The sequence below is a fragment of the Leptonychotes weddellii genome, chromosome 10, assembly GCF_054177405.1.
Source record: "Leptonychotes weddellii isolate Sample4059 chromosome 10, ASM5417740v2, whole genome shotgun sequence".
Classification (NCBI taxonomy): Eukaryota; Metazoa; Chordata; class Mammalia; order Carnivora; family Phocidae; genus Leptonychotes; species Leptonychotes weddellii.
Window position 1 is genome coordinate 68,320,405 of NC_138378.1, and position 72,089 is coordinate 68,392,493.

Here is a 72,089-nt window from a genome sequence, read left to right on the forward strand (position 1 = left end):
AGCCCCTTTTGCAATGGGTAGAAAGCCCTCCTGGGAAGCTAAGTGTGGACACAACTGCTCCTGCTGGTAGAAGGGTAGACCCTAGTTCTTTCTGGCACAACATGTGGGCATCCCCAGCCTCAGTTCCCAAGGTCATTTTTGGATGATGCTACCTGAAATACCATACTCTTCTAGTCATATTTTAAAAGGTGTTAGTCATAACCTGCTAATGACCGGTGTGAGCAATACTCTGCTACAACAATCTGCCAGGTAAAGGAAATGCTTTGAGTTAATAAAGGTGGTTCAGAGATGGAAAGGTTCCAACAGAATACTTACATAACATTCAGACACATCAGAATATTAAGTTAGAGGCAGAAGGCAAAGTGGAGATTGTCTACCAATTGGTGCAGAAGAGATGATGAGATGAAGAAAGACATAAGGGAAAATAATATTGGAAATCAATTCCTTCAACAAATCTTTATTAAACACTTATGTTAAGTTCTGAGGATGAGCTGGTGAGCAAGACAGATATACCCTACTTGTGCTATAGGCAGCCCAGTAGATTTTTAAAAAGCTAAAATAACAATTTTTAAAGATTTTTTTCCCTGAATTACTTGCATGAACATTTTAACATTCTCCCAAGTTGCAATTCTGTTTACCTGAACAAACAAACAAAAAAAGAGCTAATTGATGGATGGAACAGAAGGAATTTTTAAAGTAAAAAAATAGGGGGAACTTAATCTGATCTTTTAAAAAGTAGTCAGAAAACATTTTTAATGTTTATTATGTTCTAGACACATTTTAGGGAAGAGACGGCCATACAAAGGCCTATTTGGACAGAATTTTTAGACTTCAAAAATAAGAATTTTACAAGTGTTTAAGACTCACCAGGTAACAATAAAGCACCATCTACCAAGCTTTGAAGGACATGTTTTCAAATATGCCAGAACTAGGAAAATGTACCTCCTTTCTGAATAAGCTATTTCAAGACTCATTTTAGAGCAAGAGATGATCAGAAGGAAAAACTCAGCAGAGGGAGGTTGCAGCTGAAAGAGACCAGCAGTAAGCCCTGAGAACATCTCATTTGTAGGGGTGAGTCTGGATCACTGGTGTAAAGACAGTTACACTACAAGGAAAATGGACAAAACATTTGAATCCACTGAGTAAGAAATATAAATAGCTAGTGAAATACCACTGATCAGGGATATGTAAAACCACAAAGAAACACCACTTTCCCACCTATCATATTGATTTAAAAAAAATTTTTTTTTTAATACTAGCCAAGGAACCAGATTGACAGAGGAACCCACTGACCAAAGTTGGGACAATTTTAGCATCAAAAGAATCATGACTGTAATTGATTGAAACATGCTAACTATATTAGAAAATGAGTCCATATGAAACTCAGAAAAAAAAAAGGAATAAAATAAGCAAGCAAATAAATAAGAACTTCTTTGAAGGTGGCCATTATACCAAGTTCTTAACTCTGGAAGGGAAAGGAATATTTTTCCTTTGCAGTAGGAATCATATTGATATTGCAGAATAACCTAATAGTCCTAGTCAATGAGGAAAAGCTCTTCTTTCCAGAAAAATGCCAGCTATAAATGTAGACAGAATTGGAAAATCACAATTTCCCCCTAAGGAAATAATTAAGTCAATACTATCAACAGATGCTGAAACCATTAGGTGAAAGGTTGATGGACAGCTGGATATTCACCTAGTGCCAAAGTTATCACCCCACAGATTACTATTTAGTTCCAAGATGACTGTCAGTACCTAAACCCAGTGGTCAATCTTACTATCACCAATGATGGGACTACCAGAGGTTCATAATGTGACTCCTGGTGTGATGCGGTGTGTAGCCTGAATCTAATCAAGCCTTTAGATCCAGCTTCCAATAGATGGCCCTCTTTAAGCCTCCCTAAATCCCTTGGCCCCTCTGTATTTCAATGATCTCTGTGTACGTTTGTCCTCCTCCACTAGACTGTGAACTCTGAAGGGCAGGAATTAAGTATCTCTAGTGCCTGACATACAGTAGGTGCTTTTAGTTCTACAACAGAAGAATATCACTTATATTTGATTGTTTCCTCACTAAATTCTGAACTTCATAAGGTTAAAGAATACATCTGGTTTTATGCACCGTTAAGCCGCTAGTGCCTAACAATGCTTGGTTTTCAATAAATATTTTTGAATGAATGAATGAATAATCTTATAAGTAATCGCCTCTATTTCCTATGACTCTGAGTCACATTCCGAGAAAAAGCAGCTTCTTGACATCCTTTTCCTTGTAATGATTTAGTGTATTAAATTATTTCTTGGATTTATCCTCCTATTGCAAGCTGCTAGCGATTCTCCTTTCAACCCCCCTCAACTGCCGGAATGTCATAAATCAGGGGGAGGTAGAGATGAAGTGAACAGATTAGCCTCCAATTTACAAGTTTGCTTTTTCCCTGGGATAATTGTAGTCACACGTTCCTCGGTGTGACCCTATCACGACAAAATCTCCACGAGTGGATTGATTACGTATGATTATGACTAATTAAAGATGTAGGATAACGGAAGAGTTAAACTAGTATTTGCTAGGCAAGGTTGTGATCTTTTAAAAAATATAGTCTTTCATTAGTGAAACAAGGAAAATATGTTCCTAATTACATTCCAAGCGGTTTGCTTGGATTGACAGTCCCACGGACAAAGGAGGGTACAAAACGCTCCTTCCGACCGGCGTTTGCAGCCGGAGCCTGTGCCCCCGCCCGTGGGCGGGACCACCGGAGCCTCCCGGGACCAAAAGGAGGAGGGGGCGGGGTCGAGGGCGGGTCCAGGCCTCCAGGGGCGGGGCCGCAGCGGGCGAGGGGCAGGCTGGGAAGCGGCGCCATATTGGCGTCGGCCGCGCTGTATTGTCATAAATAGAGCCGGTTTTGTGGTGTTTTCACTACTCGGTTGGATGCCTCGGCCGTAGTAAGTGAGAAAGTGAGCGAGCAAGCGAGCTACAAGCGACCGGAGGAAAGTCGACAGGAGGAGAAGGGAAGAGCAAGAACTTGACTCCAGAGAGAACGATACTCGCCGGTGAGGGAGACGCAGGAAGCGATGAAAGAGATGTCTGCGTAAGTGGTGGGGGGCGGCGGTTGGGGGCGAGGCGGAGAGGAGTGGGTTAGGGTGGTCGGCCCGGGACCGGTGTCCGTTCCCTGCCCCTCGCGCCCTGCCCGGAGCTCGCCCGAGTAGTCTCCTTCCCCGTTCCTGGCCGGTCGGCAAGGGCACCTCCCCTGCACCCGGAGGCTCACCTGGCCACCCCTGCACAGACTCGGGGACTCCTGGAGCCCCCATCTGCCCTCGCCTGTCCCGCCTCGGAGGACGCCCCCAGACAAGGGAGTGGCGGGAGAGGCGCGGGTGTCCGTGGGGAGAAATTGTCGGTCACTCTTCTGCCCCCAGCACTGTCTGAGCCCGTCTCTGCTCCTGTCTGCATTGGCGCAAATACCATCCCCCTACCTCCCCCTCCTCCCTCCCGACCGGCTGTCTCCTGGTCTTCAGGAGTGAAAGACCTATCCCAGCCCATGCGTTTCTTTTTAATAAAAGCTATGATCTTTTCGCCCTCCCCCGGCCTCCCCCATCGGCCCACAGTATATACCGGTCTATACCTCCTGCTCACACATTGATAAGTCAGAAACGGTTTCCATGCTTGGCAAGATTTTGTTGTAGCTCCTAACATTTTGGTTTATTAGGAAATAATTTAAACAAAAATGCAGAGAATAACGTAAGCATCAATTGTGTAGTCACCATCCATCTCTCCCAAAGCATAACATCCTGTATGTGTGTGGGTGTGTGTGTGTACATACATATCTTTATTTAAAAGAAATCAAGCATTACAGATATGTCTTAAGGATTCTCTTACCTCCTGTTATTCCATTCACTACCCTCCCCAGAGTTCCACACAGTCCTGAACTTGATGTTTATTGCTGCGTTTTTAAAAATGCTAAAACAACATATGTAAGTGTCTATAATAACGGGCATTATTTTACTTCTTTTTAAGCTTTTTATAACTGGTATCAAACTTGTCATTTTGCAACTTCTTTAGACAACATAGTATCTTTGAACTTTGTCCATGTTAATATTTTCAACTCTTACTAATTCATAGTAACTACTGTATTGTATTCCATTGTAGGGATACACCCTAGTTTAGTCCTTTTCCTGATAGTGATTATTTGAGGTTGTTTCTAAGTTTTTAATGTTACAGTGTGGCAGTGAACATTCTTGTACATGTTTCCTTGTACACTTGTACTAGAATTTCTCTAGGGTGTTTACTTATAAGTGAAATTGATGAGTTGAAGGGAATGTGGGATTCTTTTGCTTGGCTTCCCCCCCCACCCCATGAGGGAGGTTCAGAACCATAGATTTGGAATTTTAATGCTAGTAGGGTAGGAGGCTTTGATAGCCAACTTTTTCAGCATACAGATAAGAAAGGGGGACCCAAGATCATAGTGTCAGAACAAAGGTATTTGTTGAAGGGAGAATGGAGTGGTGGAAAGATCTTGGGTTTTGGAGCTCAGATTCTGGCTCTTCCTATCCCTTGGATCTTGGGTACTTAACCTATAAAATGGCATTTATTCGGTACCTACCTCTTAGGGTTGTTGTCGAAATTAATTGAATAATCACATATAATCAGTCTGTCCCATCCATTTACCATACATATTTAAACACACACAGTCAATACCAAAATAGCTCTCTTAGAGGTAAAAAGCTGAATCTTTAAAAAGAAGTTACTTGAAGTAGCTAACTGAAATTTTGTTTTTTTCCACAGGAAAATTAGTAACAAAGAAATTAAAGTCGCTAGTATTGGTGTTTCCCTTTTGTTTCTTTGAATCATTTCTGAAGATATATAGGCTATTTTATCTTCCGTTTGATTCTCCCTCCTTACCTAATGAAATCTTTAGCTAAAGAGCATGCCTTCCTGTGAGAACTTAGTAGCAATAAGTCAGTGTTTTGACCAGTTAAAATTCAAAAACAATCACTACTGTATTTTCGTGTTATTGTTTACAGAGCTAATTTATTCATTTAAAAGACTGTTCTTTTATATTTTGAGATTACATTCTTACTGTTGTTGTTAAGGGTGCTGAACATTGAATGGTGAAGATAGATGGTAGGGTTAGTCGGTTATTGTGTACATTTATTTTTACTTTACTTTCTTAGCAAAATAAAAAGTTTTACCGACCCATGTTGGTCCCAAAATTTATTTTGAAATTACTGAAATCCAAACTCAGAAATTCGATTGTACTTTATTCAAGACTATAATATATATATAAATATAAATATAAAAGTTAGAATCTTTTGGAGGTTGGCTTGTATTGTGCTGATAAAAATGTAAAGAATTTGATACTTATTTAGTGTGAAAATGGTCTGGGTGCCAATCTAAATGTGGAGAACAATTAACTAGAGTCACAAAATGTTAGGACTATAAATTCTGATTTGAGCAAAGGATGTTAATGTAAGTTTCTCAAGGACAAATCTAGTTGTGATTTCTTTTTAAAAGCCAGGATATTTCACAAGGACCTTCTAATGGGATGTTTTTGTTTCTTTCCTGAGGGGGAAAGAACATTGTTCTTACTCAGAGCTTTCTTTCAAGTGGCTGACTGCTTTTCAAAGATTGAATATAGATGGTACTTGACTTAAGTCCGCAGGGTGTAGTGGAGGTGGCTCTGGCCCAGCTCCCATTCAGGCTTTTTGCATTTGAGCTAAGTGGTGCTGGCACAGTTGTCCTGATGCCAACACATGCTGCTTTTGGCTTGAAAAGACATCCTAACCATGAAAGCTGGAGGCAGTATGAATAGACCTTCATCAAAATAAACACAAAATACCCTTCCACCCCCCAAAAAAAGTGCCTGCCCCAACCAAAGTACTAACTAAACTTTTAAGATAGCTAAATTAATGAGTGGGTTGAGAGATTAAATATATCAGTATGATATGATACTTAAAATTTTTTCTGCTGTTTCATTTTTCTTGAACAGAAACACCATGCTGGACAGCCAGCGTCAACAAAAGCATTATGGAATCACTTCTCCAATTAGTTTGGCATGTCCTAAAGAAATTGATCATATTTACACACAGAAATTAATTGATGCCATGAAACCCTTCGGAGTGTTTGAAGATGAGGAAGAATTGAACCACAGGTATGTCATTTAAAAATGCAAAATATTTTACAGTATGTTATTTAATCATTAATTCTGCAAATATAAAGTACCTCCCATGCCCCTGCCTGGGGATACAAAAAATGACAAAATGAAGAGAAATTTTGGCCCTCCTGGAGCTTATATTTTAGGTGGAGGTTAGGGGAAGAGACTAACAATTAGCCAGATAAATAAAATAAATACAATGTTACAGATGGCAAATGCTGCTGAGAAAAATGAAGCTGGAAGTGGAGGTTATCTGGAAGGCCTTATTGACATTTGAGCGGAATTTTCTTTTTTTTTTTTTTTAAAGATTTTATTTATTTATTTGACACAGAGAGAGACAGCGAGAGAGGGAACACAAGCAGCGGGGAGTGGGAGAGGGAGAAGCAGGCTTCCCGCTGAGCAGGGAGCCCGATGCGGGGCTCCATCCCAGGACCCTGGGATCATGACCTGAGCCGAAGGCAGATGCTCAACGACGACTGAGCCACCTGGGCACCCCTTGAGCAAAATTTTCAAAGTGAGAGAGGGAACTGTGTAGATATATGAGGGAAGAGCATTCTAGGCAGAAGGTTTGAGGTGGGAGTGTACCTGGTATATTGAAGGAATTACATAGTAAGGTAACCCGGGTGTCCAGAGCAGAGTGAGTAAGCAGGTGAATATGAGCTTAAAGAACATGCGGTGGGAAGTTGCTTGGAGAACTAGGTCACTTAGGACCTTTAAGTCACTATAAAAGTTTTGGCTTTTACTGTGAGTCAAATTGGAAGCTGTTAGGTTTTTGAGCAGAAGATTGACATGACTTACTCATGTTTTAACACAATCACTTTGGCTGCTATATTGAGAATAGCCTGAAGAGGGATCAAGGGCACAAGTCAGGAGACTGGTTAGGAGGCTATTATAAGGATCCAGGGAGGAAAGGATGGGGGTGTTGAACTAAGGGGGATGTCAGTGGAGGTGATAAGAAGTAGAGTTGTGGATATATTTTAAAGGTAGGGTTGTTTAATGACTGGAATATGTGTGAGAGAGAGAAAAGTTAAGGATGATGCCAAGGTTTTGGGTCTTAGCACCTCAAAGGATGGAATTCCATTACCCAGAGAAGGCTGAGGGAGAAGCAAGTTTGGACATCTCAGGAATTCCATTTTTATATGTTAACCTTGAGGTGTCTAAACTCTACTTTTCTTTTTTTAATGTAGATTTAGATATCCTATTGGTTGAAAGTTTAGTTTAATACCAAACTGCTGTTACTAAGTGATACTATTTCATAAAAATTAGCCAATATTTAATTTACCCATTTTAATTATCCAAAGATCTATGACTGTAGGTGAGAGAATGCTAACCTCTACCACCACATCGAATTGATTTTATTCCATAGTTAGGCCAAGAAAGTTGACAATTCAGTTGGCCTCTGCAGACTTATTGAAGGTAATTTTGATTTTTTATTAGGCTTTTTGAACTTTGAGAATAGCTCAAAGACCAAAATACTATCATCACATTTATCATTTCTTTGGAACTCTTAGGGACCTAAGAATGTCAAAGAGATGTGCCATGTATTAGTAGATGTGACAGCATTAGCGCATGTATAATGTGCTTTTACTCTAACACCAACATAAAGGTTCTGCCTATATGTTTAACTACTTTTTTAAATACCGTTTTTGGGTTTTCTTAGTTTTAAGCTAAAGCATGTTATTTTTTATTATAGGCTTGTTGTTCTTGGTAAATTGAACAATTTAGTAAAAGAATGGATTTCTGATGTCAGTGAGAGTAAGGTAAGGCTCTAAACTACATTGAATTCACTTTCATTATGTCCTCTTCATTAGTCCTAGTAATAAGATGCAGGAGTTGAGAATAATCTGAAATAGCCTTTTTGGTATACTTGGTAATGAATTGGTCTAGACAGTTGAGTCTCTAAATAATGATAACGAGATAAATGAGAATTTACCCCAGTGTCTAGCTACAATTCTACATAGATTTCCTGCTTGAATTACATGTAGTTTACCAAAATTTAAGTATCAGGGGATTTTACTTTAAAAGCCAGATTTCAGACATCTTGTGAAATACCAGATCTGGCAACATTGGGCCTACCTTTGTGCAAGGCAGGAAGAGGTTTGAATGGATTTGGGCTCCTGCCCTCCATTGCCTTGTGGCCCCACCAATGGCTGCTCTCTGTCTGACACAGCACCTGTCATTTACCAGTCAGTTTCTGTGTTTCTTATGTATACCTTACATTTGCATACTTGCCTAACCCCTGAGACATAGGAGTTTGCAAATCCTAATTTATAATTATGCAACTTTTTTCCCCTCCAGTAGCTTAACTATTTTTCTTCTAAAATGAGTACATTTTTCTTGCTTTCTTAGAGTATTTTGAATGTAACTGAATTTTCATATGTCTGAGAATCATCACTGAATATTATTTTATTGGCTGTACTAAATTGAAGTAGGGTGTGTGCAAGTGGGTGATACTATTTGCCCCTTCACTGAGTGGCCCAAACTGTTGTATTTTAAGTTTCTGTTTGGTTTTTATAATTTTTATAGTTTTCCCATCTTTCCCTTAACAATTAGCCGAAAGTTAATATATTAAAGCAGTCAGTGTCTCTCTGTAAACTCTTTCTGATGCTTAATCTGCCTGGATTTAGAAATTAGATAAGCACCTGTTAGAATTCTTTCTATTGTAAATTTTAGTATTTCTTTCTGTACCTATGGTACATGTTTAAAATTGTTTTGTGTTTTTTTTTTTTTTTCAACCATGGACTCAGAATAAGGTCATGGGACTCTGCTAAGTCTGCAGTCATTGGGTTTAAATAAATGGTCTTTATGTTGTTTACTTTTGCTGCCAAACAGCTATCTGACTCATTTCTGAACTCTCAGGGTTATCAGTAGTTGAGATTTTCAGATAAGTTGAATTCTGAGCAGGTTAAATGCTAGTCATGAGTAACAAAAAAAAATTCATGTTTGTTTTTCTGCTACTAGGTGATCAGCTCCATAAGAAAAAGACCTGTCTTGGTCACCTACATAATCTCAGGACAGAGCTCAGGCATTAAATAAATGTTAAAGGAATCTGTTATCCCTCTCTGATCAGCCCATAATTATTATGGGTGTGCAAACCAAATACTCAACTTGCTAGAATTATTTTAAAATCATAGTTACAAGCTTTATGACTTACTGTGTGGTGTTCATGTCAGATATTGTGGTTGTGCCAAGTTCTTTGCTTCCATCCCTATTCTAGAATGCATTTGAGATAAATCAAGTATTATTATTCACAAAAGAGGCTATATTAATTTGTTGAGAGATGTACCTAATTTTCTTCACAGTTTCTTCGCAGTTAACAGAAAAATCCAGTAGTATTCTGTTTCAAGGTCAAAAGTTTTTTTGTTTTTTGTTTTTATTAAATTGCTTTTTCTCCCATTTTACTCACATTAATACTTTAATCTGCAAAAAGCAATCACTGGTTTACATTTAATTTCTAGGCATAAAAATTAAAGACTTTGCCATAATTTGGATTTCTTTTTTTAAGCAAAGTGAATAAAATAGCTCATTATAAAAATTTTTTAATTGGTTTTGACATCTTCCGCTGCATGGATAAAGCAATTTTTTTTTCATTTTCTGTATCAGCTATTCCTTTTATTTATGCATATTTTAGTTCGGAAAATATCATAAGAATTTGAGTTAGATCAAAGATCATTTGACTGTTCCACATACAGTTGGGATATTTAAGCTATAAACCATCTAGAACTCAAACATCATTTTAGTTAAATACTGTGGTTTGTGATGAAAATATTTTACTCTGGTGTATCACTTTCTCATAAATCATGCAAGAATCTAGCTTTTCAAAGTAGGAAAGTAAACTAAAATAGAAAGTAGGAAGGTAAACCAAAAGATTCTATCTTCTCTATTCTTTTGATTCATATTAATAAATTTACAGACTTCTTTCTAGCTCTAAAATCATGTGGTAATCTTAAACATTAATATCCATTAAACAGAGTAAGTAACAATATCCTGTTGTATAGATAATTTCATTCAAGTTAATCAAGGGATATTCTTTGAAACTTGCACTGGGCATTATTAAAAAAATAAGAGAAATAGACACAGTTCTCATTTTCAAGGAATTTAAATATAGTTGAAGAGATGGGACATGTATTCAGGGGAAAAAGGTCAATAATAAATGTAGTATAAAAGAGGTTAAAGATAATAGTGGAGGAGCACAGAGGGGAAAGAGCTTGTTATGCAATGGGGGATCATCAGAGAAGGCTTCATGAAAAAGGTGGAACTTTTGAACTTTGAAAAAAACAGGTGGTATTGAGATACCCAGAGAGGATGGACAAGCATTTGAGATAGGGAGAATGGCAAGTGCGATGGAAAGGAGACTGGATTATGTAACATGTTGGTATTTGGAGCTTTAAAGGGGAAGATGAGGAGACAAGGCAAGAAAGATCCATAAGAGCATTATTGTGGAGATTCTCAGGATCCAAGGATCCTTACCTTAGTAGTCAGAGAAGAATAATGCATTAGCAAGTTTTGAGCAGAAGAGTTATATAATAGAGTAAAAACATCAAGTGAATTTTGTACAAAATGGAATAGGAGAAAATAAAGACTAAGGTCAAGAAGGTAGCTTAAGATTCTATGAAAGCCTAGATTTAAGGGCATAGTAGTTGAATAGAAAGGAGGTAACATGTGAGGGATATAAGCTAAGAATTGGTAAGCCAAGAAGAGTATGACTACAGGTATAGGTATTAAGGAAAATGAAGAACAGAGAGAAATCAGAAGGGATACCTGGTTTATCATAGGAAGAATATTTTGTTTTAAGCATGAATATTGGAGTGGATCAAAATGTCTGAGTGAAAATACCTGATGGGAAGTTGGAATTGGCTCCAGAGAGAGGTAAAGAATAGCCTTATAATTCTGGTACAGTCTAAAAAATTTCATTAAAGATGTTAGATTACCTCTCATAAGGAGGTCATGTCAGGATGACCACTTTCTTGCAGAAAGGTTGCAGAAATTCAATCAAGAAATTAAGCGTATTTGTCACAAAAATAATGGGGAAGTGTAATGAGTTAAGTGTATGATACTATAGAGAATTGAAAGTGCATTAGTTTGGTAGTTACGAGTTCCTTGGTGACTTCAGAATGATGGAGCCAAAGACATGTAATTGGAAGGGGATGAGTAGGGTCAAGTGATAAAAAATGTTTTTCTTAAGAGAGATGTATGCATGTATAGTAGGCTTGAATTTGTTTTGTCTTCCCTCTGGGAATACTCTCATTACTTCAAGCTGCAGCCCAAAGAGCTCTGAAGTATTTCAGAAATCTCAATTTCCCAAAGTTGACAAATACAGTATATATTGGTAGTATTTAGGCAATTTTTATGCTAAATAATTTCAACAATTGAATGTCATTTGTTTAATTTAATTTAATTTAATTTTAGAATCTCCCACCTTCTGTTGTGGCTACTGTTGGTGGTAAAATTTTCACGTTTGGCTCCTATAGGCTTGGAGTACACACGAAAGGTAACTGCTTTTCTGTGTTCTGATAAGAACTTTCAATAACAAGCTCTTATTTGTTATTCATAATTAGAAGTACAGAAGAAAAAACATTATCTCACTACTCAGAGCTAATCATTGTTAACATTTTCCTATATTCATCTTACATATTTTCTTCTGTACATAATGTTTTTATATGTTTTAACAAAAATGTAATACATACTTAATATAGTCTTAATTAGAAATACTTTGATTTGCAGGAGCTGACATTGATGCACTTTGTGTAGCTCCAAGACATGTGGAGAGATCTGATTTTTTTCAGTCTTTTTTTGAAAAATTGAAACATCAAGATGGCATTAGAAACTTAAGAGTAAGTATCCTCTGAAAAAAAAAAAAAAAGAGTAAGTATCCTCTGGTATTTAATATTTTGAACTCATTAATAAAAGTTTGGGCTTATGATTGTTGAAATATTTCTTAAGAAGTTGCTGTATCGTATTAAAATAACAGATGGTTAAGAACATGGGCTTTATTTATAGTTAATACAGATCTGGGTTTGAATCTAGAATCTACCACATATTAGCTCTTAGATTTTAAGTTACCTATTTTCTTTGAGCCTAGTTTCCTCAAAGCTGTAAGATGGAGATGTAGTGATAACTTTTTATAAGGTTTTTCTGAGGATCAGTGAGATAATTGACATAAACATTGACTATAATATTTGATGAGTGGTTGATGTATATCAAATGATAGCTGTTAATATGTGTAAGATTCAGTTAGTCATTCTCTTTGGGCATATCTAGCCACTCATTCAGCAAATGAAATTTCAGCACCAGTGATATGTCTGATACTGTTCTTAGTTCCACAGATACAATAGTGAACAAGACATAGTTTCTGGGAGGGAGGGATTAGGAGAACTAAACAAACATAGCTTTAATGCAATCTGAAGTGCTAGGGTAAGGTGAAGTTGAAAGGATCTGCATTATTTGGGCATCTGGGAATGGAGAAGGAGGTTAAGAATTTGTTAGGTTGGGGGATTAAGGAAAGCTCAGAAAGATGACATTTCTACTAAATCCAAATTACATTAATTGTATTTTTTTAATGGATTAATCATGAGCTCTGATTATATTTTAATTTCCAATACTAGCACTCTTTGTAAATAATCAGTTTTTAATTTAGTCTTAACAAATAGTAAGTACCCAGGTGATAGCAGTTCTGCCTGCCAGTTTCTGATGAATATTTTTAGGAGGATAATAAATTAGATAACCACTGTCATGACATTTTCTGTATCTTAAATAACACAATCACAGAGTAGAAGCACTTACTTATTTGGAATGTGAGACCAAGAACATTTTCACTTTTTAGCAAAGGTATTCATATTATTGGCAGTTAGGAAGGATAGAGAAAGGATTATACCTTTAAGGGATTATTTAGGGACGCCTGGGTGGCTCAGTCAGTTAAGAGTCTGCCTTCGGGGTCCTGGGATCGAGTACCACATCCGGGCTCCTTGCTCAGCGGGAGGTCTGCTTCTCCCTCTGCCTGCTCTGCCTGCCGCTCCCCCTGCTTGTGTTCTCTCTCTGACAATAAATAAAATCTTTTAAAAAATAAAGGATTATTTATATGTTCTAATTCTTGTCCTCTTTTGTAGGCTGTAGAAGATGCCTTTGTACCTGTCATAAAATTTGAATTTGATGGAATTGAAGTAAGTGTTTAATATTTTTTCTGACTTTGCAACTAAATTAATACATAAGGCTTTTTTCAGTTTTGGTTTTTTTTTTTTTAATTAGACTGACAAAGACATATTTATTTATTTTTTTTATTTTTTTAAAGATTTTATTTATTTATTTGAGAGAGAGAGAATGAGAGAGAGCACATGAGAGGGGGGAGGGTCAGAGGGAGAAGCAGACTCCCCGCCGAGCAGGGAGCCCGATGCGGGACTCGATCCAGGGACTCCAGGATCATGACCTGAGCCGAAGGCAGTCGCTCAACCAACTGAGCCACCCAGGCGCCCAAGACACATATTTTAAAGAATCAAATAGTTTTTAAATAGTTCCTCACCTTTCTTTCTCCTGTATCTATTGACTTCTCACTGTGGAAAATGAACCAGCTTCCATCCTTACCCCATGATTTTTATATACACCCTTCTTATTCCTATAATCTAAAATAATAATGTTATAATTTTGATTGGAGCAATATTCAGTGTTTATATTATTATGATCTTATAAATAATGTTCAAAACTGAGCACAGAGTATACTAAATTATCATTCTTTGTGGCATTTTGTTTCTTGGGAGTTAATAATTGTTTTGCATTTTGTTTGTTTGGTTTTTATACTTAACACTAATTCAAAGTCAGTCTTTGCTAGCTGTCTGAATCTCCTCTAAATAGATTTAGATTTCTTGGGTGTTCTGTCATTATCATCTTGAAAAAAATACATGAGTCTTCTCACATGTAGGATTCCACACTGATTGTTCTCCATGAAGGATAACCAGCTGGCCTCCTGGATCTTTCTTTACTATCATCCTGGGATTTCTCTTCTTTTTTGACTTACTGTCATTTTAGTGGCACTCATCCACTAGCTTCCTGAGAAAGAGCACATATTTTTGAGATCCTGCATGTTTAAAAATGTCTTTATTTGGTTCTCAAACCAAAATAATAGTTTGGCTGAGTATAGAGTTCTAGGTGGGAAATGTATCTCAGAATTTTGGGCTTTGCTTCATTTTCTTCTACCTTTCATGCTGTGTTGAAAATGTGATGCCATTTTGATTTCTCGTCCTTCGTGATCTGTTTTGTCTCTTTAGACACTTAATATGATCTTTATTCCTGGGCTTCATAGTTGTAAAATTCATGGTAATGTACTTTGGTATGTGTCTTTCAACCAAATATGCTAGGTACTCAGTAGTCCTCTTCCACTTTGGAAATTCCTGTCCTTCCATTCTTGGAAATTGTATTGAATTCTATTGGATTTCCTGCCTTTGTTTTCTCTCTTTTTTCTGTATATTGGACCACCACATACTTATATTTTTCTTCTGCTTGTGGGGGTTTTCTCATCTTCCAAGCTTCCTATTGTTTTCCATTTCTGCTGTCATATTTTTAATTTCTAAGAATAACTTTGTTATTTTTCTAAGTGTTCCTTTCTATTTATGTATGTATTTATTTACAGCCTCCTATCCTTCTTTCCTGGATACAATATTTTTTATCTCTGCTTTCTTAAATCTGCTAAGTCTGTTACCACTTATCCATCTGCTTCCATAGTTTTTGCTGTTGTCTCCTTTTAGTCCCTTCGTCCTAGTGGAATATGCCTTTAAAAACAAAACTAAATAAAAAACAGAATGAATTGTTACTGATATTTTAGTGGGGTTTCAAGAGGGAGTGAATGTAAATGTGTGTTGGATCTGCCATCTTTATCTAGAAATTCATTCATAAGATTTTGATGTCCTTTTTAATGCTTGGCATATATGCTAAAATTAAAATGCTTTCCCTTAATTTGCAAATTTAATTACCCTCACAAAACTTTGCAGTGATTTTCCCATGTGAGATTGCCTACATAAGCTTTTTTAAGTTTTGGTAGAACTTCCCAAACTAATAATTAGAACTTTATACTATTGAGGTTGGGGTGGGGGGTGCGGAGAATGGACTAGAAGGAGAAAAAGTAATATTTTTCTCTTTTTTTGCATCTTTCCAAAGATTGATCTAGTCTTTGCAAGACTGGCAATTCAAACCATATCAGATAATTTAGATCTAAGAGACGACTCTCGACTGAGAAGCCTTGATATAAGGTGTATTCGCAGCCTAAATGGTAAGCTTCTAAAAAAAAAATCTCAGATATCTGCTTGAAAACAATTAGACAAAGAGATCTTTTTTGCAGAACTATTAATGGACTTTTTAAGGTCTTGGATTAACTCAGTTAAAAATGATGTGATTTTCTTTATATAGATAATCTGACCACATTTAGGCATTTTAAAAGACATGCATTTATTTGAAACGTTGTTTATGTTTGTAGTAATGGTGCGCAGACTTAATGGTCTCAGGACCCCTTTGCGCTCTAAAAATTTATTGAGGACCCCAAAGATCTTCTATTTATGTGGAATCTATCAATAGATTTTAGATTTTATGTGGAATATCTGTCAATATATACCATATTAGAAATAAAAACAGGAAATTTTAAAGTATTTATTTCAAAATAAGAAACCCATTCTAAGTGAATATAAATAGTTTTTATGTGAGAATGGCATTTTTTTTGCATTTTTGCAAATCTCTTTGACTTAATGGAAGATAGCTAGATTCTTCTATCTGTTTTTTCAGTTAATTTCTTGTAATGTTTTGATTGAAGCACAGGAAGAATCTGATCTCTTAAAGATACATAATTGGAAAAGGGAGGAGAATTTTAATAGCTTTTTCAGAAAACTGTGGATATTCTTTGATAATACAGCAAAACTTGACCAGTGACAATATCTTTTTTCTTTTCAACAGCTTTATTGAGGTATAATTACGTGTCATAAAATTTGTTCTTTTTAGGTGTACAATTCTGTAGTCTTTACCATATTCAGAGTTGTGCACCACAATCCAATTTTAGAACATTTTCATCATCTTCAAAAGATCCCTCTTACACATTTACAGTCATTCTCCTTTCCAACCCCCAGTCCTAGGCAGCCACTATTCTACTTTGTGTCTATAGATTTGCCTTTTCTGAACATTTCATATAAGTGAGATCATGCAATATGTGGTATTTTGTGTCTGGCTTCTTTCACTTAGCATAGTGTTTGTGAGGTTTGTCCATGTTTGTAGTATATATCAGAAGTTTGTTCCTTTTTATTGGTGAGTAAAAGTGTTTTTTTAAAGGTTAATTTGAATATCGGATCTAAAACCACATCAATTAACTTTTTATATTCTTACATTAAAATCTATTGGTCTGTCTTATTCTTTGAATGGATCTTTTACCCATACATGATTTTGTACTAGCAAGCCTTAGTCATTTGGAAATTACTGGTTCACAAAGTTATTTGGATCTTCAAAATGTTAACACACATTTCATTATAAAATACCCAGGAAAATCACATTCATTAATATCACCACCAATCTCATCAGAAAAGTCTTTACATATTGGAAAGCTGTCAGGCTCACAGTAGCAGATACTAATTGTCCAAAATTCTAATTTTTACCGAAAGCTCAAATTTTATTATTGGTAACAAGTTTTGTCATTTGTTTTCCTTAAAATGAGGGACTCACTTTGTTCATTTTTTAGGATTCTTCTAAGTAAAACTGGTGTTCCTTGAAAAAAACAGGTAGTTCAGCTTTCTTTAAACTTGCTCAAACATTGGATGGGCCCCTCTCCTCTTTTCTAACTTCAAATGTGTGGTGGTGAAGGTAATTGTTTAATAGTACAATTTGTTATTAAAGCTTTGGTACTAGCAGTTTTTACCCCCACTGCTTTTGCACCGTTAATGCAAATGTTAACACAGTAAAGAGGCAAAGTTTTATTGTTATTATAAAAATAGGTTTGACAAACTTAAAAAAAAAAAAGGTTAACCTAGCATTCCCAAGGGTCCAAGACTGCACTTTGAGAACAAAACACTGGCTTGTAGCATCTTTTATCATTGCATTTTTATTATACTTTCAGAGTACAACCGTAAATAACAGTATTTGTGAAATAAGGTGTATGTTAAAGCAATAACAGTTTTATAAGTTGGGGACATTTGATTAACAGTAAAGATAAATGGTGAAGAAAGCTAAAGATATTCAGATCCATCTCTTATTTTAATATTGAATTACATTACCCGTGCATTTTTTAATTCTTTAAAAGCAAAGTAATTTCTCATCTATGTGCTAAATTTCAAATACATAGAGAAAATGGCCCACATTTTATTATCTTTGATAGTTTCAGCATTTGAGAGTCTGGAAATTAGAAGGGTGTCTGAATTAACTAGATTTTGTTGCATAATGAAAAATGAATGCTTTATCTTTTTCAGGATGTAGAGTTACTGATGAAATTTTGCATTTAGTGCCAAATAAAGAAACTTTTAGACTCACCCTAAGAGCAGTCAAATTATGGGCAAAACGTAAGTATCCCACATCTTTTAAGCTTGCATTATAAAATTACAATTTTCAGTTGCTAATGATAGAAGCACATATGGAAACTCCTGAGCCTATTAATTCTGTTGGGGATTGAGGTCCCGTAGATTTTGGAGAATCCTGTTTCTTTTTCAGGTACAGTGGTTATGATGCTCTGATGTGTGACTCTGCCTCCTTGTTCCTTGGTTTAAAACTAAAACCTCCTGACTTCCCATCTCAAGTTTTAGCCAAGCCATCAGAATGAGTTAGAACTGGAAGAGTGAAACCCTCACTGTTCTTCACGTTCTCTGTGGGCTGGACCATCTCATTCATCTTTGTCTCCCCATTACCAGCAGCATGTAGCTTGTAGTAGGTATTCGGTAAATTTATTAAATGAAGGACCTACAGTGATAGTTTCAACTTCTTTTTATTTTTACGTTATGACACTTTTCTAATAAAGGCTGGAACTAATTTATATATATACGTAGCATATGGTTCATAAAAGGCCCAATCCTGAGCTGGCACAGCTCGTTTTCTATTATTTGTAACTACACTTAAGTAGTACTATACTTCTGGCACCAGGTTTTACATAGTCTAAAACCGTACTTTCCAATAAAACTTTTTGTGATGATGGAAATACTTCATATCTGTGCTATCCAAAAAGTAACCATGTGGCTATTGAGCACTTGAAATGTGCAACCAAGGAACTGAATTTTAAAATTAAATTACAATTTTAAATTAAACAGAATCTCAGAGAAGTAAAAGCATATGTCCACACAAAAATTTGTACACAGGGTGCCTGGGTGGCTCAGAAAGTTAAGCATCAGACTCTTGATTTGGCTCAGGTCATGATCTCTGGGTCCTGGAATCAAGCCCTGCTTTGGGCTCCACACTCAGGGGAAGTCTACTTCTCTCTCTGCCCCACCCCCACTCTCAAATAAATACATCTTTAAAAAAAAATTGTGCACAGATATTCATAGCATTCTAGTAATAATAGTCAAAAAGTAGAGACAACCTTATGTTCATAAACTGATGATACATCCATAATATGGAATATTACTTGGCAATAAAAAGGACTGAAGTAAATTCTATTTATATGAGATGTCCAAAATAGGCAAATCTATAAAAGATAGAAAGAAGAATAGTGCTTGCCTAGGTCTGGGAGGATTGGGAACAAGTAGGAGGGGAGTGACTGTTAAAAGTTTCTCTTTGGGGTGATGAAAGTGTTCCAGAATTGATTATGGTGGTGGTTACACAACTCTGAATATACTAAAAGCCATTAATTTTTAACCTTTTACATGGATGAATCCTATGCTATATGAATGGTATCTCCGTAAAGCTTTTACCAAAAAAAAAAAAGCTATATGTGACTTGTGGCTACCATATTGGAAGTACGCATCCAAAAAGACATTAGACAAGTAGGATTTGTCCCTGGGTTCAGTTACCTTGTATAGTCAGGATAAAGTAATTTGTAAGAAAGGGATATCACAATTTTTCTTTCCTTACGGATTGAATTAAATACTATGTCTTGTCAATTCTTAGATGCACATTTTACACATTTAACATACCTGAAATTGACATTTTGTATCTTTTTTTCTTGCTTGCTTAGTGGGACATAAAGTAATGCTATATTATGTAATTGAGGATCTAATAGGTTTGATGAAATATGGTAATACTTTTTTATAGATTGCTGTAAGAAACAATTTAAGAGAAATGAATAATATCAATGGTGTATTTTACTTTATGAAGAGGTATCCAAATTCTGCAAAATACTGAAGTTAGTCCAGCTTTACACTTGATTTTAAAATGCCCATGAATATGATTACTAATGAAATGTTTATTCTTCCTACTTGTAGACCCTCCAGATATCTTTCCTCCTTCCTTTCATTTCTTTCTCAACCATAGCTATTGAAAAGGGGGAAATTCCAGTGTTATATCAATAGAGCCCAGTTGGGCAGTCAGAACTGAGGCAGGGAACTGAGGTGTCTGTTTTGGTGAAGTAGGGGGATAAGATGCAGTTCATGGTTTACTAATAAAACTGTGGACCTAGCATGAAGGTCTGCTTATTGATTGTATAATGTTATTTCCAGAGGGGAAAAGCTAACTAAGCAATAGTTTTAGGAACTAAGTTATCCTATTCCTTATAGTTGAATGTCATGGATAGTAGATCCTAACAATAATTAACAGATATATTAATTTTCTAGGACGTGGTATTTATTCCAACATGCTGGGATTCCTTGGTGGTGTCTCGTGGGCAATGCTAGTTGCAAGAACTTGCCAATTATATCCAAATGCAGCAGCTTCTACTTTAGTTCATAAGTTCTTTTTAGTTTTTTCCAAGTGGTAAGTATTCATATGCATACTTTAACTATTTCCTAACTTCTGCCTTTATGTAAGTTTGTTTGGCAATTTAAGAGATACACATAGACTTACTCTGTTGTATTAACATTCCTTTTAAGTTAAAAGTTTAAAGACATCAAATTTGAGACAATGATGAGACACCAGATGGCGCTTTCTTCTGGGGTTGGGAGGGGTCTGTAAATGTAGGCTTTTAGCTTGAGAGTGGTCGCAATAGATTTGGCTCTGATTACTAGCTACATATAGATTAATGTCTCATATGTAAAATGGAGGTGATAATCATAGCTGCTACGTGGATTTATTAGTATTTTCAGTAAAGCTAGCTCTTGCTGCTATTAAATTATCAGAGTTAAATCCATGAAAGCAAATAGAAGGGGAAAACTCAAATTTTTTTCTAAGATTTATCTATCTATTTTAGAGAGTGGGGGCTGGGCAGAGGGAGAGAGAGAAAATCTTAAGCAGGCTCCATGCCCAGCGCAGAGCCTGACGCCAGGCTCAGTCCCATGACCCTGAGATCATGACCTGAGCCGAAAACAAGTCAGACATTTAACTGGCTGAGGCACCGAGGTGCCCCTGGAAAATTCAGATTTAAATTAGCTACAGCTTAATGGGCTAAACAGTATTTTCCCTTTCAGAAGACACATTTTAAAATAAGCAGCTTTTTCTTTTGTATACTTCCTTCCCTTGCCCATTTGTTTTTTTCAATACCAAATACCCATCCACAATGTTTGCTCTATGAAAATTTAAATAGAGTCTGATGATTTTACATTTCATATAGTTTCCGAAGTGAGGTCCTATGTGAATTAATTTGCCTTATTCATGTTAGGGAGTGGCCAAATCCTGTGCTGCTGAAGCAACCAGAAGAAAGCAATTTGAATTTGCCTGTTTGGGATCCTCGGGTATGTGACTTATTATTGAAATTAAACCTTTTAGGAGAAGGACAATTCTCTAAACTGTAATCTAAAAATAATTCTTATTCCTGCTCATCTTCCTTTGTATAGCTATAGTTCTTTCCTTCTACCTGCTGTGTTTTTTGGTGCAGATGATTTGTATCTCAAATTCTGATCCAAATGTTATGTCAATAAAAATCACCCATATAAGAGTAGATGAATGGGTGTATCAACCAAAATGTCATAATCCATTGTTAAAAACTGTCTTATAAGTAATTAGTTACTACTAATAAAGTGCTGAAGTATATAAAAGATTTACTTTGCAGTGCCATTTAGAGCAGACTCATGGTTCTAAGCTAGCATAACTCTCACCCTGCATTTTAATTCGCTTTTAGAGTGAGTGCTTATTCCTCTGAGTTACCTATGGGAAGTTACCCATTGAGCAGATGCAGAAAGAGGATTAAGAACCATTGGATTAATAATGCTTTTTGCAGCTATGATACTGTATTTTCTTGGTTCTAAAAGACCATTGTTTATAAGATGCACCATCAGTTTAACAGCTTTTCAGAGGAAAAAGAAACTTCTACAGAGTTGCCTTTGAATATCAGACATATCTGACTTCAGAAATAAGTGTAGCTGGGGAGAGAAAATGTACTTCTTAGAATTGAGGAAATGTAGTATTAAATTTATATTTCATATTCTTCAGACTTTTGGGGAAATGAAGTGAGGACAACTGAAATAGGAGAATAGATCAATTATTCTGCTTCTAATTTCACAGGTAAATCCATCAGATAGGTATCATCTCATGCCCATAATCACCCCTGCCTACCCACAGCAGAATTCTACGTATAATGTGTCCACCTCAACTCGAACAGTAATGGTAGAAGAATTTAAACAAGGTAAACCTGTTGGTCCTTTCCCACGAATTTTTTATTTACAACAGTTTAAAGTGCAGTTATGCCTGTTATTTCTAAAAATTCTTTCAAATATGTATGTATTCTTTCAGTAATTGGTTTTCCAAAATATAATATTAAGTCCAAAATGGAGCCAGCCCAATCTGTTTGAAATTGATTTTTGTGTTCTGAGAAATTAATTTTTTTTTTTACTCAAGAGGTAGGGTTAGAGGTTTGGGGGTAGAGTGATACAGGAGCTTTAACAAAATAGCCAGTTTTCAAAATCAGTCTCTCTCTTGTTTTTAATTTAGGTCTTGCAGTCACAGATGAAATCCTTCAAGGGAAATCAGACTGGTCCAAACTACTTGAGCCACCAAATTTTTTTCAAAAGTATAGGTATTTGAAATTTTGCATTTTGTGTGTGTGTGTGTTTAAAGAAGAATGTTAAACTTACAAAGTTAATATATTATGGGTGACTGTTGTCACTTATATTTCAAGTGACGTAGAGAATAGCTTAGCAGAAATCCTAAATGATGAGTTTGTGTATTCTAGTAGTATCTAACCCAGTATTAGTGGTTTTTGTTTTTAGTGAATTGTTTTTAATTGTAGGGTCTAGAATTAATTTTGTGAAAAATCAGAGCATGTTCTAATTTTCATAAGCTGTGTGCCTGCATTGGTTCTTTTGTTCAGTAGGAGAAAGAAAGAAAAAGTAATGTTGGAAAAGCAGACCCTAACAGTGTTTCTGGCTTTTTCCCCCCCCCTCCTCCCCGATTGTTGCTAAAAATTCTTCATAGACATTATATAGTATTGACTGCCAGTGCATCAACAGAAGAAAACCATCTAGAGTGGTAAGAATGATATTCAAGTTGCATACTTACTCTGTGGTGATAAGATTTTTATGATGCTTTGCCACTTACAAAACATTTTGGTGACTGTTGTACATGACATCAGTGTTTGGTGTACATGACATCATGTGTTTGGTGACTGTTGTACATGACATCAGTGTTTGGTGACTGTTGTACAGTGCATCAGTGTTTAAGAAGTGCTGTCAAATTAATGGTTCAGATTTAGAAGTAACATAAAATAAGGGTATATGTATATTCTTTGCCTTTTGCCACTTCTCAGATTTACGCAAAATTGTGAGGCATTTTGAATGATTCTGATACCTAGCCTCTTACAGGATTTTCCATCCTTGCCATCATGTTTCCCCATCAAAACTAGAAGGAAAAGACATTTTTTATATTATTTTAATTTAGGAGGTTAGTGGCATAAAAGCTTCTGTCAGCAGATAAGAGAGGCCTTTTTGGTCAAGGAGCAGTGCATTCTTTATAGTAAATCCAAATTCATTCCCTCTGCCTCCAGTGTACTGATGTCCCTAACTCTATCAGGCAGGAGCTATTAGGCCACCAGAAATGGTTGTGCTTTCCTCAGGTCTGACCTCTGGAAAGAGAAAACACGATACTGTCTTATTTTCACTTCCAAAGTTTAGTGCTTATTATTTTATTGGTAATTAAAAAGACACTGAAAAAAATCCTGTCACTAAAACAAAATATTTCGTTTGTAGGGGCACCTGGGTGGCTTAGTTGGTTAAGCATCTGACTCTTGGTTTTGGCTCAGGTCATGATCTCAGAGTCCTGGGATCAAGCCCCTCATTGGGTGGGCTCCACACTCAGTGTGGAGTCTGCTTATTCCCTCTCCCTCTGCTTCTCCCCGACTCACACATGGGCGCTCTCACTCTCTCGCTCTCGATAAATAAATAAAGTCTTTTAAAAAAAAAAAGAATATTTCATTTGTCTAGATTGGAAATTGTGAAACTGTGGTCTGGGCCAAATCTAGTTTGCCACGTGTTTTTTTTTTTTTTTTTAAAGATTTTATTTATTTATTTTGACAGACACAGCGAGAGAGGGAACACAAGCAGGGGGAGTGGGAGAGGGAGAAGCAGGCTTCCCGCAGAGCAGGGAGCCCGATGCGGGGCTCGATCCCAGGACCCTGGGATCATGACCTGAGCCGAAGGCAGACGCTTAACGACTGAGCCACCCAGGCGCCCTGCCACGTGTTTTTAAAAATAAAGTTTTATTGAGGGGGTACCTGGCTGGCTCAGTCCAACAAGCATGTGACTCTTGATCTTGGGGTTGTGAGTTTGAGCCCCGCGTTAGGTATAGAGATTACTAAAAAAATTAACTTTAAAAAATTTTTAAGTGAAAGTTTTCTTGAAATACAGTCATGCTCACTCATTTATATATTGTCTGGCCTCTTTCCAGCTATATGGCAGAGTTGAATAGTTGCAACAGAAACTGGCCCACAAAGCCTAAAATATTTACTGTCTGGCCCTTGATAGAAAAAGTTTACCAACTTCTCATTTAGATAACACTGAGCAGTAACTCGGTGTTCCATATATGTGCTGTTGAAGCACCTACAATTATAATGTGTAAGCGTTTTCAAGTGTTTGAATAATGTAAAAATGTCCTTGTAGTTATTCTAATTAATGAAATCATTGTAAGTTAATATAATAGCTGACAGTAGTTACATTTCTTAGATAGAAAACAGAGTTGCAGAAACCTGATGAAACTTTCATGTTTTAGTAGTATCTGATCTGAATTTACTGAAACTTTTTTAAATGCAATATCTAGTACCAATTTTATGAAAATATGAGCATGTTTATTATGAATTAGGTACTAGATATTAGTGCTTTTTTTCCCCCACGTTATTTAAACATATCTTAGCCTTAGCGTATAGACATAAGATTTGAAAATGAAAGAACCACATTAACCAACAGATTTTGTTCATGCTCAAATCATGACTATTTTACGGTCTTAACAGGCTGGATAGTTTAGATCAGGAATTCACTAAATAGAGCAGTTCTTTTAAATGAGGGGAAGGGGGAAACACAGAAATTGACTAACTTGTCATTTACTTAAATGGTATTTCAAAGTCACTAATATATTTGACTAAATATTTTAAATGAACATGTAAGGCATCATAGCTAATATGCTTTTTGGGTTACTTAGATGTAGTTTCCAAATATAATATGGAAAAATTTTGTTCACTGTTCTGTTTCAGGGTTGGATTAGTAGAATCTAAAATTCGTGTGCTTGTTGGAAACTTGGAACGAAATGAATTTATTACTCTTGCCCATGTAAATCCCCAATCATTCCCAGGAAATAAGGAACATCATAAAGAGTAAGTTAATTATTGTTTAATATTATATTTCTTAAATAATGTTATTTGACAGTATGCATTGTTTAAGATTATTTGAGCATGAGTGGTCATGCATTAAAACTAGTACATACTGTGTTGGTAGCCCACAGAGCCCAGCAGAAACTCCATCACAAAATTTGGAGCATCTTTAGATTTTTAGTAGGTTGTTTACAAAGCCATTTAATCCTCTTTGTAACAACACATGGTAACTGATCAGTGCTCTTGTTGTCAGTTTTAAGAATTTAGCCAAACCATTGCAATTTGTATTTATGCTTCCATAGAGGCCAAGTTTGAATTACCAAATAACATCTAAAATTGTAAAAAAAAATTAATGGAAACTTAAAATTTTTATTTTATAGCAACAATTACGTATCAATGTGGTTCCTTGGAATAATTTTTCGGAGAGTAGAAAATGCAGAAAGTGTTAACATAGACTTGACCTATGATATACAGTCGTTTACTGATACAGGTAAGACTTCGTCATCATGGAGCCGTGGTTCTCAACCTCAGCTGTAACATGGTATCATCTGCCATGGATCTGGCTGGCTCTGTTTTTCAGTTGGTTAAATGAATATGGTACATTCATATTATGAAAACCTATGCTGCTATTTAAAAAAGTAAAGGCATGGTGAAACCATCTCTAAGACATTAAGTGGGGGGAAAGTTGCAGAACAGTATGTATAGTGCACTACCATTTCTATAAATAAGTAAAAAAAATATATATGTGCATGTTTGCTTATAAATACATTCTTTGGAAGGCTATATAGTTTTAAAAAAAGAAGCAGGCAGAACTGGGTGCTTTTAGGTCAAGGAACCAGGTGTGTCTAGGGGATGGGGCGAGGAGACTTCACTCAGTGCCCTTGTACTGTTTGAGCTTTGTACCAAATGATGGTATTATCTATTTTAAAATAGACAAATAAAGAAACTTATACAGGTGATTTTTATTTTCATCGTGCACAGATAGGAGCACAATCATAAAGATGACTTGACTCTTAATTTTTTAACATATACTAACGGTACAGCTTGCTGATTATATTTCAGAATCAATGAAAGAGTGTCTTTCACATCTAGCTCCCTAATGACACATCTCTGGAATATCTTAATGTATCTGTTATAAATTTGGAGTTGTCTTAATCTGGAATAGTGTATATTCATACTATTAATATTTTTGGCTTGGCTCATCTGAGTTTTCTAAATTCTTCTAAACTAGCTTTCACATTTATCATGAAAATGCAGATTCCTGTACATCACGTCAGCACCAGTGAATCCCCCACTCTGGGAGAGGAGCCAGAGAATCTGCAAGTTGAACAAGTACTCCTGGTGATGCTTCTATAAGCAATCTGGAATGAAAACATAAATTTTTCCATTCTAATTTGGGCTCATTTTTCCAAAAGCAGGAGGTTGGGAAGCTCTATTACAGATTTATAGAATATTCTTCTCTAGATAAAGATACTGAGACCCCCAAGAGATTAGATAATTTACCACATGTCACAGTACTTACTGTGCAAAAGAAGCCTCTTACCTGTGTCTTCAGTAAGCTTGTAATCTGATTTGGTATTCACAGTTGAACATACATTAAATAATTTGTGTGTTAATAAAACTGGCTTTCTTACAAGATGTGAAAAGCACTAGAAGGGACTCTAGGGCTGTGTGTATTTTAATCTCAGCAAGTTGTTCAGGGCTGTTGTGCATCATTTCCCCACCTGTACAGTAAGGTAGTATTTCTAGATAGTTCCTAACGGTCTGACATTCTATGATTAGCGTAGTAAAAGAAGCTTCGTGGAGAAGAGCGCGAATTGTATCTTGGATATTTAGTATAAGGATTAGCTTAGACTTGGGTAAGTAATTAGGAGAAAGATTGCCTTTTGGGAAAATAACAGAAAACAGGATTTGGAAAAAACTTTTTTCATGCATTTATTTTGTTAATGAGATTGAATTATTGGAAAATCTTAGAAGTTGGACATGAGAAAACTAGTTGGTACTTATTTTTTTTTTTTTAAGATTTTATTTCTCTGGAGAGAGAGCGAGCTTGCATGCATATGCACACTAGCAGGGAGGGGGCAGGGAGAGAGAATCTTAAGCAGGCTCCACACCTGACAACGGGCTTGATCTCATGACCCTGAGATCATGACCCGAGCTGAAACCAAGAGTCGGATGCTTAACCAACTGAGCCATCCATCCAGGCACCCCTAAATGGTACTTAAATAGGATTGTGACAGGGTGAAAATGTTTGAGAAATAGTTGTTCTATAAGCAGGGTTGGTATGTGTGTGAGATTATGGGGAGATACCAAATGTATGCATTTTAGAGAAAGAAAACAGACCTCTCAGTTCAGGAAGAAGTTGCCCATTTAACATATTAACATTGTTACAGTGTACAGACAGGCAAATAATATAAACATGCTAAAGGAAGGAATGAAAATTGAAGCAACTCATGTTAAAAAAAAGCAACTTCATCACTACCTTCCAGCAGAGATTCTTCAAAAGAAGAAAAAGGTGAGTTTATAATCTTAACTCTCCAGTGTATAGTTCCACTCAGACGCAGGATGCTGGGACCAGATTTGCACTTTTCACAGCTCCCAAACCTATCGAATAAAAAGGAAAGAAAGATACAATTCAATCTAGAACTAAAATCTCCCCTTCATTAATCACAAAATACATTTTATGTACTTCAGAATTGAAACCAGTAATTATTTTCATTTGCTTTTTGAAATCCTAACTGCTTTCCCCCTCTTTCAGCAAAGTCTTTCTGATGTTAGTCGAAGTTCAAGTGGACCACAGTCCAAAAGATCATCTCTAGATAGCAATTGTTTGGATAGCTCCAGGGACACTGATAATGGAACACCTTTTAATTCCCCAGTGTCTGCAAACAAACCTTCCAAGCCGGACATTCCTCCTTCAGGAGAAATAGAAAGGTCTGTTTTTCAGAATTTTCTTTTCATTCTTCAGTTTGGGGATGATGTAAACTTTTCTGTACCTTAGCTTAATTGTTAATATATTTTATTTTACCAGTTGCTAGTCATTTGAAATACTTGACAATTTGTTCTAATCCTGTGGGACATGGGATAGGCTTATGAAGATGTAGGACTAGATCAGTACACAGAAATGCACAGGCTTTCTCTTTTCTCCGTTTTTACTCGGTCCTCTGCTTTTCTTCCCGTTTTCTCTTCCTTCAGTGAAATGTTAAAGTAGGAGTACTTGAAAGAAATAATCCTGAATGTTGAGTGTTTTTAAATAAGTAACACAGATTACTCATGATAATTCAAAACTTTCAATAGGAATAATGCTGAGCCTGCTGCTGTCATTGTGGAAAAGCCACTGAGTGTCCCACCAGCACAAGGACTATCTATCCCAGTCATTGGTGCAAGTAGGTATCTGCACTTTTGTTAGTAATGATTTTACTACGTATACATTTAATTACTAGAATTTTTCTTTCCTTTTCAGAAGTTGATTCTGCAGTAAAAGCTGTATCACCCCCAGCTGTGTGCACCATTCCTACTGTAGTAGGACGAAATGTCATTCCTAGAATCCCAACACCCCACAACCCTGCTCAGGGACAACCACATCTTAATGGAATGTCAGCTAAGAATGTTACACACAAGAGATCCCATTCCCCATCCGTAGATGGGTCTTCTAAGAGGTTGAAAGACATAGAAAAGGTAAAGCTACATAGTGGTAATTCTGTAGTTTTTTGTTTTTTTTTTTTAAGTTAAACTAGCACTAAAGAAATACACAATTCTCCATAGCTATCTTAGTGCTCCTTTAGGATTTGACTAATAAGAAAATTTGCCCAAACCCTGAAGGAATAATACTGATTGTTTGTCCTAATTCAAATCAGTAATAGATCTGAAAACTTAAATGATTGGTCTAAGTTTCCCCTTGACTTACAGAAGTCATTATTGGTAACTAATCATATTTATTATGTTACAATGTTGATGTCTTCTGCCTCCAGTAGGTGGTGGTAAGACTACTTCGTTATCATCTGAATTGATTTAACCATAAAAGATCACTCCAATTGTAGAAGTTAATGGTGGCAGCTGAATTTAGTCTAAATTCATTTCCCTCACCAACCCATGTTTGCAATAGTTTTGATGAAAGCCTTATCACTAGTTTCTAAGCTTGTATAGATTGTATGGTTTTTATAGGTAATAATAGCAATTCATTTTAATGTTTATATTCTAGTTTATTCGACTTGAATCAACGTTTAAGGAATCACGTGCTCCTGAAGACAGAAAAAGAAAAGCAATGGTAAATATATTAATAGTGTGCCTCAAAATATTGCTTTCAAAGAGCCATGTATCAGGAAAAGTACTATATTTGAAAGTGAATCAGATTAGATAGGTCTGTGAAGTTTGGGTTGTGTTTTATTTTGTGTAGAAATAAGCGTACAAAGGAAGGAAAGTTTTCATTTGTATATAATTCTGTTTTTAGGATGCCATTGGAGGAGAATGTATGCCTATTCCAACTATTGATACATCACGCAAAAAGGTAACAAAGTCTTATTCATAGGTGATTTACAGGTACAAAAAGCTTAAGATCCTTGCACTGAGTGAAAGAACAGGATGGTAAGATTTTGTTCCTGTCCTCAAAGACCAGCAGTATAGTTGGGAGTTGGGGTAGAAATAGCAATGTCTGGTCATTAAATATATGTACCTCAGAAGGGAGGAAAAGAGGAAATAGTTTAAGACTTCACTACTTATTCAGATAATGTTCAGCCTTTGTTTATTTTTAAAGAAGTTTAGTGCTCAGCACAGTAATTTCTTACCAACACTTGATAGTCTATTTTTGTTGTACACCACTGCTTACTATCAAAACTTAGGCTTGGTACTTATTAATATTTTGGAAGAGCCAAATGTATCAGTATTCATAGTAAGTACTTTTAAAACATGAGCTAAAGAGCCCCTAAACCTCAATTTAAAAATTTATTTTTCGGGTGCCTGGGTGGCTCAGTTGGTTAAGTGACTGCCTTCGGCTCAGGTCATGATCCCGGAGTCCCGGGATGGAGTCCCATATCGGGCTCCCTGCTAGGCGGGGAGTCTGCTTCTCCCTCTAACCCTACCCCCTCTTGCTCGCTCTCTCTCTCTCACTCTCTCTCAAATAAATTTAAAAAAAAAAAATCTTAAAAAAAAAAAAAATTTAGGGCGCCTGGGTGGCTCAGTTGGTTGGACGACTGCCTTCGGCTCAGGTCATGATCCTGGAGTCCCTGGATCGAGTCCCACATAGGGCTCCCTGCTCGGCAGGGAGTCTGCTTCTCCCTCTGACCCTCCCCCCTCTTATGTGCTCTCTCTCATTCTCTCTCTCAAGTAAATAAATAAAATCTTAAAAAAAAAAAAAATTTATTTTTCAAAGAATTACCACTGAAACTAATAATATGGTATTATTAAGCATGGTAAGTTAATAAGCAGGTGCCCAAAAATCAGCCTTGTGTATATATATCAGAGACAGCCCTTCTCTGAGAGTTTACATGGCTTGTTTTCATGCCCTGTTAAAGAATAAAGTACTTGTCACAATCAGTTGTCACCCTGCCAGGTTCCTTCCAATGTACTGGCCATTTTAACAACAAATAGAAAGTATCATACTTTCTTTTAGTTGTAGAAGTCATAAAATTCCTTTTAACATAAAGAGTGGTTTACAAAAAATATGGGTGTATAATGGAAGAAAAAAGTTTGATATGGATATTAAGTACAAAAGCATGAAATGACATGCCTGGGTCTGGCTTTAAAATATTTCAAGTATAAAAGGCAAGGATATAAACCTAACAAATGTAGCAGAATTTTAATAATGTCTTGGTTGTGGCACTGAAGTCTTCATTGTCCTATTCTCCACTTCTATGTATATCTGAAATTTTTCATGTGTTTTGAATGGCCAAGGGTAGGATACAGGTTTAGCTAAGGTAACACAGGAGGGGAATTAACTCCGCACACTGCTTCCATCACACAGCTGTCTGTAGTTTAGAGCTCAGCATTTGCCTTCATTATATAGTCCTCTTTAGTATCCTCAGAAACCCTCATCTAGACACCCCTGAATTTCACCATCACTGAAGAAACCTCGTCTGGGTACAAAGTCAGTTTTCCTGAAAAAAAGGATCTCACAGGTGGGGTGTACAGTGTTCATTTCCATGAATGTATTACAGAAACTAAATGGATATCCAGTTTTCCTCTGTAACACACCCATTTTTCACCTTAGCACCCCAAGAGTTTCCTGCTTAGTGACCCTGCTCTTCCTACTTCTTTTTACCATTGCCTGACTTTGAGGAGGACTGTGTTGTTTTGCATTTCTCAATCCAGAAGTGGCGAGTAATTTAACAAAGTCCTTTTTCCTATACATACACTTCCCCCACTTGGACCCTTTCCCTGTACCTCTGCTTTTCACCTCCAAGTGTATAAAAAAGTCCCCAAAAGAAGGAAATGTCTGTGAACATTGGAAGAAAATATCTAACACATGTGAGTGTTTAAGAGCTTAAGGGATTTGGAGGAAAACTCAGTTTGTGACCAATTTCTAGTTGGGACTTGATAATATATATTTGCTTTTCCTTCTTTGTTTCTACTCCTTTCTAATAGAGACTACCCAGTAAAGAACTACCAGATTCATCATCTCCAGTTCCAGCAAATAACATCCGAGTCATCAAAAATTCCATTCGACTGACCCTTAATCGGTAAAAGCAGTGCCTCCTTACTTAAGTGAATATGCAATCATTTAGTGGCGTAGATGCAGCCACTCTTTAAAATAGAAGTGGCTGTCATACGTAAAGTAAGGTGAAAGTTTCAGTCATCGGACTAACGACCTTGAAGTGGTTTTTGAACTCTCACACTTTGACCTGCAGATGCCGTAGCATTCTCTCATTGATTGCTACATACACTTCTGTGAGGATCACCTGCTATCAAATTGTCATCTACAGTATTATGGCTTTGCGTTGGAGGTTTTACTGCCTTAACTTTCGATGCTTGTTTCTCTGTTGTGGGAACCAGTTCTTGGCTCTTTGGACACGGATAAAACAAGTCCTGAACTTTTTTTTTTTTAAGTCTTATGTTATAATCATTGTATAGAACTGAAAAAGTTGAAAACACACAAAAAAATTGTCTTGTAATTTTTCAAATGTTAACACATTTACTTTAGCATTGAAGCCACTTTGTGAAACCTGAGATAAATGAATGTGAGGTATCTTTTCTGCTTTCCTCATTTGTGTAGATGTACTTATTGTCTATTCTGTTGATTTAAATTATTTTTTTCCAGAATGGCACATGGAATATTTAAATTTTTATTTTTTTGTGCCTTTCTGTCCAAATGTTGCATAGTTACCAGGGAGGATTAGTCCAGTGATTACATAAGAGTTGGGCACCGTAAATTCTCTATATTTTGCCTCCCATGGAGGCCTTTGAAATGCATCTTTATTAAGAATCAAAATATAACCAAGATACTGAAAGTCAGTATATGAATGGTGAAATTGTTACATATCCTAGCTCATGCCATTCTTGTTAGTTGACTGGTATTTTTTACCGAGGAGCAATTCATTCCAGCACCAACAATAAGATACCTTGAAGTATGGCAAACTTGTATTTTTGAGGTGTAAAATTAACTTGGCATGGTAGTTCTTGGCCATTACTTACCCCACAACTTCAGTTTCTTCATGGACTAGGCATGCAGAAATAAGCAGTGGATTTTATGGAAACCTAAAGGCATTTTTGAATGACATTGTTACCAACCATTAATTGGCTCAGGACCTTTGTAACTTTTATTTAACTATATGAGTTGTCTTTTTTTACACTGCTTTTTTCAATGCATTTCTTAATATTTTTTAAGTTTCATGAACGCATGCTCAGTTTATTAAAATCCATAACCATGTAATTCTTCTTGTAATATGTTGATTCAGTGTTTTGTAAATGAAGTCGTATGTATTTTCAGAGTATTTTTGTATGTACTGTAAGATACCATCTTTTCAAAGAGAAAACTTTAAAACCTTTACTGTCTCTCTTTAATTTTTTAAATGTGGATTATGCTTGAATTATTCTTAAAATGAAAATGTATAGATTGGACAGCCAGGAATGCTAGTATTTATTACCTTCTTCAGCTTTTCACTCGGCAGTTTAGTAGGTTCTGGTAGGAAAAACACAAAAGGGTACATTTGAATAGTGCAGGGAAAATACTTGGTTGTAAATGTTGTAGGACTCGTGGGACTCATTTAGCCTAAGGAGTAATAGTCCATACTCTCTTGCAAGCCCCTTACCACTGAGTTGAAATGCTTGGAATTGTGATTGTCAGAGAGCAGTATCCTTCACCCACGCCTGTTCCCTGATCCCTAGGTTTCTGAAATGGAAATTCTAGCATTTAACTCGTACAAAGGAAAACTTAGAAGAGCAAGGAAAAAGTAATGATTGATTGTTCAATTATTCACTTTTTACATAGCAAAAGACAAGAATGAAATCCTATAAACCAAGTTGTAGCTCGGTTGGAAAGTTCTTTTAGCTCTTCCTTTATTCAGCTATTCCAAGACTTGTTCTATAAATACTCTTCGAGCAAAAGTAAATGATTTTGAAAGGACTAAATAACTGTCACCTGACTTCAGACTTAGAAAAATTCTTAAGATTTGAGTAAATTTTATATATGTGATATGTTTGCATTTCTGTGTTTAATAACCTATTTTCCCCTTCGATTATCAGTCTTCAGGGTCTCTTTAAGAATTCTGTTTACCCTCCTTTTTAAACAGATTCTTTGGGGTGACTAGTGGAGTTTTTAATAAAAGAAAGCTACAGGCTTAACCCTGTACCCCAGTATAGTCATTTTCTCTTGTTTTAAAGGTCCCTTCAGCATGGGGTTGAGACATAGCCAAATGGTTCAGTGTTAGACACCTCGAGGATCTCATTCTTCAACCTGTTTGGTAACTGGGGAGTTGATGAGATGCTTTTGAGATGGCGGGTTTGATCAGAAATGAAGTGTTTCCTATCCTAAACAGTAGGTAGAACTTTCAGTACATTTTGTGACTGTAGGAGGAGAGCTCCATTGTATTGGTTCCAAGTAAGTAAAAGGGGAAGTTATGGTCTGGGATTGTATGTTATATTCAGAGGCACTAGATAAATGAAATGTGACTTCGAGTTTGAAACTATACTAGAAATATATTTTATAAAGTCAAATAACCTCCAATATGTAGACATATGTTCATTTTCATAAGGGTATTAAATTTTAATCTCAGTGTTCAGGACTGGCTCTGAAGAATAGTGTATATCAAAGGAAGATAACTGCTAGCTTAAATCTGAGGGGCTTAACTCATTTGAGGGGGTACATGGCTTAAAACCTTGTAAAAATTAGGGCAGCAGAATGAATTTTAAGACTATTGGTGCTTACAGTGGGTGTCTTAAGGCAACAATCTTGACTACAAGAGTCAGTACTTGACTACAGTAGCAATAAAGTGAAGATGGACAGTGTCCACATGGGCTGACCTTATTCTGTGTTCCTCAGCTTTGAAGTAGGAATTCCTAACTTGGGGATCATGGGCCTTTGGGAGGAATCCTTTGCAAATGTATGTAAGAAATTTTTATTTATATGCTTTTGGGGGAGGGGCGGATTCATAAATCTCATCAGCTTTTCAAAGTGGTTCATGACCCTTTTTTAAAGAAAGGGGGTGATGGGGCATTGTTAGGAACCACAGTTTTGCAAGATTGAATAATCCCAGACTCCCAAGGTTTTTTCCGTAAGATTTTTCTGTGGTACATTTCTAAAAATGTACTATGGCTCTAACTAGTAAAGACGATTCTGGAACACCAAATTTCTCTCTTGAGTTTCTTTATATATTGCAGATGAACCTTAATCAGTATTTTAAAAAATATTTACTATCGAATTTATAAATGTCCTCATGTTTACTTAGATTCATTAACAGGGTCAAACTTTAACAAGTTTCAACCTAAGATTGATCAGAGTAGATAGCTTAGAATGGTCATTAGAATCATTAAGGATCCTAATCCTTTGATTTCAGTAGCATTAAAGTTCTCTCTTGTTCCTTCATGTTTGTGGTTCAGAGCAGAACAGACTGAACAGACCAATAAATAGAACTTTAGTTTTAAAAAATAATATGTGTGTGTGTTTAAATACCTACCTATTAAATCTCCCAAAACTTAGAATTTAGGTCATGATGATAGTGATAAGTAGTACAGATGATGGAAGAAAACAGGTCTCAAATTCCTTTGGATTTCTTGAAAGAATTGTACAAGATCAGATCCTTCCCAAATTCCCCATTTTTTCTGGATTTTTCTGGTAAAATTTTATATTTGAAGTTAGTTGAACAGAAGATTATCATTGGACTTGCTACAGTTTTTAAGCTACTGCTGCATTTTAGCAAAGACTTACGTAATTACCTTATAAAGTACTTAGGAGATCTTTGAGGTACATGGTGCTACATCACTCCACAGTATTATGTAAAATGAATGCTGCAGCTGCTGTTCCTTTCTAGATAGCTGTTTGTGTAGTTCGTACTAATATTTCCTGCCTTTTATTTGGATTGTCTTCTTAGTTGTACACACAAGCCTCGCTTGTCTGGAATAAGTAATCAAATAAACTTGCTTTGCTAAATAGGTGTTGATGATTGATATTATTGGGGAGTAACTCAAGATACCTTAGTTATTTCTCAAACTGACAGCCAATTTGGTCATTTACCACCCAGACTCTTTCTAGCAGATAATGGTACCCAGTATCTGCTGAATATGAAAGCAAAGTTCATACTCAATTTGTATCACCAACATTAAACATTGGCAAGCAGTAGCACATGGTGGCATCTGCCTCGAGTACTGGGGGCAAAATCTGTCACTCTGGTCAACAAAAGGGGACCAGAATTCTCTACTAATGACTGGACAGAGGTGCATTTAGCAATCAGGCCTTGGGTACTATCTATAGAAGTACAAGTTACAGAGTATTACATTCTTGTTAATTTAACAGTGATTTGTTTTTAGCCAATCCACATATCTTGAATACTAGTACTGAATTCACAAATAACCTGTGTCTACATCATTTTAGATTATTGGCTAGACATTCATGGCACCAATGGAAACACATTTGACATTAAGCTCATTAGCAAAGCCTCTATTTATTGAGCTATGGATGACAGAAGGGCTTCTAGAACTTTAACAGAATTATCACACTGTGCTGAAATGGTTTTTTTCTTTTCATGCTGAAATGTTTTAAATTAGCAGGTGCTTTATGGATGCCAATGCATGAAGGTATTAAGGCAAAATAGAATTTACTGCTTTTAAAGCACGTGTTCTAAAAACTATCTTTCCAACTATATGATCCAGCCAAACTTTTACTTACTAGTCCTCAAAATAGCATACTTCTCAACCCTTACTTGCCAGTCTCCAGTTGCTGACTTTTGGGGCCTAATGGCTGCATAAAGCCTTCTGATAACCTGGCCAGAGTAAATCACCCTACCTTCCTAACATGTTATTTTTACCTTTTAATATTTCAATTATTCTAACTTGCATACTGTTCAGTTGTTTCCCCTAAAGAGGTTGTAGGTTTGAGAGTAGTAACCTTTACCCAAGAACCTTTATGCAGTGGGTGCTCAGAAGATGCTCGAGAACAAAGTCCTGTTTGGTTGGTTGGTTTTTTGTTTTTTTAATTTGATTATCTAGAAGAGACACCTGATGAAGGATCTAAATTGCAGAGGCAAAACTCACTGAAAATCATTAAGATACGTTTTACAAACCTTTTCAACTGTAATGTTTAGTAAGAAATATATTTTATATTGCAAGCCAGCACATGTATACATACATACATGAATGTGTGTATATATATAATTTATGTATGTACATATGCACATATATAATTAAATTTCACACACAAAAAATGCTTTCCTTACTAAGTGTGATAAAGGTTATTTTTAAGTGCTAGTGATTTCACTAAGGATTCATAACCTCTCCTGAGTCAAGACCTGCAGTTTGAAATACACTGCATTAGATGTTCTCTCTCCAAAAGTTCATTTCAAACTTGTATCATCTTTCTTTATTCAGTCTATCTGTACTAGGATGCAAACTGTTCTAGCAAAATAGTACTGAAAGGACAGCATAAGGCATATGGGAGAAGTAGGTGAAGTACAGATAGATACTCATTTCTCCCAAGGAAAAATCTTACAAAAAAAAAAACCCAAACAAAACAAAACCTTTGTATCAATTGATAATAAAGAAAAAATGTAGAAGCCAAAAATCAGAGTAAGAATTGGGACATTTGGTTGGTATTTATTTTAGTATTGGTCAGTTGACCTCACCTGGCGAAGGAATGTCCTCAATCCCTAGAGGGTGGACTGGGGCAAACTGAAGGACGAATATACCTTATTAACCAAGTGTCACTCAAGTGCATAAATTACTCGTTTAGAAAATTCTATGGTACTGGGAAAAGTGGACAGCCACATGCAAAAAAAAAAAAAAAAATGAAACTGAACCACTTCTTTACACCATACACAAAAATAAACTCAAAATGGATTAAAGGCTTAAATGTGAGACCTGAAACCATAAATCTAGAAGAAAACATAGGCAGTAATCTCTTGGACATCAGCCTTAGCAACATTTTTCAGATATGTCTCCTCGGGCAAGAGAAACAAAAAGCAAAAATAAACTAATGGGACTACACCAAACTAAAAAGTCTTTACATAGCAAAGGAAACAATCGACAAAACAAAAAGGCAACCTATGAAATGGGAGAAGTTATTTGCAAATGATATATCTGATAAGGGGTTAATATCCAAAATAAAGAACTTACACAACTCAACACCAAAGGGGGGAAAAAAACCCAGTAATTCAATTAAGAAAAGGGCAGAGGACCCGAATTGATATCTTTCCAAAGAAGACATAGATGGCCAACAGATACGTGAAAAGATGCTCAACGTCACTCATCATCAGGGAAATGCAAATCAAAACTACCGTGAGATGTTACCTCACACCTGTCAGAATGGCTAAACTAAAAAACACAAGAAACGAGTGTTGACAAGGGTGTGTGTGGAGGGGGGAGGGAACCATTGTGCACTGTTGGTGGGAATGCAAACTGGTGCAGCCACTGAAAAAAACAGTTTGGAGATTCCTCAAAAAATTAAAATAGAATTACCATATGATCCAGTAATTGCACTACTGGACATTTACCCAAAGAAAATGAAAACACTAGTTCAAAACAATATATGCACCATGTTTATTGTAGCGTTGTTTACAATAAACTATGGAAGTAACCCAAGTGTCCACTGATAGATGGATAAAGAAGATGTGATTGTGTGTGTGGTGTGTAGAGAGAGACAGAATGGAATATTACTCAGCCATAAAAAATAATGAGATTTTGCCATTCATGACAACATGGATGGAACCTAGAGGGTATTATGTTAAACAAAAGTCAGGCAGAGAGAGACAAATACTGCCTGATTTCAGTTATAAGTGGAATCTAAAAAAACAAACAAAAAAAGCAGAAACAGACCCATAAATATGGAGAACTGGTAGTTGTCAGAGGGGAAGGGGTGGGGAGTGGGCAAAAGTGGGTGAAGGGGAGTGAGAGGTCCAGGCTTCCGGTTATTGAATGAATAAGTCACAGAGATCAAAAGTATAACATAGGGAATATAGGTAATGGAATGGTAATGATGTATGGTGACAGATGGTAGCTACACTTGTGGTGTAGTGTAACATACAGACTTGTCCAATTACTATGTTGTACACCTGAAACTAATAAAACATGTGTCAAACTATACTTCAGGAAAAATAAATACCTCTGGCAGAAAAAACATTCTATTGTACACAGCTATCGTATAATATCCCAACATGGACCAGGAACTTAAGGATACAAGAGAACTGGGGTTAAATAGTAAAAGTATTACTATCTCCTGAGAAATTCTAGACCATTATTATGAAAGTGTTTAACATTTACTAAGCATTTAAGATGTGCCTTTTAAAATATTAATGGTGCTTAATCTTTACAGTGATCCTATGAGGTAGCACTGTTAATCATTTTACAAATGAGGAAATTGAGGCTGAGAGAGATTATGTGACCAGCTCCAAATTGCATAACTATTAATTGGCAGACGCAGGAAGTATGACTACTCAAAGTCTAGTGTTCAACTGTATCTACCACTTTTGAAAGAGGTTAGGTGGAGGTGTGGATCAAATCTCTGCCTCCTTGCACCCTTCTGTGGAGTCTGGAACTTTTTTTTTTTTTTTTTTTTAAGATTATTTGAGAAAGAGAGAGAGAATGGGGGAGGGGCAGAGGAAGCGGGAGAGAAGCAGACTCCCTGCTGAGCATAGAGCCTAAGCTGGGGCTCCATCATCCCCAGACCCTGAGATCACGACCTGAGCCGAAACCAAGAGTCGGACGCTTACCCGACTGAGCCCCCCAGGTGCCCCGAGTCTGGAACTTTTGAGGTTTGCCTGGCCAGCAGTAACAATGGTCATCTGTGCCAGGCTGCAGGGGGCACTGTGGCCTCCTGCAGGGAGCCCCCTAAGGCAGGAAAGCCCAGTTCTAGCCCTGCTCAGCCACTTCCATCTGTGTAAGTGGCACTCAACCCTGCTCTCTTTGTTTTCTCCCATCTGAGACGCTTGCCCTTCAAACCTCCAAGGGGAGCTGCAACATGAAAGTATTCCAACAGATTGGCAAGGTTCTACATATGGGATGGACGGACAGGTTCTCCCAGAATAACATCTGTGTAGCATTCCTTAGCCGTCAGTCTAGGTTGGAGCAGAAAGAAAATGGATCCAGGAGAGCTATCAGCAAGAAAACTGAAAATGAAGGTATATCTAATAGGCTCAATCATAGTCAGAGGATACTAACGTTGCTCTCAGAGGTTGAGGACAATCAAGTAAACTTTTTAAAATGACACATTAATTTCAGGGAAATGAAAAAGCTAAATGAAAATGAAATGTAACCAGAGTATATCACATGGCTCAGTTGTGAATATTCACAAAGTCATAATAATATCAGTAGAGAATACTGAACTAGCCCCCAATTGTATTACACTGAGAAGTGGGGTGAGGGAGGGAAAAGAGGGTGGAAGAGAGTGAAATCCTCATTTTTGGTGGTAATAAGTAGAAAATACCTAAAACTGAATAGTCTAGAGTACTGTAGGCATATGCTTTAGAAATAACAGGAGAAAAGGCTTAGAAAGTTGAAAATAACTCCCTCTGGGGATAAGAAATCAGGAATGGGGAAGAAGGAAGAGGAGGAGTTTTTCCTTTTTTAAAAGGAAGACATATAGAACTTTCTGGCTTTCTACGCAGCAGGCAGTAAGAGAACGTTGTGGGCTTTGGAACAGACAGACTTCAGCTGTGTCTCCAACTGCTTGTGGGACCTTGGGCAAGTTGCTTAAACTCTCTGGGTGCCAGGTTCCTAATGCATGAGGGGGGACTATCAGTACCTACTTCATAGGAGAGGAAGTAGAGTGAAGGGGTTGAGACTCCGTGGTCAGACTGCCTCGGCTCAGATTCCTGCTCTCACTGACTTAACTGTGAGAAGTTGTGAAAATTACTTCATTTCTCCGGGCGTGTTTTCTCTTCTGAAAAAGTGGGGATTGTAATAGAACCTACCTCGAAGAGTTGCTAAATGGATTAAGAGAGACAATCCAGAAGCTCCTGGCACATAGTGGAGATCAGTAAAAAAAAAAAAAAAAAAAAACCCGTGAGGCATTAGGAGGGTTACACAAAGTAACAAATCATGCCACTATGCATGGCGCTTGACCCCCAGTGGGCGCCCCCTTCTCCTAAAACACATCAGAAGAACCCAGGACGAAAGCCAGTGCTGGTCTCCCCAGGCAACGAAAGGACTAGAGCTCTACCTCCCATGCAATGATGTGCAGGTAAGTGGTTCTTGCCGGGCCACCAAGCCTGTCTTGGAAAATGCTTCTCACAACAGACGTTTTATTTGGAGAAAGTGTGTAAGACACCTTTAATTGTGATAGAGCTTTACTGGCGTGGTCTTCAGTCCGCTTACAGGTGAGCACAGGTGAGGCGGAGAGGAGAGCCCATCAAGGCTGTCCCTGCCAGCCCAGGGCCCAGAGCACCCAGCAGAGTGGGTGCACCAGCCACGCGCCCTGCTCACTCTGCGGCCTGAACCGCCTTCCTCTGATGTCAGATCAGACTGCAGCTGTAAACCCGGCCACAGCGGTGCTCCAAAGCCGCTCGCAGAGCCAGCTGCCCCTAACCCTCATTAGTACTCCCACCTCCCCTGGGAGCGAGACCAGCCCGTCTAACCCAGATCCCAAGTCACTTCCTGCCACCAGGGCTGCTCAGCAATTCAAAGAACTTCTGAGTGCAGGTTCTTTCCAAATAGATTGGTTTCTTGAAACTCAAAAGAAGTCAAACACCAGAAAAGAGGGGATTTCTGAAAGCCACCCACTAGGATGGCAACTGGTACTGGGTAGTTTCAAATATTAAGAAAAGAAGAAACAATCGACGTTGATTAGGCCGTATCTAATCTCCCTGAGCACAGGAAGTGAAGGCGAGTGAGTCTGATTTGCAGGAGGCCCTGAGGTTGCACAAAGCAGCCGTTCCTCCAGCAAGGCCCACTCACCGCCTGCCTCCAGCTGAGCGCACCAGAGGGAAAGCACCACTAAATTCCCTGTGAGCTCTGAGCCAATTAGCGGCAACAAGGTCACCAGGTGAAGGGGACGGGGAAGGGGGGGAAGGAGGGGAGGAGGACATCGGTTTGACAAGGCTAATCTGATGGGGCCAGTGGGAGACAGGAGCCAGAAGCCCGTTCATTTCTCAGTATTTCCTGAGCCCCTCATACCCACTAGGCATCGACTTAGGCATCCTGGACACACCCAAGAATTAAACTTGCCCCTACACAGAAGGACGCCGCAGACGAGCAGGGAAGCTGGCCCACATCTGGGTTACACTGCACGGTGGGAGCAGAGATGGCGTCAGGGAGGAATGACCTTGGGGTTGGATGTTGTAGGGCAGTTAGGAGTTGTCCAGGCAGACAGCAAGCTGGGGGAGGTGGGAGGGCGGCAAGAGAAAACCTCAAGTGCAAAGGACAAAGGTTCTGGCTATTTTATGTTGTTGTAGGGGCGTGTTGAAAGGAGTATTGGGTGCATTTTCGGGGAAAGGTAGAAGCAGCAGCGGGAAATGTAGGCAGAATCCTGCCACCTGGGGGATGGGAGAGGCAGAGGCAGGGAGATGGGTCCTGGGAGGATAGACAGTGAGAAACACTGGCCCGGAGCCCAGGAGGGACGCCTTGTCTGGATGTCTGGATTTCACGGTGTGGCAGGGTTGTGTTTAGAAATATCTGTGAAGGGGCAGCTAGCCTCATGAGAGGGGTCCTCCTACTACAGACACAGGGAGGGGGTGGCTCACCTGATCAATCAGCACAGGGAAGGAACTGAGCGCAGCCTTGCCCCCTGGGGGCTCAAGGCTGGCCACACGCTGAGTGGCTCCCCTGGGACTGCAGCGGCTTGGTCTGGAGAGTTAGCCACTTGGAGCAAACCCAAACCCATGGCCTCCAATCACCTTTGTTTGTAGTAAAGTGAATGTTCTGATCTCCATCTGTCTCCTACAGACTCACGAGGGAGAGAGTGCTATTTGTGGAAACCACTGCCAAACTCTCAGTAATATTAATGTAGGTTTTGTTTGCTGCACTTTTCCATCGCCTGCATTCCAAACAGGCGGTCAGGCCTGTAGGACTCCCTTTCCTGACATGTTTTTGCAGGCTGGTTGTCTGTGCTTGGTGGCCTGGGGTGGGGGCTGTGCGAGCTTCATGGGAGAGCACAGATTGGCCGCTGGGGCTGAGAAGAGGGGGCATATCAGGTACCCGAGGGCTGAGGTCTGGACGCTGCTCTGTGTCAGTCTCGAGAGAGGGCAATTGATCAGTGTCTTTAGGAAGGCTGGACTCCAGGGCCCGGAGCACTCACTTTGCCAAAGATCCCAAAGCAGTGAGGGCACTGGACCCGACGGGACCACGTGGCGGGACCAGGGAACATCTCAGCAACGATCGGCCAGAACCAAAGAGCAATGGCTCTGCCTAGAAGGGCCTCATGGGAGGAGCCGATTGTGACTACCCCCGGGGTGGAAGGGCGGGCATTCCACAATTACTGAGATTGATTTCCTGCCAGCTCAGAAGGGGGGGGGCTCCATGCAGACTGAAGCATAGTTAAACAAGGCCAAGAAGTATGTTTCCTTCCCCTCAGAGGTGGACGACCAAGATTCACTGCCCCAACAGCAGGCATTGGAACGCAGAGGGGCTGGGAGTGCTCGGTGTGGGAATTCGGGAGCGAAGTCAAGGTGTGTGGGTAAAGCCGGGCAATCTCAGACTGGGCGGTGAGTGCAGAAAGAGGGGGCCTGGGAATGCGCAGTCTGCAAGGCCCGAGCGGCCGAACAGGAGAGCTGTCAGCATGAAATACTGTGGAGGTCAGCTAAGGAAAGGATCGAAAGGTAGCCCTGTGACCTGGCATTTAGGATGACCTTAGCGGAGAGAGCTGTGGAGGTGGAAGTGAATGCAGGGAAGAAAGGTCACATTCTCAAGAAGAGCCGCAGGGGAAGGAGGAGAGGCCAGGGGTCACAGATCAAGGTGGAGGAAAGGCTTATTTTTTAACTCAAGAGATTTCCAAACCCGCCCTCTGGTTGAGGGGAAGGAGCCCCTGGAACAACGGTCGAGCTGGATGGAGAGCACGGGAGCGCTGGTACACACTGAGAACCAGCTCAGGAGGGGAGGAGGAACGTGGCAAGGAGTGGGGAAGTTGCGGTAGGCAGTTTCTAGACCGTTTCCCGGTGACCTCGGCCTCTGGGTACGCGTGCCCTCAGGTCATCCCCTCCCCTTAAATGGGGGCCGGACTTGTGGACTCACTTCTAACAGACTGCTATAGAGGGGATGGTTTGCCAGTTGTGACAGCAGGTTATAAAAAGACTGTGGCCCCTGTCTTGGGCCCTCTTGTCTTGCTCTCCCTCAGACCATGTCTCCCGGGGGGCTCAACGGCCAGCTTGTCAGGCAGTGGAAGATGGGAAACTTAGCTGGCTGAGGATGTGTGCAGGAATGGACCACTGCTCCTACTAAAAACCCAGCGGAGACTGGGGGCAGCAGAGTCAAAGCTACTGCGATAGGCAGTAAGGAACTGCTGTCTGCCACCTCCACGCCCTGAAAGAGCAGAGAAAGAGGTCTTCGAAATGACCAGGACTGGGAGTTTATAAGATGATGGAGTAGAAAGCCAAAGAGGCAAATCAGTTGAAGATGCTAGTAAGAGATGGGCTGCAGTGAAGGAACCACAGGTGGGGGGCGAGGGAGACAAGAGGTGGTTGGAAGGTCATGGTTAGACGGGCGGAAAATGACAGTCTCGATGAAGCTGGTGAGCTGATTGATAGGGTAAAGAGTTAGAAAACCAAAGGCCCCGGGCCTGGGTTCAGAGGGGAGCAGTTCTAGGTAACCAGATGACTCAGGATGTGCCCAGGGGTGCAGACCTGTAAAATGGAGTGTCCTCTGCCAACTCCTCCCATCCAACTCGAGCCAATCTGAGCTCCCTCTGTCCCGTCCCCCTGAATGCCATGCTTCCCCCCATAAAGGACACCTATGGGTCTGCTCTTGCCATGTCTGCCTGGATTGCCCTCCATTCCACCCCCATTTTTCACCCCAACATATCCCTTTTATTTTTCCCCAATGCATTGCTTTTCAGCTCTCAAGCTCCAGCTCATGTTCTGCTTCCTTAGTGAGATCCTCACAAATATCCCCAGTCTGAGTGAACACCTTCCTACCCCCAGCCCAGTGTTGCACCCATTACAGCCCTCTCGTTTGGCATATGTTATCCTTCGGTTGATGGGGTTTTCAGTTTTCTCCACTGGAAAGTACATCCTTGGAGGGTAGAAAGCATGAGACAGGGTCTTGAAGTCACTGGTGTTCTTAGCAGAGTGGCAGGTTCACAGTCTGCGCTCAGCTCTGAGCTGCGTAAAGTAGTTAAATAATAAGGCTGAAGACCCTGAGCAGACAATAAGTCTGCCTGAGGAGCTCTGAGATCAAACAGGCAGTGGGAGGCAGCTACTATCCACCGAGCACTTTAGGCACCGTGCATCTGCCAACACTCCCTACCACAGTGCAGGGTAGGCCTTCCAAGGTTTGGGAAACTAGGGCTCAAAGGTTCAGACACTTGTCCGTGACTTGTGTCTTCACTCCTCCCTTGGCTCTCAACCAGTCTCCAGACTTAATTCCATGATTATGCTGAGCTCTGGACACAACTCCCAACTGCCTATGCACCATCTCTACTGGACTTCTTCATCTTCAATATATGACCCCAAATGTGTCGCCCCCATGGTTGTCTTCATCCTGGTTAACGGTGACTTCCCTCTACCAGCTGGGACTAAAAAGCTGACTCCTCTCTTTCACACACCCATACCCAGCTATCCCCTCGGCACCTGTCGGCTCCACCACCAAAGCGTGTCTAACCGCGACCACCCACTCCCGCTTCCAGCCCCTGCCGGTGGCCCCAGCCCCACCCACCTGGATTATTGCCGAAAGCTCCCTCCTGTCTCCCTGCTTCCGCACCTGCGCCCTTCAGCCTCTTCACAACACAGGGCAGAGAGGATGGTTCCAAATGTAAATCACGTCACCCTTCTGCTTAAAACCTTCCAGGAGTGCTCCCCATCTGAGGAAAAGCAGCCGTCTGCACGTCCCATGGGCCCTGCACGACCCGGCCTCCTTTCAGTCGCTGCTCTGATTGTTAAAATAGCTTTTGCAGATTTAATTCACATATATACGGTTTACGTAATATGTCCAATATGGCTTGCAGCCATCCTCGCAGTGGATTTTGGAACATTTTCATCATTTCAAAGAGAACTCCTGCTTCCAGTAGCCATACTCCTCAGTCTCCCCTCTCCCTGCCTCAGCACCCTGCTTTCTGTCATAGATTTGCCTACTGTGACATTTCCTATAAACCTGTCTGATTTTATCTCCTACTCCTGCCCCCTTCCGCAGGCACCTCCCCCCTCCTCCTCCCCCACACCGCCCCACCTGAACCCTCCCAGCACACTCTTTCCTCAGGGCCTTTGCACGGCAGCTCCTGTGCCTAAAAGCCACGCTCCCCCGATCTCTGCCAGCCACAACTCTCCCTCCAAAGGTCTCTGCTCAAGCGACCTCCTCAGGGAAGCCTTCCCCTGACCGCCACACAAAACAATCCTCCCACCATTCCCGTACCCCCCACACTCAATTTTTTCCATGTCACTAATCATTATATAAAATGTATATCACAATATACATCATAACTATATATATATATATCACAGATTTGATATATATACTTTTTTTTTTTTAAAGATTTTATTTATTTATTTGAGAGAGAGAGAATGAGAGACAGAGAGCATGAGAGGGAAGAGGGCAGAGGGAGAAGCAGACCCCCTGCCGAGCAGGGAGCCCGATGTGGGACTCGATCCCGGGACTCCAGGGTCATGAACTGAGCCGAAGGCAGTCGCTTAACCAACTGAGCCACCCAGGCGCCCTGATATATATACTTTTAAATTATGTCCCCCTGACACCCCTGGAATAGAAATTCCAGAGGCAGGGATCTTATCACTTTTGTACCCTTCGTGCCTTGAGCAGCATGGGAAATATAATCTATAAGGATTGTCCAGTGAATGGCAGAAATAGGATCTGAACAGGAGTCAGCCAGACTTCAAAATCTATACCCTTAAATATTATACTCTGCAGATCTTAGAGAACGGGAAGGATCCGAACAGGTGGCCAAGGCAGAAAGGTCTACTGCGCACGTCAGTGTGGGGGATGCTGAGGTTCATTGCCCGGCCCTCCCGTCAGGACGTGGTGTGCGGTACCCCAGCTGCTGGGAATGTTGGCAGCCGGCAGCGCACAGCGGCATCTTCAGGGCTTGCCGTGGCCTAAAGAGACCGCCTCACCCAAGACCACTTCCCCTTTCCAGCTCAGCCTGGGCCCAGTGGTCAACGTAGGGGTTAGAGCCTGCCCCGAGGGCCATTTTTAAAGGGCCATCCTATATGATCCAGTAATTCCACTACTGGGTGTTTATCCAAAGTCAACTAAAACACGAATTTGAAAAGATATATACACCCTTATGTTTATTGCAGCATGATTTATAATGGCTAAGATATGGGAGCAACCCAAGTGTCCACTGATAGATGAACAAGAGAGAAAGATGTGATATATATATATATAATAGAATATTACTCAGACATAAAAAAGAGTGAGATCTTGCCATTTGTGACAACGTGGGTGGACCTAGAGGGTATTATGCTAAGTGAAATAAGTGAAAGACAAATACCATATTATTTCACTCATGTAGAATTTAAGAAACAAAAGAAAAAAAGAGACAAACAAAAACCAGAGACCTGGTGGTTGCCAAGGTAAGTGGGTGGGGGAATGGGTGAAATAAGGGGATTTAAGAGTACACTTATCAGGTACCTGGGTGGCCCAGTTAGTTAAGCCTCTAACTCTTGATTTTGGCTCAGGTCATGATCTCAGGGTTGCGAGATCAAGCCCCTCATGGGGCTCCGTGCTGGGCGTGGAGCCTGTTTAAGATTCTCTCTCCCCCTCTCTCTCTGCCCCTACCCGCCCCCCCCCCGCAAAAAAAGAGTATACTATTCATGATGAGCACTCTAAGTAATGTATAGAATTGTCAAACCATTATATTGTACATATGAAATTAATACTGTTATGTTAAAAACTTTTTTTAAATGTGGGCTATACATTACACAATGGAATGTTATTCAGCCTTAAAAAGAATGAAATTTTGATACCTACTACAACACAGATGAACCTTGAAAACCTTTTGTTAAGTGAAATAAACCAGACACAAAAGGAAAAATAATAATAATAAAAAGGCCATCCTAACTTCAGAACTCCTTGTGGTATTGGCTGAAGCCTTTGTTGTGATAGCATCAAAGTTCAACTTTCCCCTGTGTCCATCCTTCTTCCTTCTTTCCCCTCACAGGTATGGATCTTGAGAGCGCTCCCCAGTAAGCTTTGTGCACACCAATCTCACAGAGCCTGCTTCCTGGGGAGCTCAACCTGTGATGCTCAGAACAAATCATCCAATGACTTTTTTGAAAGGTGGAAGGATGTTTGGGAAATTGGACACAGAACAAATAAACTGGGCTTCTGAAAGCCACACCACAACCAGATGCACCAATCCTACCTGTATCCGCATGAACCCAGCTGTCATCATACCCTTTTTACCAAAATAACATGGAAAGGAAGAGAATGTGGTATGCACAGCCCATGATTCCCTCCCCAGCGCTGAAGCGTCCCTCCTGTGAAAAACAGCCCCATCTTGGTCAAGCAGACCTGAGCTTAGGCTGTCTGTGCTGTGACTTCACCCTGCTGAGCCAAGTGTACAATGACTCATAAGTCATCAGGCTCAATCAAAATTTCCTCTGGGCTACATATCCCGCCCCCACCCCAAGGCCACCCGCCCTCCTCCTCCCCCTTCTGGAGCATGGCTGCTGGCTGAGAGAGAAAGGGGAAGGGGGAAACAAGTAAATCAAGAAATGACAACCCCAAGGGGGCAGCAATATCCCTGCCTGAAGTCTAGAGAGCAACAGGCAAAAACTATTAAAATCATACTTGCCTGTCAGCCTTTTAGCTGAATAAGAAATTAGGGGGTGGGGCATCTGGGTGGGTCAGTCGGTTAAGCATCTGCCTTCCACTCAGGTCATAATCTCAGGGTCCTGGGATTGAGCCCCACGTTGGGCTCCCTGCTCAGCGGGAAGCCTGCTTCTCCCTCTGCCTCTCTCCCCTGCTCACGTGCACTCTCTCTCTCAAATGAATAAAAGATCTCAAATGATAAAATAAAAGATTCTAAAATGGGCGACTGGGTGGCTCAGTTGGTTAAGCGACTGCCTTCGGCTCAGGTCATGATCCTGGAGTCCCGGGATCGAGTCCCGCATCGGGCTTCCTGCTCGGCAGGGTGTCTGCTTCGTCCTCTGACCCTATCCCCTCTCAGGTGTTCTCTCTCTCTCATTCTCTCTCTCTCAAATAAATAAATAAAATCTTAAAAAAAAAAAAAAGATTCTAAAATGATAAAAATCTGAAAGAAAAGAAAGGAAGGAAGAAAGGAAGAGAAAGGAAAAGAAAAGAAAGAAATGAGAGGGCGGGACCCTCCCTAGTGTGAGAGCAGCTTGAGGGCAGGTATCAATTGTCCTAAGTAATAAAGGTCAGGGCTCACAGAGGAGAGAATGAGTGCCAAGCTGTTTCTGAGCACTTTATGTATACTCCCTAGTTTCACCCACATAACACCACTATGAGGTAGGTACATAGCCACCCCCATTCTGCACCTGAGGAGACCCAGGCACAGAAAACTTGAGAAAGGGTATGAAACTGGCTAGGGCCACACAGCCCATGAGTGGGTTGAGCCAGCATACCACAGGGCGGGTGTGTGTTATTCAGGGCTGCAGGCCGCGCCCGGGGCTTCGCAGGTTACGCTGCCCCGTAGCCCTTGCTCACAGCTGACCACATACCCCTCAGGAGCAAGCGAACCTGGCGACAGAGAACACAGGTTAAGAAGAACGGCAGAGGCTTCTCCCAAAGCAACCCCCCGCCCTGCCCCCCGTCCTTCCTGTCCGGTGTCCAGGGGACACTTGTATCTCCCCCTGGCTCGATTCATGGTGTCTGCTTTCTCTTCAATGCATTCATTCTTTCCAGATTTTTTACTTTCTTTCCATTTGCTCACAAGGGAAGGCCTGCTGGGGCGGAAACATCACGCATGAGTTCCAGGAGCACAATGGGTGCTGAGGTGCTGAGGAAGCCATGAGTGTGGTGGTTGTATTGTGGTTCCTGAGCTTCCTCCAAGCAAGATCTGATCTTACATTACGCCCAGCAGGGCTGATGGAGACATTCATCACTTCCTCCCTCAACAAAAGGTGCTAATAAAAGAAACTTTTCCTCTCATGGGCCAGTTGGCCCCTGTACTGATTAGAGCGCGAGCTCTACGGGCTCTGGTTATTAACTTGTCCTTTCAGGGTATGACTGCATCCTTATACCTACAAGCCCCAGGCCCTCCCAACACACACACAGGCCCTCGGCTGTGTTTTCCCTTGGGCAGCTCTGAGCAGCGTTGCTTCTTCCTGACTTATCCTCCTTGACCAAAAAGCAAGGTGATCCCCTGAGGTTCCAGATTTGGGAGATAGGAGACCGTCTAGGTTTAGACCAGTGTTGCTCAAGCTGTTTTCCTTATCACTCCCTAAGGATCCTTGTCAGATGTTTCTCCCCCTAATCACCCTTCTCCCCATCACATTATTATATATCAGTATGTCTCAGCTATTTACAATGGTTTGTGTCCCTAAGTCTTTTTTTTTTTTTTTCCACATACCTCTGCCCTGTCAAGAAACAATTTTTGCCTCCTTGGGGGCAATACCACCTGTTGAGAATACATGAGCTAGAATGAGCAACTGAGTTCCCCACCCAGGCACTCTCTTCCCTTGGGTGGTGACTTGACATCCTGCCCCAACACCGCATGTCTTGCTCAGGGTGGTATATAAACTCCCATCTACCTGTCACGGTCAAACCACAAGTCTAAAGGGATTTCTCTCCCAGGTAATAATTACCCAAGAGAAATGAGCACCTATGTTCACCAAAAGAGCAGTCCAAGAACATTCGTAGCAGCTTTATTCATAATAGCCAACAACTAGAAACAATCTAAGCGATCTTCGATAAAAGAATAAATAACGATACATTCACACAAAGGAACACTACCAGCAATAAAAAGGAACAAACTACTGGCAACAAACTACTGCTACATATAACACGGATAAATTGCAAAAACATAATGCCAGTGAAAGGAAACAGACACAAAAGAGTGTGTGCGGTTTGATTCCCTATCTATGAGGCTCAAGAAAGGCAAAACTAGCCCACAGTAATAGTAAGAACAGTAGGCACTGCTGGGAAGCCCTCAGAGGGAAATGTTCTGTCTTGATCGGATTGTTACATAGGTGTATACAGGTGCAAATGTGAATACTTACGTAAAAATTCTAGCTATACACGTAAGATTTGTGCACTTAACACTACGTAGATTGTCTCTTAAAATTTTAAACAGGTCCAGGGCGCCTGGGTGGCTCAGTTGGTTAAGCGACTGCCTTCGGCTCAGGTCATGATCCTGGAGTCCCAGGATCGAGTCCCGCATCGGGCTCCCTGCTCGGCGGGGGGTCTGCTTCTCCCTCTGACCCTCTTCCCTCTCGTGCTGTCTCTCATTCTCTCTCTCAAATAAATAAATAAAATCTTTAAAAAAAAAAAATTTTAAACAGGTTCTTGAAAGCGCCTTAAGAAAGATTCAGCTAGGGGTGCCTGGTTAAGATGTAGATTTCAGGGTCCCTTCCGGAAACCTAGCCTATGGGGCAGGGCTGAGAAACAGAATCTCATCCAGCTCCCCAGGTAATTCTGGTACTGGTTGTCCTGATAAGACACACTGGCCATGAGTTTCCACAGTAGATATTTACTGGCTCCATTAGCTTCTTGGCACACGTTCCCATTCTGTAAACCTAAAGAACTTGGAGTAAATGTAACAAATGTAGTGAAATGTACCCTGAAAAGCTGTGAGGAGTACAACAGAAATAGACCCCGGTGTCCTATAAGCTTGAATTGAATCTATGTACAGACAAACTGGCCCCTAGGAGTGAAGGCTGTGATGTTGGAAGGAAAAAGGCAAAAATAGGGACACTTAGACTAAACAGTTTTGGGGGTTTTGTTGTTGTTGTTTTAGAGGGGGGAGGGAGGGGAGTGGATACAGAGGGAGAGGCGAGAGAGAGAATCCCAAGCAGGCTCCACACTGGGTGGGCTTGTTCTCAGGACCCTGAGATCATGACCTGAGCAGAAATCAAGAGTCAGATGCTTAACCAACTACGCCACCCAGGTGCCCCTAGACTAAACATTTTTTAATTGCTACAATTGAGTACTCTGGTTCCAGCCCACCCTACATCGCTGGGTAATGGCAGACAGAGATACTAGGTCCTCCTGTTGTGAGCTGGGTGACTTTGGGTAAATTACTTAATAACTCTGATCTTCAGTTCCTGCTCTGTAAGATGGGAATGATAGAATTTACTTCATGAGGTTGTTGTAAGGTTTAAAAGAGAGAAAAAAATGTAAGGAATTGTACCATATGTAGGAGAGGAAAATAATCTTTCACCCTCTGTCCTCTTCTATTTTCTGCCTGGGGTCCTGCAAATTAGACAGACAAAAAACAAAGTAACAAGAGAAAAAGAAACAAGTCTATTAACAAATGCATCACATACACAAGAGTACTTAATGATGAGTAACTCATGGGGTGATCAGAACTTGGGCTCATATAGCATCTTCACAAGAACGAAAAAGGAAAGAGAAAGAAACTTTTGGAGAATTGACAGGAAAGGGGAAGAGGACTGTGAGTTTCTAGGGCAGCAAACTGTGCAAAGGCAAATACAGGAGGGAAACTAATGGAAGATAGAGGCCAGGACTGTTTGTGATGGTGGTCCCTCTTTGGGCGCCACCTTCGGGCTAAGGATCTACAGTTGTCTTCAGTGATTAACATCTCTCCCTTCCAGTAAAGAGGGAAGGGGGACACATTTACAAATTTTTGTCTTGCTTTCAGGCAAATAGCGAGAGGGCAGAGAACTTTTCTTGTATCTGTTTCTTCTCAATTGTCTTTAGCTCGAAATAATTTTACACCAAAGCGGCATATTTGGGGGTGGCATAGTCCACTACCATTTAGATATTTGGCATGCAGAGGAAGCTTTCTCCTATCTTTCCTGAAATTGAAGTTCCTGTTTGTACTAGCTCCAGCCCCTCATTCACACATTAAATATTTATTAGGCATCTATTTTGTGCCCAGCACGGGGCCAGGGACTGGGGCCGAAGGGATGAACGAGATGTGGATGCTCACCATGGGTGGGGTGGGTAGAACCACCACGGAGGACAAGCACTGGGGATAGTGTGTCTACTACAGGTGGACCCCCAGCCTCTGGACACTAGGGAGGCCTCTCAGAGCTCACACAAGCTGAGCTTAGCAGGATAGATAGAAGTTGCCAGAAAGACAAGCCAAAAACAAAAAAAAGGACAAACAAAGGTCTGGGGGAAGAGGAGATCTAGCTGTGTCAGCTTTCTGGGTTCCTTTTCATGGGGTACACTAATTTGAAAGGCAGCATCCAGTGAGAGGTTGTGTGCCAGGCAACAGGTCAGATACTGTGAGAAACGTGAGGATGACTAAGACAGTCCATGCTCTCAGGAGGCTCATCAACTGAATCAAGCCCTCCCCAAACCACTCAGGTGGTTGAAATAAGAACTACACATAATTTCTATTTGTCCTATGCTACTAACCAATGGCTAGTCTGCAGAAGGGAGGGAAGACGTCCTGGGTGCCTTTACGATTCGCTCCCAAGTTCTGGGGACAGTCTGCGACCATGGAGGGAATCAGCCAGCAAGGCTGACCAGCCACTTCCAACCACCTCCATCACCCTCAGATTACAGCATTTAGGAAGTCCTGCTTCTTTGAAAGTCAGCTTCCAGAAAACATTCATGATAACTGAAATCACACTCCATCTCGGGTGGGTCAGCAGCATCTTTTCCCAGCTATCTCAGGATCCAAAAGCCACCATATCACTTGGTCATAAATCCAACCTTTTCAAGAATACTTGGGGTGCTCTGTGAAATTGGGTAACTTCTCAAGGGCTGTGAGAGGTCATTCACGCTCCATGGCATGCTAGTAAATGTTCAACATCGGCTCTCCAGAAGAAAAAAATAAAGCCCTGGTTTGTTCACCAATTTTTCTAATGTAAATACTCCCACTGTGACCGATTTCAACCTACCAATGTGAGGCCACTGAACACAGAGCTGGGAGAGGCACGTATCATCAGCTGGCAAGCAGAGAGCAGCTGACTCTGGCACAGCACTGTGTCACGCTCTACCTTGACCCTGACCCTGAGAGATTACTTACCAGAATATCTGCAGATGTTACCCCAGCGGTGAATAACAGCATATTTTTTAACTTTTTTTTTTTTTTTAGGAAGCCCTACCAGCAACGTGGGGCTCAAACTCACAACCCCAAGATCAAGAGTTGCACGCTCCACTGACTGAGTCAGCCAGGTGCCCCAGTAACAGCATATTCTTACAAGCCCAAAAGCATTGTTTGAAACACCTTTGGGCACCACAGTGACTTGCACCCAGAGCTGGGCCCAGGTCTTCAGGTCCCATCCTTTCTCTGCCAGGTCATCCCCTACTCAGCCTTCCATTCTTGTCTTGAGTCACTTCCTCAAGGAAGTCTTTCCAACACCCCACCCAAACCTAGGTCAAATCCTCCTACCATGAGCTCTCAAAGCCCCGTCTACCTCTCCTTCCTAGACTTATCACAGTTGGATGATAAATCTTGTTGGTGTGATTATTTGATTTGTATCTCTTTCCCTCTAGACTAATCTCCCAACAGATAGAGGCTGGTCACCAGTAATCCCTCCCTAGCACGTGACAGAAACTCAGCATATACTTGTGAGACAGTGAAGACGTGATGTGAAGAAGTGACTAAACCAAAGAGCAAGGACACTGGGCAGAGTCAGAACTACCTTTCAGGGTTACTCCATGGCATTCCCTCTTCTTCACTTTCAGTCAGTTTCAAGGTTTTGGGCTCTGGGGTCAATTCAGCAACAGGGTCATCATTCAGTAAAGGAGATAATTTTCCACGGGCCACCACTAGCCAGCCTTACATGGCTGTGTTCAAAGGAAACCAAGATCTCCCCTCTAGCCAGATGCAACCCCAAGGACTCTTGGATTTGCTACAGAATGCTCTTTAGTGACAAAAAATGCACCTCTTCTCAGACTACACAGCTTGGTGGGCAGCACTGGGACTGAATTTCAACCCGTAGTCTGGCATCTAAGATAGAATGCGTAGTGTTCATAGTAGCCCCACTGGTTTGGCCTCCCTGGGAGCCAGCCTTGCCAAGATCTAGGGGCAGAGAGTTCCAGACAGAATGGCAGTGCAAAGTCCCTGAGGCAGGACTGAGCTCAGGCATTGAGAAAAAAGAGGCCAGAGTGGCTGGAACTCAATGAAGACAGGAAGGGATTGTGGGGGGTGGGGTGCTGGGGGAGTGTGGAGGGGGAGAAAGGAGTCAGAGAGGGCAGCAGGGCCCAGAGGATGAAGGGCTTTAAGTGAAGAGCTTCTATTTTAAGTGTTTGTTGACTTGAATAGAAGTCATAAGATTAGATAAAACAAAGTTTTTCATTCTTATTGTCATTTTCTATTGAGAGTGAGTGGAGAATAGGCCCTGAGGGAATGTATCAAGGTCATCTCCTTACTACATACAAGAGTTTGGGGACCAAGCCGTCTCCCAGAACATGCAAGACCTGAGCCAAATTATATTGTGAACCTTCCTTCCTCCACCTTCTCCTCCAGGTAAAATCAGGCCACTGTAAGCATCAAGGATGGTCTCAAATGGATAAGCATTCATTATTACATGTATCTATCTCCTCACCTTTCTTTGGGGATTGTTCCTTTCCCTACTCCAAACATGTGATTTGAACAGAGGCTGCCATGTTCTCACAGACCCTGCTTTCAGCCATAGTCCTGAGATGGAAACTTGGCCCTAGCTAAGCCAATCAGAATTCTTCTCTGGGATTTTAAAAATATGGCCAGGGGTAGGGGGGTGGTATTGCTGAGGAATTCCTTTCTGGTACCTTCACTTAGTTGTTTTTCTTTTGGGGGTAATAAAAGGAAAGGACACAGTCCCTGGCTCCCTAGAGCTTATAATCTGGTGGGAGGGACAGAGGAGAGTCCCTCCTGCTAGACTGTAAAATCACAATGGGGCCAGTTACTACAAGAGAGAGGCTGGTGGTGCTTTGAGAACCTATGACCGGGCAATTGGCCTGGTGAAGCAGGTCAAGGATGGCTCCCTGAAGAAAGGAACGTTGAGGCATCGGGACCGGCAAGTTAGAAGTCTAAGTGGCAGAAGAGAGCATGGAGAGTATCCGGAGAGGGGGCAGTGGGCAAAGGGAAGGAGGAGAAGGGTGAGGTGGGGTCTGGTGATGGAGGTGTAGGAGAAGTGCATTCTATCTGTTAGGAATTGTGTTTGGTTCTAGTTAGACCTGAATTAGGAGTGCCTTTAGTAAGACAGAAATGTATCATTTCTCCCCGAAAAGTTGTCTATAGATGGTAGGCATCTTTATCCCAGGCCCCTTTCACCATTTTCTCTGCCATTTGTAGTGCTAGTTTCCATCGTCAAGTTTTCCTCATATTCTCAAGATGACCACTGTAGCACCAGCTATCCTATCCTCATTCCAGGTAGAAGGAGGAAGAAGGTTTAAGGGCAAAATGACAAAACTTCCAGCTGAGTTGGCCTTTTGTAAAGGACTTTCCCAAGAAGCTCAACTTCATGACTTCTGCATACATTTCATTGTCCATCCCATGCTGCAAGGGAAGCTGGAAAAGATAGTCTTTTTAGCTGGGTACACTGCCACTTGCAACAACATGGAAATTCTGTTACCAAGAAAGAAGGTAGATGCCTTTGGGATACCCAAGGGTAGAGGCCAGGTAAGCATTTGGGTACACTGGAGAGCTTGGAGAAAGGTGTGTGGTGGAGAATAAGTTAGCGGATCCTCTAAGTAGAGATGGTGGTTAAAGCTGTGGGCAGGAGTGAGATCTCATAAGGGAATAAGAGCACCCTGGATAGCCTTGAGGAACTCCACCACTGGCTGAGCCTGGCAGAGAGACAGAGAAAGAGAGGGTTGGAAGCTGGGAAGTGTGAGGCTGTGGCATCACCATTATGGGGAGGACCCCTGTCTGCAGAGAGAAAGAAGCAAGCCTCCTTTGCAAAGACAGCGGGAGGAGGAGCATCAGAAGATGGGGAAGAGGGATGAGGGAGACATGGATTCCCTGGTTCCCTCATAACCGATGCCCTGTCCTTCCTGGGACTGAGTTGTTGAACTTTCTTCCCGTTACCTGAGCCTTCTCATAAATCCCCTCTTTTGTCTAAGTCACTGGGAGTCTGTCCCTTTATAGTTTACTACTGTAGGCAAGTTGAGGCCTGAGGAGCGTGGAAAATAACACCATCCACTGTGTCATGTGAAAAGAGAAAGCAGAGCTAACTATAGATGAGCCTCAGGCCTTTTCAGCACCTTTGCTGGGCCCACTTTGGGATGAGTCCTAAATATGAATGCTCAAGGTCAGACCTTCTATCTTCCAAATGTATGGCTCATAGAAGTCTCCATCTGTTTGATTGAATAATTGTTTATGGGATGAAAATCACCATGGCATGATCATTGTTCTGGTATTCTTGAAGCCACTGTCTGGGTCAGGGTTGGGTTCCTTTAGTCATTCACTTCCCCTCTCTTCCTTCACTCAATCACTCTCTCAATGACCCCAAGGCAGAAGCACCACATCATACTTCTAGCTACAGTGACAAGTAGACCAAATGGCAACAGAGAAACAAACAAGGATAAAGGTTTGTTGCTAATGGTTGTGTTTCTGATTACAATATATATCTAAAGGGCAGGGACAGCCTATGTCCCTATGGGGGGAAAAAAGTGTTAATCATCATATAATGACATTCCTGAATTTTCTCTTTTTAAGGATTTTATTTATTTGAGAGAGAGAGAAAGAGAGAGAGAGAAGAGTAGAGGGAGAGGGACAAGCAGACAAGCTGAGCCTGACACAGAGCTCGATCCCACAACCCTGAGATCATAACCTGAGCTGAAATCAAGAGCTGGACGCTTAACCGACTGAGCCACCCAGGCACCCCAAGATGGGCATTTTAACTCAAGCCAGTCTCAGCAACTAAAATATTACCTATCCCTGTCTACCCTCTTGAGAGGGAACTAGGCAACTGGGATGAAACTGGAAAAGTGAGAATTTGATTCAGGAAAGGTGGCATACAGTACTTTCCAAACTGAAATCTTTTTATTCTAGGAAGAATTAGTCATAAACAAATGCTGGGTTTCTCGTTGGCTCAAGGTTTAATCTAACTGGTAGGTAACTGTCCATGAGAAATTATCTGGTCTTAAGAAGTCTAATCACCGTACACCACGCTTGGGTGAACTGTTCACACACTTCACCACTTTGAAGTCTTTGCTTGGAAAGTTTATGGCATTAAACCCTTTGGCTCCCCCCTTAGAGGGATTTGAAGCTGTTGTTTGTTCTAGTTCAGTCACTGAATTAGACAAAACCCAGCTACCTCTGAATAAGCCAACTCACTTCTTGAGTCAACTTGAGAAATTTTCACTTATGTCCTTAGTATTGGGGGGTGGGGAGGGACCTTCTAATGTGCAACTTTCAAAAGCCTAAGTCATTCCCTAATAAAAAATTAAGAGTTTAGTGATCCATACCAACCCTTCTACGCCAAAAAGATGCCCCCAAAATGTTTCCCTTCGTCCCACCCTACCAGATGGGGTACTAAAAACTTGTTGTCCGCCCTCCTACCCCTCCCCCCCCATTTAAATGAAAACTCTCCCCAGAAGAGCAGTACCTTTTCCTTAATCTGATTTACAGAGGGGAGCACGTGAGGGAGGGCAGGCTTTCTTCGGTTAAGATTTCCACACAGACTTCCCACTAAATATCACTGCCTCAACCTACTCTTTTCTCTTGGGACCGCCAAACCATTGCTGTGAAGGAGTGTGGAAGACTATGTCAAAGGCAGGATGGGAGGCAGTATTGTGTCCGTTAAGGACACCCATACTGGGTTGCATTGGGATCTGCTACATACTGGCCGGATGACTGTGGGCAAGTTACTTTAAACTTCCAGTGCTTCAGTTCCCACATCTATAAAATGGGGGAAAAAATGGCACCCACTTTATGTACCTAAAGTATTAGCTATGACGATGATGAAAGTCTCTCTCCATTCTCTCCTTCTCTGATCCAATAAGAATGAACTTCTTTTTCAGTTCCCTAAACCTCTCTCCTTTCTGTCTCTAGATCTCTTTCTCTCTTGATATGAGTCTTCTAGAATGCTTTCTTTTTTATTGGGACAACCCCTCCCCTCACTTTACCCCTCCAGCTCCATCTAATGCAGTCAGGTTTTACCTTAGATATTACTTTCTCCTGGAAACTGTCCCTGACCAGCCACTCCCAAGTCTGGGGGGAGTGTCTGTGTAAATATCCCAACCACATCCTACATTTATCTTGTCCAGCCCCCATCATACTGAATTGTAAGTGCCAGATTAGACTATACTTCCGGAGGTCAGACACTGTATCTATCTTGTCCAAGGACTAAGCAGAGTTTTGATAAGTATTTGTTGAATGAAGGAATGAACCAATACAGATGAACGTTAGACAGAAGCTTACTAATACCAACTTACGGAAATTCCTGTAGACGTTTCAGTGGAGAGGGTAGGAGAATGGAATTACCCAGAGAAGGGATCTTTGCCATCAAATACAGATTTTGTGCCCAGATGTTATTTACTTGCCTTTTAAAAACTGATGGCATTTGATGCCAACAGCTCAAAAACTATTTATTGTTTCATTTAACCCATCTCCACATATGTAGTAGTAATATACTATCAGGATAACAATATCAAGAAGTTTCTTTTAGGTATATCTTTTTTTATGTTAGCAGAGGACAAACAGGAAGAAAAAACAGGAATTGAATCCCCTAGCTTGTAGTCATGTGTTTCTGTTGATCGGAGTCTTGGTTACAGTGAAGATTCGAATGACATTTAGATACGAAGCTAGTGACTTCAGATCTCAGTCTCTGGTGAAGTAGGGTATTTCCATTTGGTAATCACTGCTCTAAAAATGGCAATAGTGTGTCGTCATTATGCTGAACAGAACTCCAGCCCAAAGGAATTTCCCTGGGAGCCCTACTTCAGCCATCTCTTCGGCCCCTGGGAGGGTTTGTCGGGTTTTGGTCCAGTTCTCAGTGTGAGGTCAGCACCATCACTATTGTGTTTCAGGATGCTATCCCAGGCACCGAGAAACTACAGGGGAAGAGGTGGACATGGTGCCCATCCAGGAAGGAAAGGGGGCCCAAGGAAATGCAGAACCAGGGAAGAGAATGAGGCTTTGCCCAGGAAACAGGTGACTAGTTGGGTCAAACTGAGACACTCTTCCTTTGGACAAGTTGACAGTGAAGCGAAGGAAGCAGATGAGGCAGGAGTGTGTTGGGGAAGCAGGGCACACTGGATGCATGTACAGAGGAAGGAGGCGGGGCGGGAGGGGAGGGCAGGCTAAGCTACTCCATAGTTAATGGAGTGACATGAAGTGGGAGACAGGAGGAATCTGAGATCAAGACTGGGGAGGAAGCTTTGGGTTGAAAGAACTTTTCTTGGGCGCCTGGGTGGCTCAGTCGGTTGAGCGACTGCCTTCGGCTCAGGTCATGATCCTGGAGTCCCGGGATCGAGTCCCGCATCGGGCTCCCTGCTCGGCGGGGAGTCTGCTTCTCCCTCTGACCCTTTCATGCTCTATCTCATTCTCTCTCTCAAATAAATAAATAAAATCTTTAAAAAAAAAGAAAGAACTTTTCTTCTTTCAAGACCTAGGGATCAAGACAGAGACAGATTTTCAGAAGAAGAGAGAAGTATAGGGAGTTCGTACTGAGATGGGCAGTCCTGGGACCAAATGCCCTCACTGGGACTTGGAAGAGTGAGCAGCCTCTTTATGCTCTGGTTTCATCATCTGCAAAGTGGGGTTAGCGACACTCACCACAGATGGAACATCTATCCTGCACCAGCCTGGTACTTGCAGCTGTGGAATAAATGGTAGCAGCTGTGATTATTGTGTTACTTAGGAAAGCAAGAGACACGGCCATCTGCAGAAGGGAAGTAGGGAGAGAATGGTTTGGGGCCTTGACAAAAGGGAGCCACCATGGGAATACGGCAGAGACACAATCAGAAGGGGCCCTGAAGGAAGGCCAAGAGGCAGTGGAGGACCGCCTGAGGTCAGAGGGCAGTCCGTTGGGGCAGTCCGTTGGGAACTCTGGGATTTGAACTAGTAGGGTTCAGCAGCCTGGGAGGGGGTGTGGACATTTCCATCAACACACTGCATTAACATTCAGTGTTGAAGTAAATGGCAGATGGTTTTAGACTGGGGGAAGCTGCTCTTGTGATGGGGAGTTGCATAGCGAAGCCCCACTCCAGTGCCTGGGATACTCCCATAGCGCTGAGGCCATTTGGAGCCTAGTCCCGTGGCCAGAGGAGGGCCTCTCTCTCCCACATCGCTGCCAGAACCAGGTTTTCACCGTGTGTTCATTAAAGCCCCCGTCCTAACAGCCTTTGCATATGTGTCTGTGGGGGGGCCGGGGGTGGGAAGGAGTGGAAGTCACTACAGAACAGCCAGGTACCCGCTACACAGTAGCCGACGGGGAAGATGGAACTGCAAAACCCTTCTGAGAAGTCACCTTATACTGTTTGCTGATTGTTCATTTTGACAACCTGAGCTGTTGGTGACCCACAGTAAAAGGAATACCCTGGAACAGGATTTCTCAACATCAGAACTACTGAGCTCTGGGGCCAGATCATTCTTTGTTGTACTGCAGGTGTTTAGCAACATCACTGGCCTCCACCCACTAGAAGCCAGTAGCCCCGGCACATCCCAACTCATCCATGACAACCAAACGTGTCTCCAGACACTGCCAAATGGCGCTTGGGGGGAATTACCTGCGGCTGAGAAGCACCACCCTAGAAGGACACCCCTTGAAGGAAGCCATCCTAGTCTCTGCAGTGCATCACTTTGAACTCTGCTGTGGTGGTCTCTCCCCTCCCAGCCGTTCTCCAAGGCCCGCCCCTCCCCACGAGCACAACCCCTCCTTGTTACACCCCCCATCTGGCCAGGCGGAAGAAGATGATTACAGTCAATCTAGAAAGCCAAGAGCTACAGAGAGGCATTTCATCAGGAACAGACCTGGAGGGGCTGACACTTAACACAATTTGGGAAGCCCATTTACGAACACTAACGCACAATTACAAACACAAAATTGCCAGGGTCCCTTTTGGGGCTTTGGAAGAGTCCGGTACTTCAGGGTGGAGCAGTGAATCTCAGGCTTTGCTAGTTTCACCATGAACCCGCTTCTACACGTCATGCAAACCCGTCTTTCCTCAGGTTTCTTCTCTGGCCTGAACTTTTTCCAGAGTACTAGGTCACATAGGACATCCAGTGTGTTCTTTCTGTTGTAAACAGATACGTAAGACATTATCCCTTTTGCTTCTTTTTTCCCCACAAGTTATTTAAGGTGAAACCATACTGCTTTCTGCAAAAAATGTATAAATTTGACCAGAGATTGTGTAAAAGAAACCATCTAGATCTTAATTTCCTAGGCTGCATGGAAAATGAAATTGTTCTACTTATTAAAATAGTCTTTCTTCAAATTCTTGTGACTTACTAAAAATGACCATTAACATTTTCAGTTGGTTCCATTTTGGTTTTGGTCAGAGTTTCTTCTGAATTGAGTTTCACTGACACTTTGGTGACATCTATCCTTCACTTCCTTTTTTTTCTGATGCCTTCTGGGACTGGGGCGAGGGGATGTGCTCCCCTTGTTGGCACAACAGCTTCTCTCTCTGAATAGGATTGACTGAGACCTAATGCTCCAATTATGGCAATAAATCATATTTTTCTTTCCAAAGCACTTATTTACTCTCCTGTAAGAGCCTCTTGTGAGCACAGCATAAACCAGGCTTACTTGGGACTCCATCAGTAGATAAAGCCCTCTCCTCACCTAGAAGAGATCTAACAGGAATAACACATAAGTATATATAAACAATAACAACAATAACGGTAATAGTAATACAGTTAACCTTTGAATAATGTGGGGGGAAGGGGCACAATTGAAAATCTGCATGTAACTTGACTCTCTGAAAATGTAACTACTAATAGCTTACTGTTGACCAGAAGCCTCACCAATAATATAAACAATTAACACATATTTTGTATGTTATATGCGTTATATGCTGTACATACCGTATGTGTAAAAAAAAAAAAACAACACATATAAGCAGACCCACACTGTTCCACCCTGTGTCTTTCAAGGGTCAACTGTAATCTGAGTATGTACTATGTTCCTATACCGTTCAAGCGCTTTACAAACATTAACTCACAAACTACTGGGAAATACTTGATATGTTACAATGACAGATAACAAATACTGTAATTGAGGCCATGTTAATTACAGCTGATGGAGAGCTGCCAGGAAAACTTCACAGAGAGGGTTTTGAACTGAGCCCTTGAAATTGTTATGCTTTATACAGGCTGAGAGGCTTCCAGGCGTCAATCATGCACTTCTATCTTATCAACCCCTTATCTTCTCACACAGTATTTGAGGCCACTTATGATAAAAAATGCAGCCACAACAGAATTGTTACCCCAAGACTTAAAACGCAAAGATCCCTTACAGAAGGGACAGTTGTAGGAGAGAACTCAGGCTAGTTCTCCGAACTGAGGTAAAAATCAAAGTGTCCTTCCTGGCATCTTACGGACGATGTTCCTAACTTCAACTCCCACGTAAAACAAACAAACAAAACAGACAGACATTGTGCTTGCTCAAAACGCTAAGAAAATTGGCAGAATGAATATTTATCCGAGGGGGTGGTAAACGGCAGCATAAATTCCACAAATACAGAACAGTAGCTCATACCTGTGTTTCTCACACTTAAATTACTATCTTGCGATCTGAGAAGGCACATTTCTGGTGTTAAACACTGACCAGATGGGGGTGGGGGGGAGGAGGAGGAGCTTCGAGCAGCGCTTTTCAAACTCCAATGTGATCCCAGGAACCTGGGATTCTAATTCAGTTGGCCTGGGTTGGGGCCTGAAGTTGTGCACGTCTCACAATCTTGTGAGGCACCGGGGTGGAGCCGCACAGATGTGAGCACGCCTCAGAAGAACACACGGATGGCTGCGCCCTATCTCCTGAGTTTCTGACACAGAAGTTCTGGGGTAGGGCCCAACAGTTTGCATTTATTTAAAAAAAAAAAGCAAAACAAACCAAACACTTACTTTATGGAGGTATGATTGACATACAAAAAGCTATAGATTTTAACATATACAACCTGATGAGTTTGGAGAGAAATATACGTTCGTGGACCTATCACCCCAATCGATGCCATAAACCTATCCATCACCTCCAAAAGTTTCCTCCTGCCCTATTATTATTCAGTCTTGTGGTGATGGGGGCTTGCATTTCTAACATGTTCCCAGGTGATACTCTTGCTGCTGACACATATCCCCCCAGCCACCACATTTTAAGGACCACTGGCTTAGAACATCCCTCATGAGTGTACTGAGTGGTCCCTCCTGGGTCTTGCAGGAAAGTTTGGGCGGTGGGGGAGGGGCAGACATTTCAAGATGAAACCACCAAGACGGGCCTTCCAAGTAGGTCTTTTGGGAGCTGAAAGCGAAAAGGGGCCCACAGGCTTTAGATAAGGAAGATAAGGAAAGGGGGCATCTTTTCTGACATTCTCTCGGCGCGCCAAACCGAAGGTTCAACTCACGGTGCGGCCGTCGGCATCCACACGGGCTGGGCGGCGGAGCTGGCCGCTGGAGGCCCGGGCGCGCCAGGAGGGAGCGTCGCGTCTGTCCGCCGCGCGTCGCGGTCGTCTGCAGAGCTACCTGCGAGTGGGACCGCATCGGCCCTCAGGAAACACCTTTAGGTCTGGACAAGCCGCCGCTGGAGGCCTAAGTTCTGCTTCACAGGGCTTGCAGGAAACAACCCAAAGAATTTGGGGGCAGGTGTTAACAATCATCTGTCTCAACCACAAAAGTACCTGAATATAGAACGGAGTTTATCAACCCTGGCGCACATGAGAAGCACCTGGATGCCCAGGACCCATCTGGGGAGACACATTTTTAAAAAGCTTCCCAGCCGGCGTTGACAACTACTGGTCTAGCTTTGATTGGGGGCCAGATGAGTGGACGGAGGAGGGGAGCAAAAACCAGACTTATCAAACAAATCACCTATTCCCAGAGTGGATCACTGCAAGGGCTTGCCAAACGAGCCACAGTGGTTTCTCACGCTCTTCTTCAGAGCATTTCTCCACTTTCGGGCCAATCGAGTCACCTGGAGGGTTTGTGAGAGCAGATTGCTGGGCCTACGCCCAGCGTTTCTAACTCAGCGAGTCTGGAGTAGGCACGAGAATTAGAGCAACACGTTCTCAGGGGATGCTGATTCTACAGGTTCCAGAAGTTGAGCTGCTTGGCTATTAAGAACTTAACTCCTACATAGAGAGGGATGCCTGTATTTCAGATTTTCTATTTTTTTCTCAGCTTTTTTTCTTTTTTTTACTGGAACAAAAAAAAATGCAGATAGAAATGAAAACATTGAAATCAACCATAATCCAATGATAAACCACAATAAACTGCAACTTTTTTCCTACACTATAAATTTGTATAAGTACAGATTTTCTGAGAAATAATAATGATCACATGAGGAACATTATTGCATCTAAAAAGATATTTATACATTCAAATCCCCTTATATCAAAATCTATACAATAAAATTTGCTTTGAGGCGCCTGGCTGGCTCAGGTGGTGGGGCGTGCGACTTGATCTCGGGGTGGTGAGTTTGAGCCCCACGTTGGGTGTAGAGATTATTTAAAAATAAAATCTTAAAAAAAATAAAATACGCTTTGAGTTTAGAGCTATAACAAAGTTTATTTCTCTTGATAATACATTGAATATTTTATAATTAAAAATAGTCTTAGAAAAGCATCTCCAGCTATTTAAATAAATGTAAAGAGGCCACAGCCGTGTTAAAATGCTATTTAGGGTTGAACTGTAGAGGTATTATTTTGGAAAAGCCTCAAAAAAATGCATGAAGTGTAGGATCTCTATCAAGCTGCAGAGTTTGGCCCATAAATGTTTCCTTTTATAAATTCAGAGTAATGATCAAGAGATACTAAAGGTTTTCATTGTTTATACCATTTTCTCTATTGAGTAAAGTGGAGAACAGCAAAGATTAAGAGTGGAGTGCACTTAGAATCTGCTTGTCTAAACGCCTGGCTGGCTCAGTCGGTTAAGCATCCGCCTTCAGCTCAGGTCATGATTCCGGGATCCTGGGATGGAGTCCCACATCAGGCTCCCTGCTCTGCAGGGAACCTGCTTCTCCCTCTGCTGCTCCCCCTGCTTGCACGCGCTCTCTCTCTCTGGCAAATAAATAAATAAAATCTTAAAAAAAAAAAAAAGCATCTGCTTGTCCATCACATGTGGGACAAGAGTTAGAAAAGCAGTCCAGACCTCCTGGCTTGTGATAGTACAGCCTTTGGATGTGGCTGTATCACTTGTGGATGAAAAGATTATATTTTATTTTATTTTATTTTTTTAAAGATTTTATTTATTTATTCATGAGAGACAGAGAGAGAGAGACAGAGAGAGAGAGGCAGAGGGAGAAGCAGGCTCCCAAGGAGCAGAGAGCCCGATGCGGGACTCGATCCCAGGACCCTGGGATCATGACCTGAGCCGAAGGCAGACGCTTAACCATCTGAGCCACCCAGGCGCCCGAAAAGATTATATTTTAAAAGGAAGACAGAAAAGAATGAAAATAGCTAGGTCACTACAGTAAAACACAAAAGTATAATGAAGAGTCAAAATCTCCACAAAGGGCCAGGCAAATAAAAATAACTAAAATCTGCAGCAACTGTTCTGAATAGCGAACTTGAAATTAAATTCAGGAATCCCTTAAGCAAGGGTGGCAGCCGGCGGTCCCTGAAGGTAGTCTTCAGCCACCGCCCCCCGAGGGCCAGTCTTGCTGTTGGCCATGTGCACACAGGGCCCTCCAGTTTTCTCTCCTCCCCACTGCTCTGAGGCACACACAGTCAGCAGCCGGGCACACAGCTGTAAGTCTTCCCTCCTGGAGGGGAGGGCGCCAACAAAGGGGGAGGGCAGTTTTCTTAGCCCTGGATACGCTCCTGAAAGCGCCCATGCCAGGGTTTCATTCCCAGGGATTCTTTTTTTTTTTTTTTGAGAGAGAGAGAGAAAGAGCATGGGTGTGCACGAGTAGGGGGAGGAGGGGCAGAGGGAGAGAATCTTAAGCAGGCTCCACGTCCAGCACAGAGCTCCGGGCAGGGCTTGATCTCACAACCCCGAGATCATGACCTGAGCTGAAATCAGGAGTCCGATGTCCAACTGACTTGAGTCACCCAGGCGCCCCTCACCCCCAGGGATTTTTAATTGAGCTGAGACAGGAACCAGGCAGCAGTTTTGTTTTTTAATTGAAGTAAGATACAAAGGACAAAAAAGTACACGAATCATTAAGTGGGCAACTCAGTGAATTATCCAAGGTATGTGTATTTTTTATTTTTATAACCATCGTTGAGGTACACCCACCCCCACACACACACACACTCGGACGTTAGAGAAGACATTTCGTCTTCTCTAAAGGTCCTAGCTTCTAACACCATAGAGATTCACGATTTTCCTGATTTTCATTATTTTATGATCTCTCATGTTTTGAGGGAAATCTTTTATGTCAGCTTCCTCTCACTGAATGCTGTATCTGTGAGATTCATCTGTGTGGTTGTAGCCATATGTGCAAACTTTTAATACTGTTCAGTATACCATTATCCGGATATACCACAACTTGTTAATCTGTTCTGCTACTGATGGGCATTTGAGTTGTTCGTGGCTTGAGCAATTGCAAATCATACTGCTGCAAACATTTTTGTACAGGTCCCCCGGTGCACATGTGCATACATGTCTCTTGGGTATAAACCTAGGAGTAGAATTGCTGGATCACAGGGAGATGTTGGTTCAACTCTAATAGCTACTACCAAACTGCTTTCCAAGGTGGTTGTACAAATTTACACTCCCGGGCGCCTGGGTGGCTCAGTTGGTTAAGCGACTGCCTTCCGCTCAGGTCATGATCCCGGAGTCCCGGGATCGAGTCCCGCATCGGGCTCCCTGCTCGGCAGGGAGTCTGCTTCTCCCTCTGACCCTCCTCCCTCTCATGCTCTCTGTCTCTCATTCTCTCTGTCTCAAATAAATAAATAAAATCTTAAAAAAAAAAAATTTACACTCCCATTAGCATGTTTGTGAGTTCTAGTTACTCCATATCCTAGGAGGAGAGCAATATCTGCAAAAGCTCCCTGGGGGCTCTGCTGTGCATCAGGTGGAGAACCACACGTGCCACCCTACGTCAGCGACTTCGGAAATGGCGTAAGTTCTCACGTATCATTAGAGCCCTGGAGGAGAGGGGGATATAGGGTGATTTTTTCACAACCACCCAAGAAGCAGAGAGGGCAGATTTTTTTATTCCTGTTTTGCTAATGAAGACACCAAGACTCAAAGTTCATTGACTTGCCAGAAGTAATATAGCCACATGGGGACGGTTGGACTAAAACCAGCACTCTTGATTTCTATCCCTTTGTATATTCCAACATACAACATGACGTTACTCATTAGCTGTCCGACATATCAAGGTTTGGGCCAACTTCTCTTGTCTCCTGCTCCAGACTTTAAGAAAGAAAAGAAAGGGGGCGCCTGGGTGGCTCAGTCGTTAAGCGTCTGCCTTCGGCTCAGGTCATGATCCCAGCGTCGGGTTCGAGCCCCACATCGGGCTCCCTGCTTGGCGGGAAGCCTGCTTCTCCCTCTCCCACTCCCCCTGCTTGTGTTCCCTCTCTCGCTGTGTCTCTCTCTGTCAAATAAATAAATAAAATCTTTAAAAAAAAAAAAAGAAAGAAAAGAAAGTAGAAGTCTCTAGTCATGATTGTGAGAAGCACCCACACTCTTCCTTCAGGCAGGGATGTGGAACAGTAAAGGTACCCCTTTGGTGCCTGGAAAGCTCCACAACGGGAAGAGTGGTCAGTCCCCTCAGGAGCAATATGGCCTGAGCTTCCTCTGACTCAGCTCTTCTCTATCCTTGCTGGGTGACCTTGGACAAAGGACTCACACTCTGAGTCTCAATTTCCCCATTGGAAAAATGAAAATGATAATATATGTATAGCTCATGTTTTAAGGAATGAATACCATATATAAAAACCCAATACATGTAAGCATTCAATACAATGTAGATATTTCTTAACTTACCAGATTGAGCCCATTAAACCTGCGTCTTCCCTTTTTCCCTCCTTACTGGATCTTTCCCACCAATGTACAAATGCAGTTATTTCTCCTATTTTTAAAAATCTCTCTCAACCCTATTTCCTCCTCTAGCTTGAGACCCATTTCTCTCTTCCCTTTACAACTAATGGCCTTCAAAGCATTGTTTGTGCTCACTGACCGCAATCTTCCTCTTCGTGTGTTCTTGAACCTTTCCAACAAGACTTTCACCCCCACCACTCTACTGACACTATTCTTTTCAAAGTCGCCAATGACTTGGACTTTGGAGGATTCTCAGCCCTCATTTTACTCACTCTGTCAGCAGTGCCGGTGGGCGTAGTGGCTTTCTCCTTCCTCCTGGAGACATCCTGACCTGGCTTCCAGAGCTTCCCAGCACCATACTCTTCTCCTTCTCCTCCTCATTGGCTGGTCCTTCTGTCTTTCCAGCTTGTTTTTTCCCTTTTCCTCAGTCATAAACACTGGACTGTGCCAGGGCTCATGCCTTGGACTTCTCTTTTCCATCTACTGTCATTTCCTCAAAAATCTCATCATCTCTGAGCTTTAAATACCATCTATTATTCATTGATGACTCCCAAAAATTTATTTCTGGCCCGACCACTCTCCTGCATTCCGAACTCCTAAATCCGACCGTCTACTTGGGCTCTCCATTTGGATGTCAAAAGGGATCTAGAATGTAAATCCCCACCACTGAATTTCTGATCTGGTCCCCAGCCTGCACCCCATTAGTCTTCCCTCTTGGTTCACGGCAATTCCCTTTTTCTAGTTGCTCAAGTAAAAGACCTTGATATTCTATTTAACTCCTTTTCTTTTCCTCACACCCCACAACCAATCCATTAGCAAATCTTTTGATTCTATTTTCAAAATATGTCCAGAATCTCACCACTCCTCCATTTCTGTTATTACTTTGGTCTAAGATACTTTCTTCTCTTCCTTGGATTATTGCAATGCCTTCCTAACTGGCTTCACCCTGTCCTTCACAGGTTACTCTCAGACACAGCAGCCTGAGGGATCCTGTTAAAATGCAAATCAGATCCTGTCACTCCTTGGCTTAAACTATATCGTCACTTCCCATCTTGTTCAGCATAAATCAGCATACTAACAAGAGCCCTCCATAATCCTCCACCCACACACCCACACTTTTCTGACCTCACCTTCTTCTCTTTCTCAAGCTCATCCTGTTCCGGATTCAGTCACATTGGCCTGCTCGTTGATCCCTAAACTTGCCAGGCATGCTCCTGCCTCTGGGTTTGGTCATTTGAATCTTTCCAATAAGGTTCTGCCTGGGCCGAGAGTGCTTCTAACCCAGATATTTTCTCCTCCCCATCTCCTTTCTTTAAATGTCACCTTCTCAGGGAGGCCTTCCCCAAACGCCTTACCTTACACTGTACCCTTCTTTATTTTCTCCCTAGCACTTCTCATCACCAAACACAAGACACACGCATTGCAGTTGTCGTTGCTGTTACTTATCTCGTTTCCCGACTCTGTTCCCCAGTAGAACGAACGGGGCACCAAGACAGGGTGTTTGCCATTTTGGTTCACTCCAATTTCTCCAGCAGCTGCAGTGGTGCTTGCTTATAATACAAGTTCAGCAAATACTGGTTTAATGAATGAATTAGTCCCCACTCACAAACGAAAAAGAAAACAAACATCCTCGGTGAAAGAGATCCTGGGGGAAATCCTCAAGAGTCCTCTGGCCTCTTAGAAATACAACTTACTCGAAGGGGGAAACTGTTTTGGTTTTCCCCTTTATTTCTGAAAGTTCTGTTTAACAAAAATTAGTCATGCCTGCCCCCAGGAATGCCTTTCCAATCTTTAATATGCCTTAACGAGAGCACAGAAAAGGACGGAGAGTAAGAGCCTAGGCGAGGGGCGAGGGAAGGGGGAGGAGAGCGAAGGAAGACAAATGAAGGGACCAGGGCTCCAGGGAACACCTGAGCCACAGAAACTGGACTTGCCCTGGGGCTTTCTGCCTCAGCCAGGTCCTGGAGCAGCCTTCCAGCCTGCGGCTCTGCTCCCGGGCCCCTCCCAGGTTCATCACCCCTCCCAACAAAGAATCCTTCCGGCTGGTTGCCTCACTGATGGAGCTTTTCTCAGGTTGTGCCACAGTCTCCCCATTTAAACTTTCCATCATACAATGGCGTGGATTAAGAAAGAACAAAAAGCTGCTTGAGACAGTGTAAACACCGTTTCTCCCAGTAGAGCGGGGAGAGGGTGGAAGGGATATCCACTGCCCCAGTGGTGGCTAAAGAGGGGGCACTTGGCCTTCCTGACTCGCACGTCTCCATGACGAAAGAATGGCCAAGGGGCGCCGGGGTGGCGCAGTTGGTTAAGCGTCCGACTCTTGGTTTCAGTTCAGGTGGTGATCACAGGGTTGGGAGGTTGAGCCCCGCATCAGGTTGTGCGCCAAGCAGGAAGTCTGCGTGGGTTTTTCTCTCTCCCTCCCCCTCTGCCCCCCCTTAAATACATAAATCAATAAATCTTTAAAAAAAAAAAAAAAGAAGAAGAAGAATGGCCAACGCCAGTTCTCCAGCAGGACCAGCCAGCAAAGGCATGATGTGAGAAGCCCCAAAGCCTACTGCACTACTCACTTGCCAGAGCATTTGCCCTGCTCTGATTAGGACCGCTCTTCCTTCTCGCTGTGTCGCCAGGAGTTGCCTATCAAAGCCCCACAGGCCCCGTGGAAGGCAGAGTCCCATCCGAGAGAGTCGCTCACCCTTACCAGTGCAAGGGTGCAAATGGAGGCTTCTAAAATGTATGTTTAAATATTTAAAAGTTGTAAATCAAGCCAACAAACTGATGAAGTAAGTTCCATTCGTCCCACCCTAACAACCGCCTGGAAGGCTGGGTTCACACTTGGAATTCTCAGATTCTTTGGGCTTCTCTACCAATACTGGTGGCCCATGAGGGGCCAGCCTGGCTCCCAGCCCACGCACAGCTTCCCTTCTGCTCCCACCCTGGCTCCTCCCACACCGCAGGGGCCTCCTGCGCAGGCACGTGCACACCCCAGTCTGCACCTCCAAGTCCTGTTCACCTCCCCAAACAGCTGCCCCTTGGCCACCTCTGGCTTTGGGATATGGTACGCAGACTAGGGGCACAGTCTTCCTCCAAGAGGACCCATATCTGGAAGAGGCTTGTAGGAGACCTGGGACTCTTTGGGGCCTCCAGTGCCCAGAATGTGCTCCAGAAGAAGAGCAGGGGCTCTAGGATAGGAAGAGGGCATGTCCCGATGGCCCTAAGG

At 41.4% G+C, this 72,089-nt stretch overlaps 1 protein-coding gene across 3 annotated transcripts; it reads left to right on the forward strand.

Annotated features, from left to right (window-relative positions):
- The first annotated feature begins 2,825 nt into the window (after positions 1-2,825).
- PAPOLG (poly(A) polymerase gamma) lies at positions 2,826-35,545 on the forward strand. 3 transcript variants are annotated; one of them, XM_081833585.1, is made up of 22 exons: positions 2,827-3,080; positions 5,976-6,137; positions 7,834-7,900; positions 11,550-11,631; positions 11,865-11,974; positions 13,247-13,300; positions 15,285-15,396; positions 17,567-17,656; positions 19,853-19,991; positions 20,833-20,905; positions 21,675-21,795; positions 22,101-22,185; positions 22,584-22,637; positions 24,850-24,969; positions 25,347-25,456; positions 27,360-27,481; positions 27,725-27,900; positions 28,264-28,352; positions 28,430-28,644; positions 29,168-29,233; positions 29,417-29,473; positions 31,546-35,545. In XM_081833585.1, exons 1-22 carry the CDS (start codon positions 3,064-3,066, stop codon positions 31,642-31,644), a joined length of 2,220 nt encoding a protein of 739 aa, XP_081689711.1. In that variant the 5' UTR covers positions 2,827-3,063; the 3' UTR covers positions 31,645-35,545. The 3 variants fall into 3 exon arrangements, 2 of the variants coding, with proteins under 2 accessions (XP_081689712.1, XP_081689711.1); XR_014149299.1 differs by lacking the exons at positions 27,725-27,900; positions 28,264-28,352; positions 28,430-28,644; ... (1 more) ...; positions 29,417-29,473; positions 31,546-35,545 and adding an exon at positions 26,224-26,307 and having other exon boundaries at positions 2,826-3,080; positions 27,360-27,478; XM_081833586.1 differs by lacking the exons at positions 27,360-27,481; positions 27,725-27,900; positions 28,264-28,352; ... (2 more) ...; positions 29,417-29,473; positions 31,546-35,545 and adding an exon at positions 26,224-26,387 and having other exon boundaries at positions 2,826-3,080.
- The last annotated feature ends 36,544 nt before the right edge of the window (positions 35,546-72,089 follow it).

Bases quoted from the DNA above. Each gene is read 5' to 3' on its own strand.
- PAPOLG (XM_081833585.1), top strand. The intron at 6,138-7,833 runs GTATGTCATTTA...TTTTTATTATAG, and splicing joins GAGGAAGAATTGAACCACAG to GCTTGTTGTTCTTGGTAAAT. The intron at 22,638-24,849 runs GTAAGAATGATA...GTTCTGTTTCAG, and splicing joins GAAGAAAACCATCTAGAGTG to GGTTGGATTAGTAGAATCTA.